This window comes from Anabrus simplex, chromosome X, assembly GCF_040414725.1.
Source record: "Anabrus simplex isolate iqAnaSimp1 chromosome X, ASM4041472v1, whole genome shotgun sequence".
Classification (NCBI taxonomy): domain Eukaryota; kingdom Metazoa; phylum Arthropoda; class Insecta; order Orthoptera; family Tettigoniidae; genus Anabrus; species Anabrus simplex.
Window position 1 is genome coordinate 161,279,350 of NC_090279.1, and position 72,089 is coordinate 161,351,438.

At 39.5% G+C, this 72,089-nt stretch overlaps 1 protein-coding gene across 1 annotated transcript; it reads left to right on the forward strand.

Annotated features, from left to right (window-relative positions):
• Positions 1 to 14,633: 14,633 nt before the first annotated feature.
• Positions 14,634 to 52,284, forward strand: LOC136886318 (clavesin-2). Its single transcript, XM_067159051.2, has 7 exons — positions 14,634 to 14,741; positions 31,599 to 31,748; positions 37,411 to 37,570; positions 39,043 to 39,301; positions 39,382 to 39,492; positions 48,096 to 48,192; positions 52,130 to 52,284. Exons 2-7 carry the CDS (start codon positions 31,610 to 31,612, stop codon positions 52,282 to 52,284), a joined length of 921 nt encoding a protein of 306 aa, XP_067015152.2. The 5' UTR covers positions 14,634 to 14,741; positions 31,599 to 31,609.
• The last annotated feature ends 19,805 nt before the right edge of the window (positions 52,285 to 72,089 follow it).

Genomic DNA, 72,089 nt, shown 5'->3' on the forward strand with positions numbered 1-72,089 from the left:
TCCATTCCTGACTGGTCAAATGAGTAGAAACAGGCTATGGGTTTTCATTTTTCATTATTATTATTATTATTATTATTATTATTATTATTATTATTATTATTATTATTGAATTATTTTAATTTTTTTTTTTTATCCATTGGGGTCTTCTAGGGACCACATGCCAATTTCAATGCTTCATCCTTTGTTATTTCTTATTCTTCCAATACTCCTTCACCTTCTCACTGTGTCTCATTTTCCTCTCCTTGGACCATTTTGAGCCTGTTTTCTTTCCCTTCCGACATTGTAATCCTTCCATTTTTAACACTTTCTTTCTAAAAATCTCTCTCCTTATTGCTTCTTATTCCCTTATATTGTTTCTTTCCAAATCCTTCTTCACTTCATGAATATAGGTTGTAGTTGACTTTTGTTAAAAAATATGTGGACATCCATTTTATTATCCTGCTGTCATCTATTCTGTGTAAATTTCCAAAAACAATATCAATCACCTCTTTCCAGTACTTCTAATTTGTTCAGCTTGTAGTTCAGTACTAGACATTCACTTGCATATACTGTAAGTTAGGCATTTTGATTTGACTACGTTGTAGTATTGTATTTTGAGGTTTTTAGATAAACACTTTTTGTTGTAGATATACCTAGTTATATCGTATACTCTTTCCATCTTGTGTATCCTTTCTTCTTTCCAAATGGTTCTCTTGAATTGTTTCTCCCAAAGATCTGAAGTTCTTAACCTTATATGGCCAGTTTCTGTTATTACAAATTCTCAGGCATTTTTTAATATTTGTCATAAATTTGTTTGTTTTTTTCTACAGAAATTCTTAAACCTGTTCTGTTGGCTGTCTCTTCCAAGATATTGGCTCGTATTGCTGCATTTGTCAGGTTTTTTGAAAGTATGACAAAATCATCTGCAAATGAATCTGATGTTAAATCCGTATTGACGTAAAATATATAGTAATGACTTGGAAGATTAAAATAGTTTTGTATAATTTTGTAAGAAATGCTAGACTGTTTATTTCAACACCTTGTTCTTTCTGTTTTTCATTCCAAATTCTTACCATTTCCTCCAGGATGCAGTTGAAGACGAGTGGAAGTAAACTATCACTTTGCCTTACACCTGTATTTATTCTGAATGGTTTAGATATTTCACCCATAAATTTTACTTTTGATATGGTGCCTGTGAGGGTTTCATGGATTAGGTTTGCCAATTTGGTTTTAACTCTGAATTCTCTGATTACTTTATCTAGAGCTTCCCTATCAACAGAGTCAAAAGCCTTTTTAAAATCTGTGAGTGTTACTACTTTGTCTTTGGTGTTCATTAATCTGTGATAGATTATGGACTTCAGGTTGAATATTTGTTCTGAGCAAGATGTGCCCTTTCTAAATCCACTCTGATATTCACCCAGATGACAGTCAAGAGTTGCTCATACTCTGTTCAGTAATATCTTACAAGCCACTGGTAAAAGGGATAAACCTCTATGGTTGTTTACGTTTCTGGGCTTAATGGCGCTATCCAGGCTCATTTTGGTTTTGGTGCCATGTGATTCTTGAGATGAAAATCTCAACCCAAAATTGACTGGGATTCGAACTTCAGCCATCCGGGTGGGAACTCAGTAGCTAAACCACTGAGCAAATCATGGCCCCCTGTTATCATCATCATCATCATCATCATCATCATCATCATCATCATCATCATCATCATCATCATCATCATCATCATCATCGCATTATGATATTGCAGTCTTGAAGAAAAGTAGGAAAACTTGTTTGACATCCTATATTTCTTTTTTGGTGGCATGAATATATATATTTTTTATAGTTCTGATGACATTGCTGTTACTTCAAATGGGAGTTGTTTATGCTGGAACCTTGCTTGAGATCCAGCCTTGCCAATGTAAGATATCTGTTTTGAGTAATGTCAGCTCACATTCCTCCAGACCTTGCTGTGTGCCCTTGCTCCTATGCATGTTAATGACATCCTCACCACTTGGTATTCGGCTGTGTGAGCTGCCAGCTCCCAGGAACAATGCGGTGCTCAGTGCGGTCTGACAAAATAACTCGTCTATCAACAGGAAATGTCAGGTGATTGTCCACTTACTGGAAGTAAGAACAATGCTTCCTATCAACATACAAGAGAGGCCTCTAAATTACATTTAACAAGAATGTATATACATCTCATATTTGATGAATTTTAAAAGACTGGAGACATGAAGGATGGATTAAAACAGAAACATAACTCATTTATTTGTGACGGGAAGAGAACAGTCACTGGATGTCAAGTGTTCTGTTTGCATTCGGGGGATAGTGGGTTCGAACCACACTGTCGGCAGCCCTGAAGATGGTTTTCTGTGGTTTGCTATTTTCAGACCAGGCTGTACTTTAATTAAGGCCACGGCCACTTCCTTCACACTCCTAGGCCTTTCCTATCCTATCATCGCCATAAGACCTATCTGTGTTCGTGCATTGTAAAGCCAGTTGTAAAAAAAAAAGAAAAAAGAAAAAATTGTTCTGTCCCAGGAGTCAGTAGCTGAAGAAGCTGACAGTAATTGGTTGAAAGCAATCCAACAATGTAACTTTTTTATTTATTATTTATTTTATTTGTTTCGACCCTTAAGATCTCGAGTGACTTGTTCAGCATGTCTTCATTCTTCCCAATACCTCCTCATTCTTTCACTCCTCCTGTTTCTCTCCGCTTCTGTGATTTGGATCTTGGTCTTATTATGGGTCCATTTGTAACTTTTGATGACCTTTTTGTAAACAGATCTATCCTGCACAGTCGTTAGTGGATATTTATCTACATGCCAATAGCCTTCCAATCTTCCCTAACTTCCTTCATCCAGTTCTTTCTCGTTAAGCATGTTGCATTCCGTATCTTCTTTATTAACCTGTTGTCATCCATCTGTCCCAGAGGCTCTCAACTTGGGAGTGTGGGTTGGCAACCACGGGGACCTCAGCTGAGTCCAGGAATTGCTTCCACTTACTTGTACCAGGCTTCTCACTTTCATCTGTCCTATCCGACCTCCCTCGACCAACTGTTGTTCTTTTCCAACCCCGCCGGCATTAGAGCATTGCAAGCCTAGGGAGTCTTTCATTTTCATGCCCTTTGTGGCCCGTGTCTTCCTTTGGCCGATACCTTCATTTTTTGAACTGTTGGATCCCTTCCATTTTTTCTCTCTGATTAGTGTTAAATAGAGGATGGTTGCCTAATTGTACTTCCTCTTAAAACAGTAATCACCTGTCATCCATTCTCATCAAATGTCCCACAAAATTCAACCTTCTTTTCTGTAATACACTTGAAATTTCTTCTACTGTCTTGTACATCTCCTGCCTTGATCTATGCACCCATATTTCACCCTGTTTTTTGGTAACCCATGTATCTCTCAGGATCTTTGTTCCCTCCTTTTCCAATTGAATACAAGCATAAACGGTAGTGAAGTTGTTGTCATTCATTATTAATTCTTATCATCACTGAAAGTAGTGGAAGACGACAAACAAGTGATAGGTCAAGTCATAAACTGAAAGATAAGAATATCAATTAATCACAACTGATGTGTATATATTGTTTTTTTTTTTTTTTGCTAGTGGCTTTACGTCACACCGACACAGATAGGTTTCATGGCAACGATGGGAGAGGAAAAGGAAAGGCCTACGAGATGGAAGGAATCGGCCGTGGCCTTAATTAAGGTACAGCCCCAGCATTTGCCTGGTATCAAAAATGGGAAACCACGAAAAACCATCTTCAGGGCTGCCGACAGTGGGATTTGAACCCACTATCTTCTGGATGTGAGCTCACAGCTGCATGCCCCTAACTGCACAGCTATCTTGCCCAGTGAGCTGCATTTAGTGCTGTCATCCAGTTGGCAGATTCCTTAACAGTTATTTACCTAGTCTGTTTGTAAATGATCTCAAAGAAGTTGGTAATTTATCAAATTTTTCCCTTGCAAAATTAATCCAATCCCTAACTCCTCTTCCTATAAATGAATATGTCCCCCACTTTGCCCTTTTGAATTTCAACTTTATCTTCATACACTTGTTATTCTAGGATAACATCCAAATAAACAATGGTTTATTTTCAACTCATGCATTTCTTGCAATCCTAGCAGAGAAATAGCTTAAAAATCACAGTGAATAGCATAGGTGGTCATGTTAAGCAAGATATAATGACACTGGTGATTGAAGAGTTCATGGTTTTTGTTAACCAAGTGTTTGTTTTATGTGAGTCTGTGTTAATTAGGTTTTACTGTACATTCCTGTTTTCATTTAGATAGACTCTCTCTTTGTCAGTCCCAATTCTTCTATGTCATTGTTTTCTCAGCCACTGATGAGCGCATTTCTTCTTCCTAGACCGACCGGGCGAGTTGGCCGTGCGGTCAGGGGCACGCGGCTGTGAGCTTGCATCCGGGAGATAGTGGGTTCGAACCCCACTGTTGACAGCCTGTGGTTTCTCATTTTCACAACAGGCAGATGCTGGGGCTATACCTTAATTAAGGTCACAGTTGCTTCCTTCTCACTTCTAGCCCTTTCCTCTCCCATCGTCACCATAAGACTTGTCTGTCTCGATGCAACATAAACAAAAATTCTTTTAAAAGATCTTCTTCCCAGCTTCAGGAGGGTAAGCATCAACAATCAATGATGGGCCCTCTTGATGGTTGCACATATGTCTAGAAATTATTTCCGTTTTAAAAGATTCATGTTTTTGTAATGCTCAACGGTCCAAGTACTGTTCCAATGTATTCTAAATCAATAAGGCATAGATGTACTGTCCAGAAATACCACTTCTAAGATATGCATAGACGTCTTTTTTCTGAAGTGTCCATACCACTTTCCAATCAAGAGTGATGACCTTGAGGTTAGAGGCAGAGGTCTCTGTTGTGGAAGTCCTTCTCAAAGAGGGCCATGGACTGAGAGAGCAACCAGTCATTCACACTCTTCTCAACCTTGGTGTGTTTGCTCTTCAGACATTTCTTGAGCTGTCAAACAGATTGAGACATGCACTTCAAAGTGAAAGTTATTCATGGGAGCACTTGTTTCCTTACACACTTAACGACAGATCATGTAATGAAACACCGTAAAATAACACCAACAACAAACCATAGTGAACAATCATTTGATATACTAGTATTAATTTAACCTCAAACAGCTGGGAAGAGTAGCTGGCCAGTTGTTTTGTGTTTAAGATTGCAGAATTGAATCTCACTCTCAGCGTAGTCAGTTGGCATTTAAGCGTTCTTACCTAAGCCTGGAGATCTGCTTGCACCTGAAAGAACCTTTAACTTTCATCATCATCATCATCATCATCTCCTGGGCAAAGAAGAATTTCCTGGCTTGACAACCTTAAAACCTGGTTCAACAAAACATCTGCAGAACTGTTCCGAATTGCAATGGATAAAGCCAGAATAGCCATGTTGATCGCCAACGTCCGAGGCGGACAGGCACGCTAAGAAGAAGATCATCATCTTCATCATCAGAGAGTTTGAGAGAAGGCTAAACCTACTAATGAAAGCTCTTGGCCTGTAAATTTGCAGAATGTCTTTAATAGCATAAAAATTCTTGCCATATATTTTTAAATTATTAAAGAAAAAAGTAGCATTCTTAATGTTCTTGGGGGACATTTCATAAAAGGTTTGACTGATTTGCCACATGCTTATTGCCAAACAATTATTTATTTATAACTGTACTTTTCCTTCTTGACCCTTCTTCAAAATACACACTTACATAAACATATGCTGGCAAAGCCACAAAAAATCAAATTTGCTGATTTTTGCAAGAAATCGGTAACGGCGACTACCACTCTGTAGATGGTGACGGTTCAAATATTACTGAACTACCAGCCAGAATTTTAGCACATGATTTTACGTTGATTGAAATTTATAGCAAAATGTTCACTTATGTAAAAGATGTCATCATTTTCTTGAAAGTTGCCATTCTTAACTAATGTGAAAGTTATTGGGCTTACAGTACACCCAGTAGTTCAAAACCATACACTAGCTTCAACAGATTAATACTGAAGATGAAGGTAGCTGTTCCAATTTCCTACATAATTCTTGAATTTCTTGGAACTAATGGTTTACATCCATGTATTCTTATTCTAAAAAAAAAAAAAAAAACAACCGAACTGTAATTTGTAGTTCCCTCATATCTTCCTTGATTTCCGTAATCCATCTAATGTTGCTCTTACTGTAGCATAATTTTCCTATAATTCTAGAATGAGCCAATAAGCACTCACCCACATGTATATTCAACCATGAATGTCCACACTACTAACTACTGTCTATTTACAAAGTCTCTGTCCTCCTCACAGCAGGTAGTCCAGCTCGCTGGTATTACCTGAGATAGGTGATAATACTGATTGACAGCTCGCCTTTCTTTCACTTTCACTCACAAAGCCAGTCACCCCACGCAACAACTGCATGTACTGTAGATACACACAGGGCTACTGACCACCACAATACATTACTGTTCCATGGTTCTACTCCAGATAAAGTCCACCACTCTCATCTAAAACACAGTCAACTACTCAACTGCATGCACATAACAGCAGCGTTCGGCTCCATGGCTAAATGGTTAGCATGCTGGCCTTGGATCACGGGTTCGATTCCCGGCAGGGTCAGGAAATTTAACCTTAATTGGTTAATTTTGCTGGCACGGGGGCTGGGTGTATGTGTCGTCTTCATCATCATTTCATCCTCATCACGACGTGCAGGTCGCCTACGGAAGTCAAATCAAAAGACCTGCATCTGGCGAGCCGAACATGTCCTCGGACACTCCCGGCACTAAAAGCCATACGCAATTTCATTCCATAACAGCAACAACTAAACAGTGCTAACCGGCAATACTACTCAACAACAACAACAACAATTAACACTCCTCCAACTCTACTCACATCAACTGTTCAGCACACTGACTTCATGACTGTCTACAGTGCTTCTTAGTGCACACACAGCACTCCCAAGAAGTACACAGACAGTACTCTGCTCAGTAGATGACGATACTCTGACTCTGGTCGGACACTGACCACTAGTACCATCACTCTCTGTGCATCGGTACACATACAGCATTCCAGTCAGTGCTGGTTCAGTACACAATGATAATCTGATGCTGGCAGGACACTGGCGGCAGCCAGCACTACTGCCAACCCAGTCCAATCGCTTCACTCGATGCAAGATGAAGATCTCCTGAAGTGCCGTGGAAAGCTCAAACTGGGCACTCAAAGGCAATATGTCACCTACAGTCGGAGTATGGTGAAGTCCGCCATCCAACTGGGTGAGTGTAGCTCATCTGCCTTGATCAGTTATTCCATTGTCCGGCTCCATGGCTAAATGGTTAGCGTGCTGGCCTTTGGTCACAGGGGTCCCGGGTTTGATTCCCGACAGGGTCGGAAATTTTAACCACAATTGGTTAATTTCGCTGGCACGGGGGCTGGGTGTACGTGTCGTCTCCATCATCATTTCATCCTCATCATGACGTGCAGGTCGCCTACGGGAGTCAAATCAAAAGACCTGCACCTGGCGAGCCAAACTTGTCCTTGGACATTCCCGGCACTAAAAGCCATACGCCATTTCATTTTTTTTTCCAGTTATTCCATTGACATCTGGGTATATGGAATCCATCTGGCTCAACACATGAGTTTTGAAAAACTTTTGTGGTGTAACAAAGAAGAACATTCTTTCCACTGATGACTCAAGGCATCTAAGCAGTTAAGAGAGTTCCAAAGAAGGTTGCCTGTAGTGTAATTTACAACCACAGCATACCTTAAGCTGTAATCCAGATGGTGCTAAATGAGTGACAATACTAGGATGACCAAACGGCCTGAATAGACCTCTCAGTCAAAGAAACAGGAAAAATATAAATAGGACTGAATTTAATAATTCTGATCCTCCAAGTGTCACCTTAGGTCAAACTTCCTCTTTGAAGCAAGAGTTCAGTAGTCGTAACCTTTATGCTTTGTCATTCCGGTGAAGTTTCACAAGTTCAATGGAGACTGATGATGTGAAACAAGAAGTCCACTGTCATCATGATTAACAGTTATGCAAGTGTCTGTCTTCCTCACCTTGGGAGATGAATCAACATTACTTAGCTGGCTCACACTATCTGCTGGAGCATGTGAATCTCCAGCAAGATGCTGCTTCCTTTAGAAACTATATACATCAGTCATTAGAGCTAGTACATGTGCTCAGAATGATGGTTGGTGTTTGAATGTACCAAATCCCCGCTAGGGTGATTATGGTGAAGACTCAAAAACAGTAACCCACAAACAGAAGGAAAAAAATGCAATCAATCTCACCATCATCACTGAAAACCATCTCAGTTGCCTGGTTGTGGCTCAAGAGCCTTTTTCATTTCTGCTACTCAAGATATAATAATGGGAAGGAACAAACAAGTGACACATTAAATCATGCACATTGAGACAGGAACATCATGAAAAAGAACACATAATAGGATAAACACAATGTGGAAAGAGAGCAACAGAAAAACAGACATAACAAAGACAAGGACAATTTTCACATCTTCAAATACTTTTTCTTCTTCCTCCACTTTTCCCCCACCTGTGGGGGTTGTGGGTGCGAACTGTGTCGCACTTGGCCCTTCCTGACACCAATGGTATATGGAGGGATGTAATCGCTATTGCATGTTTCTGTGGTGGTTGGTAGTGCAGTGTGTTGTTTGAATATGAAGAGGAGTGTGTTGGGATAAACACAAACACAAAGTCAAATAATCCCTCTAAGATGAATAGGTATATCAATAATAATAATAATAATAATAATAATAATAATAATAATAATAATAATAATAATAATAATAATAATAATCTATATATATAAAATAAGAGTTTTGTCTGTACATTGCTCAGAATTTGAAAAGAATGGTATTTCTGTACCAGTCATGTCCACAGTAACAAGGAAATTCAATTTTTACTTTTCTGTCTGTCTGTCTGTCTGTCTGTCTGTCTGTATGTACACGCATCACGAGAAAACAGTTTAAGGGAATTTAATGAAAATTGGTGTGTAAAGTGGGGGGATGACCCACTACAATCTAGGCTATAAATTATTTTGTTCACGCTGACTGAAATGTAGTTTAAGGGAAAGCCTGAAATATAATTCTCAAATATTTATATTATTACTGGTTCTATCGATAAATACTAAATAACTGAAGTTATATAAAATTGAATTTCCGATCATTTATGTCTTATACATTTTTACCGTACTGGCTATGATAACAAAGAGATTAATGAATTTGTATTTTTGTTGCTAAATCCATATCAACGCCAAGCCACGAGAAAATGGGTGAACATAATTTAATAAAAATCGGTATATAGAGTTGGGGAATAAGAAAATACAGTGCAGTCTAAGCTATAAACAATTTTATTCACCGTGGATGAAACTGTAGTTTAGGGGAAGGCATCAAATATTTAATTTTTAAGTACCTATGCTATTGGTCCTATCGAAAAGTACTACATAACAAAAGTTAGAGAGAATACAATTTTATTCAGTTTTACCGTACCGACTATGATAAGAGTGGTATTGCAGAGTCGAAAGAAAAATAAATGTGAAGACCTTCAATATCGAAAGCTCTTAAAATTGATCAACAATAACATTATATTGACCATTGTTTGTTGTGATGTTCTTTGTCTCTTATGCTGTCACTGAAATCCGATAGATGGGATTACTGTTGCGTACCGAGTATAACAGCCTGACTGAATATTGGCAGGAAATATCTGGGGAGTTAGAAAATTTTCTTCTTTAGCATGCCATTCCTCTGGTTTATACATTTTCTGATACTGCTGGTACGTAACACACTGGTTCATCAGAATATTCCAGCTGTTCGAACCCTACTCTGACGTGCTGTTTTGAATGAGCAGTGTGCACATTTAAGGTAAAGGCCCAAGTAGTAGTAGTAGTAGTAGTAGTAGTAGTAGTAGTCGTAGTAGTATGACCTGGTCTAGAATTACAATTTAGGCCTATTCCAAATTATAGCACCACAATTCACTAAATAACTTACAATTCAACCCTGAAAAGAGCTGTTTCTTAAGAAAAGCTTTTTCCTCTTCACTTTTATTAAATTCTACATTCATTTTATTCCAAATTAACAGTGAAGAGGGGGTTCCTCCTCTGGCTTGGAGGAAGAATTTGCCTCCAAGTCAGATAGTTCTTTCTGCTGCCAGTGTAGTGAATTGAGATTTTCCGATTCATCGGGTACTCCTAGGAAACAGATTAGCAAAAGAACATAGTTTTTGGCCTGGGACTCTCCACTATTCGACCCCACTGCTGCTGAAAAAAGACAAAGAGATTTCACGAATCATGGCTGTCTGCGGCTTCGTTATTCCAGCTCTGGAACTTTGAACTGTTAGATCAGCAGCATAGTACTGTTCGTTAAAAGTGAGAAAATGTGTGGTTTTTCATTTGATTGATTATTTCATATGAAAGTACTGTTTAAAATCATGCCATTCCTACTGGCATCATTGTAATGACCAATGTTCATTTCAGTTGGGGAAAACTACTAAGAAAGTCTTGCTGAGGATGTAAAAAGGCAGGTGGATTGTGATTGATAGTAGGCAAGCGGGCCTACCATTATAATGAAAATTTCCTAACCCAGTCTTCATATGAGAAGAGACATTTGGTGACATCTAGGGTAACGTTAAAAGCTATGCAGTTTAATACAGTCTTGCTCACAACGTGTACACTACCTAACCTAGCATGCTGTATACAATGTAGAATTCCATAGCGAAGCATGGGTACATCAACTAATAATAATAATAATAATAATAATAATAATAATAATAATAATAATAATAATAACAACAACTTTTTTTATTCGTTTTAACCCCTTAGGATCTAGAGTGACTTGTTCAGCACGTCTTCCTCCTTCCCAATACCTCTTTGTTCTATCCCTCCTATTTCTCTCTGCTTCTGAGATTTGGATCTTGATCTTATTATCAGTCCATTTGTGACTTTCAATGAGCTTTTTGTAAACATATCTATCCTGTACAGTTGTTAGTGGATATTTATCTATATGCCATTAGCCTTCCAGTCCTCCCTAACTTCCTCCATCCAGTTATTTCCCATTAAGCATGTTGCATTCTACATCTTCTTTGCTAACCCGTTGTCATCCTTCCTCATCAAATGTCCCAAGAAACTCAACCTTCTTTTCTGTAATACACTTGATATTGGTTCTACTTTCTCGTATATCTCCTGCCTTTATCTATGCACCCATATTTCATCCTCTTTAAAGTTTTAGGTATTGTAAAAGTGGAAATTTTCTTGATAAGAATCAAAACTGTTCAAAGTTGACAATACGGACAAAAAAAAGACTTACAGGGTGGGGCAGAGTGGGCTCCCTGATTTGATAGGTTAACTGTATAAAAACCGTACAAGATTATTACAAAAGCTTTTTATTTCTGAAATCTACATACAATGCCATTTCTTTTCATTTGGTTCTAAAAATGATATCGTCCAGGTGACGACCTTGACGAGCGACGCACATATTCAGCCGTTCAATAAAATTTTCAAAAACTCTGCGCAGCATATCTGGCGTTATTCCACCGATGACATCAGCAATTGCTTCCTTAAGGGCTTCCACAGTCCTTGGTCGAACTTTATAAACCTCAGATTTGAGGTAACCCCAAAGAAAATAATCGCATGGGCTTAAATAGGGGGATCGAGGGGGCCATGAAACATCCCCTCGTAATGAGATCACGTGGCCGGGAAACTGTTCTTGCAGAAGTTGGCGAGAGCGACGGGCGGTATGAGCCGTGGCACCATCCTGTTGAAACAAAAAGGCTTCCATTTCCTTACCATACTCTTCCATTTTGGGGAAGAAAACGTTCTCCAACATCTCACAATAGCGCACAGCGTTCACAGTAACGGTTGCATCTTCCGATTCAAAAAAGTAGGGGCCAATAATGCCTATGGAGGATACAGCACACCACACAGTCACTTTTGGTGAATGAAGAGGTCTTTGGTGAAGATTGCGTGGGTTTTCAGCTGCCCAGTAACGAAAATTTTGCTTATTTACTGTGCCCGAGAGGAGAAAATGGGCCCCATCACTAGACCACAGAATAGCACCGGGTTGTAAAGAAGCTAACATTGCATTGCAAGCATATGTACGTTTAACAAAGTCTTCTGGCCTCAATTCTTGAACAACCATCATCTTATAGGGGTGTAAATGAAGATCACAGTGTAAAATTCGCCTTACCGTTCTAGGCGATATTCCAAGAGCAGCAGCATGTTTCCGCGCAGAGCGCGATGGGGATTGTTCAATAGACGCTCTCACCGCCATGATGTTCTCAGGTGTCCTCACACTTCTTGGTTGTCTGACTGGTTTTCTAGGAAGTGCAGATCCTGTCGCCCGTGCACTTGTAATCCATTTCCTTATGGTTTTAGCATCAGGAACACTGTCATGAGGATTCAAACCAAACCGCCTACGAAATGCCCTCTGCGTCGCCACCACACTATCGTTATTTTTAAAAAACGTTTCGACTACAAAACCACGATGCTCGCCAGTCCACGGCATGGTGACTACTAAAATTGTGTCTTTCCCCCCACCAAATGCTACTACTCCCACTCCGCTTACTCACGTGCACGCTCTTCAGTGATTTATTGAAACTAGGGAGTCCACTCTGCCCCACCCTGTACATTATAAATGTAACATAAAACTAATTTTATAGTTTAACACAGGCTATCTATTGCATAATATAAATATAATAATGTCATTTGCTTTATGTCCCACTAACTACTTTTACGTTTTTCGGAGAATACATCACTAACAGGTTTTTTTTTGGCAAGTTGCTTTACGTTGCACCGACATAGATAGGTCTTACGGCAACGATGGGACAGGAAAGGGCGAGGAGTGGGAAGGAAGCGGCCGTGGCCTTAATTAAGGTACAGCCTCAGCATTTGCCTGGTGTGAAAATGGAAAACCATGGAAAACCATCTTTGGGGCTGCCTACAGTGGGGTTCGAACCTACTATCTCCCCAATACTGGATACTGGTCACGCTTAAGCGACTGCAGCCATCGAGCTCGGTAACAGTGTTAGTTATTCAGCTTGGGAAACATACAACAGCTTACCCTATCGAATTAGAAAACTTAAGAAACTTGGAGTTTTCAAAAGGAAAGCATGTGAGTACTTATTGGAGCAGTACTTTAAAGGCTGTTATAATATTTATGTTATACAATAGACTGTGGAGGGAGTATATGTTAAACTATAAAATTAGTTTTAAGTTACACACAGTGTAAGTCATTTTTGCCCGTATTGTCAACTTTGAAGAGTTATGATTCCTATCAAGAAAAATTTCCACTTTTACAATACTTAAACGTTTATTCTTTAAACTTTAGAGAGGAACATGTTTCATCCCTCTTTGCATTCCCCTCAACCCCTTCAAACCTCCCCCTACTTGCCCGCTACTCCCAACAAACAACAAACAACACTCAGTACACCACAGATCCATACAAAGGCAAGCCAAGGAAAGAATTGACTGACGAGAAAGTAAGTACTCAAATGTGCTTCATAGTTATATTATTCTTTTTTACACTTGAGCAACTATTTCCTCAAACAAATTTTTTTTGTTCTATTTCTTTTTTTTTTTTTTTTTTTTTTTTTGCTAGGGGCTTTACGTCGCACCGACACAGATAGGTCTTATGGCGACGATGTGATAGGAAAGGCCTAGGAGTTGGAAGGAAGCGGCCGTGGCCTTAATTAAGGTACAGCCCCAGCATTTGCCTGGTGTGAAAATGGGAAACCACGGAAAACCATTTTCAGGGCTGCCGATAGTGGGATTCGAACCTACTATCTCCCGGATGCAAGCTCACAGCCGCGCGCCTCTACGCGCACGGCCAACTCGCCCGGTGTGTTCTATTTCTATATTACCATTATTACATGAGATATTCTCATAACCAACCCCGGCAATTCATCTTTCAACAGAGTTACATCATAAGAAAAGTTTTCCTACATAAAGAGGTCCAATGCTACACCCAACAGAACATCCTTTATCATATAGAGTAGGAACAAAACCAAGATTGTACATCAATTAATCTTTCACCGTTTTACTACTAACTAAGAAACATAAGACTTTTTCATAGTTTGCTCAATGACAAGCTTACAAGTAAAGAATTTTAATTATATGTTACAAAAGTGGTTCAATGAAACACAAAGAAAAAATACTTAAATAGATTATAATACACTGTAATTTTTATTGAGGACATAAGTGTTAATATTTTGAGATATGCTTGTATCTTTACCTTGTAAGTATATTGTGAGGCTGAAGATGTCCCCATGAGGGACAAAACATGTTCCTCTAATTTTATTTTAAAGAATAAACTTTTAAGTATTGCAAAGGTGGAACATTTTCTAGATAAAAATCAAAACTGTTATTTTTATGTGTTGTAAATATTACCACTGTATAGCTCAATTATCACTGTGAAGCAGATTTTGCAAAGGAAAGTCCCTTCCTTGAGCATTTCGCTCACCAGGACTTTCAGAAAGGAAAAAAAACAATAGCAGGTAAACACTTTTGCCCTCTATGTATCCTGACCTCAACTTCACTCAATCTTGTCGTCAGTACAGTGTTGTGAAAGGCAATTAGCACTAGTGAGACATGTCCACACTTACCTCTCTCTCCAGATGAGGTCCTGGACTTCCTCATCCCACGTAGAGGAGAGAAGGTCATTTCTCTGCTAGCTCCTTGGGCTTGGCTCTGTCTGGCAGTCAGTGAGCAGAGTGCAGGCACTGAGGACAACACAGAGCAGTCACTGTAAGTACAGCTACACTTAGGGAGACTTACATCAGAGAGATTTGTAACATAAACCGAGAATTGACTGTATCTCAGAGAGAGAAAAAGAAACTACAGGCCTATTCAGCTTCACACACCTTCTTATGAGTTGTTCAGTTGCAAAACTTATTTCCATATGAAGAGAATTTTTAGGAACCACAAAAAACAATTTGTTGAAGAATAGAGTTGATGTTTGATTATTTTTTTTAATAAAGTGGTAAAATAGTTTATTCATCAAACCACAAAATGTCATAAAATGTCACTTTTAAAACTCATTTTAATTACTCCTAAGAGAAAAATTACACTGTTCCACCTTTCAAAACAGTTTTAAAATAATAATAATAATAATAATAATAATAATAATAATAATAATAATAATAATAATAATAATAATAATAATAATAATAATAATAATAATAATAATAATAATAATTTTTGTTCAACTGCGTACTTGAGAAGGTAATATAGGAGTGCTGAAAGACGTTAAAAGAAAGAAACCTTTACAAACCCGTAAGGAAAGAAAAATGGAGTGGAAATAGATTGCTTAGCATTCGCTGATGATATAGCACTTATGGCAGAAAATTTCGAAAGTGCAACAGAGCAGCTCAATGTGTTGGAGGAAGTAGCAGAATAAACAGGTTTACAAATTTCCTTTCAAAAGACAGAAGTAATGTCAAATATCAAAGATGATACGGCACAACTAGACACCAAATATGGAACGATAAACTGTGTTAGTAAATTTAAATACCTTGGGGAATGGATTCAGCAAAATGGACTTAACAAAGAGGCAATAGCAGCAAGAATCAAGAAAATGGAAGTCACTTTCCAAACCACCTGCAACATTTACAACAAAAAGTGCTTTTCCCTGAACACAAAAATTCGTCACTACAACACTGTCATCAAACCAGTATCACTGTATGCATCTGAATGCTTTATCCTGTCCGAGAAATGTTTGCTTGTGGATTTAGAGAGGAAAGAAAGAAAGATCCTACACACCATACTTGGTCCAAACTACAAAAATGGCATCTACATTAGAAAATCCAGGCAAGAAGTATACTCTAAGATAGAAAAGGTCACGGACACAATGCGTAAAGGCAGAGTTCGCTTCTACGGTCATATACGACGGATGATTGACTCTCGATGGACGAAACGTATCTTCAGTATATTTGACGCAAAACCAAAATCGGCAATGCCATGGTACGTTAATGTCAAGAAAGATCTTAAAGAACTGGGCCTACAAGCAGAAGATGCACAAGACCGAAATCTTTTCAGAACAGCCATCAAGACTTTTGGGACTTTCCGGGATGAAAAACGGGCGATTGGTGCTATATGGACAGAAGAACGTCGTGCTAAACACAGTGAGCTAATGAAGACGATGTGGATCAAGCGAAAGATGAACAAATGCTAGAATGTAAAGTGAGGCTTATCGTGGTCCCTAGTTGGCCGATTAGCGAAGTTGAATGAACAACAACAACAATAATAATAATAATAATAATAATAATAATAATAATATGGCCTAAGCTACCGCTGCAGATATTTTAATTTGACATCATCTGGTTGTCTGCTCATCAGTATTGATGTTCCATTTTATTCAAGGCCTGCTAGATGGCAGACAGAGTAAACCAAAACTCTCTTGGGTGTCTGCAGCTGAGATTTAACGAATTTTGTTGAGTAACCACCAAATGTGTCACCAGAGATCTTTTACATGCCGACATCGTGTCGAATTAACTTTTTTCTGCCCTTCAAAAATCTGACTAACTTTGCCGAATTTGAACCCACTATCTTGGGATCCGAAGGCCAACACTCTACCACTGATCCACAGAGGCAGCCAGTTTTAAAATGACTTTGCATTATTGATACATAATGGAAAGATTTACTTCACAAGTTTCACCAGTACAAGTTTCAGTACTTTTGAACCATCTTCAGCTGGTTAATAGTTGAATTGACAAAATACATTCTAAAAATACTAAAACAATAAATACATAAATGACTGATGTGGAAATGAGAAAGTAAAATAAAAACAATTGAAAAATGGAGTGGCAATTTAAACGCACATTCCATTATTATAAAATGTTTGTTTTTGTACTACAATAATTAACATCCTCGTGTTATAGTTCTTGTCTATATATATATATATATATATATATAATAGTTCTAACCGGGCGAGTTGGCCGTGCGCGTAGAGGCGCGCGGCTGTGAGCTTGCATCCGGGAGATAGTAGGTTCGAATCCCACTATCGGCAGCCCTGAAAATGGTTTTCCGTGGTTTCCCATTTTCACACCAGGCAAATGCTGGGGCTGTACCTTAATTAAGGCCACGGCCGCTTCCTTCCAACTCCTAGACCTTTCCTATCCCATCGTCGCCATAAGACCTATCTGTGTCGGTGCGACGTAAAGCCCCTAGAAAAAAAAAAAAAAGAAAAAAAAAAGTTCTATCTGTACATTGCTCAGAATTTAAAAAGAATGATATTTTTGTATCGGTTCCGTCATGTATGTACATACGTACGTACCAGAGGGCCACAGGCTATTATTAAGAAATCTATTGTTCATCTTGACAATTTAGTTTCAGAGGATGGTTATCATGCTCTTGTGTTATACAAACCCAAGGAATCTGTAGTTTTATTAGGCTGGAATATGAACTTATGCATTTATAATTTGCGAGATCAAGGCGAAGCATGTATGAATACTTATGTTTGTGTCTTGAGAGATGCAGTACCTCCCTTAAAGACATGCATCACAAGAAAATGGCTGAAGAGAATTTAATGAAAATCAGCATGTAAAGTCAGGGAATGAGGCATTACAATCTAGGCTATAAATAATTTTATTCACTCAAAGTGAAATGGTAGTTTAGGGAAAAGCCTAAGATTTAATTCACAAAAATGTTATTAGTGGTGCTATCGATCAATACTACAAAAGTTGAAGATTAAAATGCCCGTTACCAGGTTCCTTTAGTGTTTCAGACACTGCATCTTTCCGGTCCGTCACAGGACAGCTCTCTTAATCACAGTTGCATGAGATGCAAATATGTTAATGTGGTTATGGTCAGTAAGAAGTGGTGGTGGTATTGTTGTTGTTGTTGTTGTTGTTGTTTGAGTCATCAGACCATAGACTGGTTTGATGCAGCCTTCCATGCCACCCTATCCTGTGCTAACCTTTTCATTTCTACGTAACTATTGCATCCTACATCTGCTCTAATCTGCTTGTCATATTCATACCTTGGTCTACCCCTACCGTTCTTACCACCTACACTTCCTTCAAAAACCAACTGAACAAGTCCTGGGTGTCTTAAAATGTGTCCTATCATTCTATCTCTTCTTCTCGTCAAATTTAGCCAAATCGATCTCCTCTCACCAATTCGATTCAGTATCTCTTCATTCGTGATTCGATCTATCCATCTCACCTTCAGCATTCTTCTGTAACACCACATTTCAAAAGCTTCTATTCTCTTTCTTTCTGAGCTAGTTATCGTCCATGTTTCACTTCCATACAATGCCACGCTCCACACAAAAGTCTTCAAAAACATCTTTCTAATTCCGATATCAATGTTGGAAGTGAGCAAATTTCTTTTCTTAAGAAAGCTCTTCCTTGCTTGTGATAGTCTGCATTTTATGTCCTCCTTACTTCTGCCATCGTTAGTTACTTTACTACCCAAGTAACAATATTCATCTACTTCCTTTAAGACTTCGTTTCCTAATCTAATATTTCCTGCATCACCTGCCTTCGTTCGACTGCACTCCATTACTTTTGTTTTGGACTTATTTATTTTCATCTTGTACTCCTTACCCAAGACTTCATCCATACCATTCAGCAACTTCTCGAGATCTTCTGCAGTCTCAGATAAAATAACAATATCATCGGCAAATCTCAAGGTTTTTCATTCCTCTATATGGAACATCTTCAGCTATAGAGATATCTAAAAGATACAATGGACAAATTATTTAAAATAACAGGGAAAATATTTTAAAAATTTTAGAAAACATTTGTGTGTCACTATGTTAACATCTTTGTCTTCTTCTTCTTCTTATAGTTAGACGCTATCTCTCCAATTAATACTATTTAGAGGCATTTTTATCCTGAATTTAGTGGTTTGTAGCCAAAATCTTTCTTAGATTGTCTAGTGGTATTTTCTAACGTTAACAACAAGAAGGGTATTCTTAAATCTAGCTGTGGCCTCTCGACTGCAAATGAGGTAAAATACGGAAGTCGGCCAATGTGATTTGTTGTTATTAAGAAGTTTCCCCATTGGTCTCTTTAGAACATGTTGTTGCTTGTGTTGCTGGTGGCTGATTGATGTTTTTTAAAACTTTTACAATATTTTTCATGTTATTTTAAATAACTCGTCCACTTTTTTGATTCATTATGCCCAACAAAGGAGCACATTTGAACTTATTAGCCCTTTTTTGTTTTTTCTTCTTCTCTTCCCAATATCTCTTCATCCTTTCACTGTGGTCCTTTTTATGTTGTTCAGTCCGTCCTGTATTTAGTCGGGTGCGCTTTACAGAAAATTGATGTTTGTGAATTAAGGGTCTGAATTTTAATCTATCTTGAACGGTTTCTTCATTAATGCCTATTTCATTTAGGTCTTCACTGATTTCTTTTAGCCAGTTATTTTGTGATTTTTCATTCAGAAGGCTGTTAATTTTCCTTTTGTGAGCCTGTATTTTTTTAAGGTATAAATTTTCTCTATAGCTGAAGATGTAGAGAGACGAAACATGTACTAATTAAGAGTCTTTCTAATTGTGTGTTTACCGAGCTCGATAGCTGCAGTCGCTTAAGTGCGGCCAGTATCCAGTAATCGGGAGATAGTGGGTTCGAGCCCCACTGTCGGCAGCCCTGAAGATGGTTTTCCGTGGTTTCCCATTTTCACACCAGGGAAATGCCGGGGCTGTACCTTAATTAAGGCCACGGCCGCTTCCTTCCAATTCCTAGGCATTTCCTATCCCATCGTCGCCGTAAGACCTATCTGTGTCGGTGCGACATAAAGCAAATAGGAAAAAAAAAAAATTGTGTGTTTGGTCTTGATAGAGACAAAACAATAAGTGTACTGAAAAGGTGGCAAATCCCTCAATTACAATCGTCTACAGGACTGCTCAAAATCAAGTCACAAGCTGACAATAACACCAAATAATTAGCAAAAGGATAATGAAGACTGTTCTTGGCCACACCTTCAAGTTTGAATCGTCTTCTTGTTGATTTCAAGGCTTAATGTAGAGGTAGTTTCAGAGTCTAGTCTTTGTCCTAGCAGTAGAAGACGACCATCACTGTGTACTCACTCTCAGTTTGGTCAACACTCTTGACCCGAGCAAACACAGCGTGCCGCTTCTCAAGGACACTGGTCTCTCTCTCATTCAACACACACAGATCAGTCCCCTGCCAAGAGCGAAGCATTTAGTGTCAAGGTCAGCCCTCACCAGCATACTAAATCAAATGTTTGACTCATACTAAAGAAGAACATGTTTGGAAACAGAGGGAGACAAAATAAAACACAAGAAGAGCAAGAAGATTTGGAAGAAGTGAAAGAGGATATCATGAGTCACAGAAAAAAGAAAAGAAAGAAGGATGAAGAGGAGGAAATAAGAGAAATAAAGTAAAGAGAAAGATGAAGGAAAAAAGAAAATTGAAGAAATTGTACTAGCAGTATAACAAGAAGAAATTTAAAAGAGGAAAGGTGGGGGAGGAAATATATTACAAAGAAATAAAGGAGGACAGCAGTCAGAGTACAAAAAGAAAAAATAGAAGAAAAGGAGAAACAAGGCAGAAGTGGAGAAAAGGATGAAAATAAAATAAAATGAAGGAGGCAAAGGAAATGCTGAAGAGAAAAGAAAGAAAGAAAGAAAGAAAGAAAGAAAGAAAGAAAGAAAGAAAGAAAATTGATCGGAGCAGCATTAACAAAGAAAATGGAGAAGAAATTTAAAAGAAAAATGAGAGTAAAAAGAAGGGATGAAACAGAAAAGAGGAGAATAATGAAAGCTGGCAAGAAATGAAGGAGGCACACAAGGCAAATGCCGGAGCTGTACCTTAATTAAGACCATGGTCGCTACCTTTCCAATCTTAGCCCTTTCCCTTCCTTACGTCACCGGAAACCTTCCAATGTGCTAGTGAGTCTTAAACTTATAGAAAAAAGAAAAGGAAGAAGAAAATAAAGTAAGAAGAAATAATTAAGACAAAGAGCAAAAAGCATGGGGTTTGGTTTTGGTTTACTTTGAATTTATTTATGGGATTTTTTTTTTTTTTTGCCAGGGGCTTTACGTCGCACCGACACAGATAGGTCTTATGGCGACGATGGGATAAGAAAGGCCTAGGAGTTGGAAGGAAACGGCCATGGCCTTAATTAAGGTACAGCCCCAGCATTTGCCTGGTGTGAAAATGGGAAACCATGGAAAACCATCTTCAGGGCTGCCGATAGTGGGATTCGAACCTACTATCTCCCGGATGCAAGCTCACAGCCGCACGCCTCTACGTGCACGGCCAACTCGCCCGGTATATTTATGGGATATAAAATCAAAATCAAATGCAATACAATTGATATTCAGCAAAAATGTATTTTCACAAAAAGAAATATTTAGAGTATAATTTACTTGAAACATAATTTTTTCACGAACATTTTTCAATGCCGTTTGGAAAAGTTCTTGGAGATAATAATTTACAACACTTAGAAACAACATTGGAAGTAATGATATAGTCTTCCTTCATACACTGCTTTTTTTCTTTCCTCGATAAACACAAAAACACCAAAACCCTTTTACTCTAGAGCAAGCTACCTAAAGTTATCCAAACAAGAATATGGGATTGAGTAAGTACAACCCTGTTCTTTGTAACATTTGACCTTGTGATTTATTAATGGTCATAGCAAAGGAAATTTTAATGGGACAAAAAATGAGCAAATTTTTGGACTAAAAGGAGGATGAGAATGTTTCTTTGCAACAAATCAATGGTAAGTTAGAAATAGTTTCATGGCAAGTGGTAGATGGCAGATGAAGTGTCCTGTACAAATATATATTTCCCACGGCAAAGGTGGAGGTAACTTTAGCGAAAATGAGACACATTTTAAAAGTACAATTCGTCACTCTTCTGGGAAATTCTCTTTCTTCTGACACCTCATTTGTTTAGACAGGTTGGTGGCCGTAATTAAATTCACTCTGACTCAGCATTCTCCAAATATGACACAAATCATCTTATAACTCAATAACTCAAAGGCATAATTTAACACAATTTCCAGGAAGTGTTTTTGTATGTTTTTCTTTGCAGCAAAGGAAATCTCTACAGTCACTACCACAAGGCCCATAGAAAATGTATTGTTTCACATCTTGAGTAAACTATGAATGGCAACAAATAATCAGAAGATGATCTTCTGGTCCTAATGTGTGACCTTGACCTTAGAACACAACCTCTGTCTTTTCCCCTCGGCACATTGTTTGTGTTAAGTACAATTACATCAAAAAGCTAGTGGTCAAAAATAATAAAAAGTGATTAAATACACTGTCAAAGTCCTATTGTGACACCCTCATTGACCTATGAAAGGTATGTTACGTATAGTATTCAGACTGTTTATGTTGTGCCGTACTTTCTATCAGCTTGACGCAGCAGGTCCTGTCCCCCTGATTACAAAAATTCATATTAAGTCATTTTTCATCATTCTTTTACTTTTAGATCATTTTCAATTTTGTCTCAGTATTTTCATTCATTTTCATGTTGGGTAATCAACATATCTGAATATCATTAGAGCTTCCAATAAATAAGAATACTCAAACATCAAAAGGTTGAGTACTCGGTTCAGAAAGTGAAAGTAACTTTCTACAACCCTTATCTGAACTCTTTCAAAATCCACATCCTTAGAGAGCAACGAGACATTGCTTCTAATCTGGATAGGCTTGTAATAAGAGTGGGAAGTATTATCACATTTAAGTCAGGTTGTTGAAGTGTCCGAGTGCTAACATTCATATTTGTACTTGTTACTTCTGTTTTGCAATAGAGTAAATTAATGTATTATTTGGGTCCACTTTTTCAATACAAAATGTAAATAGTTTAAATTACATAAATGATTAGGGACTAGTTTCGACCTAGTAATAGGTCATCGTCAGCCTAAAGCAAAATAAAAACACAAATAACGAAGAAATTAAACAATGTAAAGACACGTACGGTCTCGTAAAAGTACATACCATGTGAGATATTGTGCAGCACTATGTTAAAAAAATAACTCTCTGAAAGAGATTCATAATAAGCCCAGTGCATATTAAGATGATGTTATAGATAGGAATCCTTGAGTTGCTGGAATATGCTGGCTCCTTTAAGATACTGGTATCCAACTGAAGAACCACTGAGCCAAAGTTACGTCGTTTATTTATGAATGAAGTCCAGTGCGCCGTATAGCATTAAAAAGTCCAGTGCGCACTAAAAAGATGTTATAGAAAAGAATTCTTGAGTTGCTGGATAAGGAGATTAGAATATGCTGGCTCCTTTAAGATACTGGTATTGAAGAACTACTGAGCCAAAGTCACGTCGTTTATTTACGATTAAAGACCAGTGCGCCGTATAGCGCTGAACACAATGCAACACTATTCACTGAAGTTCATGCTTCCCGGTCACGGCTCTACTCCAAATGCAGAATTTTGTGTTGTGGTGTTAACTGTATCTTAAAAGGCTTTTCAGTCTGTCATGACTGAGCAACAGTTACCAAAACACCTCGCAATTAATGCTGGAGTGGAGACAAAACAGGACATTATTACGATAAGTTCTAGAATTTAAATTCCTAAACATTAACCCACTAGTGCCTGAATTAATTTTTTTCTGAGATTAATTTACTGTGTCTTATCACATGTTTGGGACCAAAATAAACTAATGAAACAAGTTTCAGAATTTTGGGACTGATAGGTCATAAGATATTTCATGCTGCCATATGGCAACGATAGGCGCTTCCATTACCTATTTTTAGCAATGAGTTTTGATAGAAGAATTTAGGTTACAGAGTAGTTTTTTGTTTGTTGTGGAATAACAGTGTTGAAAAATCTCAGCATTATTTATTGTAAGAATGTGGAATATTACTTTTTTATTCAAATCACAGCTAAAAAATAGAATTATTGAATAAAGGAAAATCTATTTGTTTGCAGTACAGAGAGACATATATGTAGTTTTTTGCCTGTCAAAACAAAACTCTCACTGGAACAATAGAAGAAAATAAAAAATAGGAAAAGGGAGAACCAAAGAACTTCAGATGCAGTTACACACTATAGAGTAACTACAGTAGTCAGTATTTTGTGAGGCAGATAAAAGCCTTCGCTCAATACTTGCACGTTAGGCACAGAGACTGAGAATGACAACCTTTTCCTGTCTTCGTATCATCCTGCGTGTGCCAATAAGAACACTTATAGGGTAACTTATTGTATCAGAAATGAAAAATATGGCGATAGAGCAACGAATTTCATCAGAAGTTATTTGTGGGTCTGTACAATTTAAAAACACTGCATACTTTCTGGTCTCCTGAACTCAATGTTCAATCAGCTGGTTATCCACAAGCAATTCAAAAATGTCAACAATATTCATGGATTTGTACTTGTTGTAATTAGGCTCCGGAAATGTCAACAGTCAACATACATCAAAATCAGCTCATTCGGTCTATCTTGGTTTGTAATTTGATTTACTATTTTCTCTATCAGTTACCCGCTCATTTGCAGTTTCAGGTATTGAAAGAGATCTTGCATCACTAGACACAAAAGGCACTTTGTCCTCTGGTAACACACCTTCACCATCTTAACTAATCCTAATTCTTTCATTATTTACAAGCTTCATTTCAGCACTGGCATGTAACTGTCAAGAGCTGAGATTGTCAATAAGCTCACCAACATCTTCATTACCAGGAGCCCTTGTCTAACAACACGTACATCGGGTGGTTCCACTAAACACTAAAATATCACCATTAAGATCTTCAGTCAGTAGCATATCCAGTGTTTCTGAAAGGGAAAATCCCTCCCTGTAAGGAAGATGTATGAATTAGGATAAAGTACAGTAACATGATCGGACAGCTGCAAACATTTTACTGAGTATAAACGCATAGTGTTGACATGTCTGTCTGTTAGGTCATCAGCCCAGAGGCTGGTTGGATCCTCAAATAGCACCACCAAAGGTTATACGGTTATAAGGAAACCGCAAAAACCAATGGCAGCACCAAAATGAGGCGTACTAGGCAAGACGAGGAGTGAGGTAGTTTGCCATTGCTTTCCTCACTGGGTCAGAAAGTGCAACTGCAACACGACTGACCCTATGAGCAACACCTTTCATAACACTCAGATGCACTAGTCGTGCTCTGAATGTCATTACTCAGCACCACCCATACCCCAGCAGCTTCCATATTGTCACAGCCATGGATGAGACTGGGACTTCGGTGGAAGCTACATTTTACTCTGGCCTGTGCCAAGAGATGGATACAAAATCCATCAAGAAATAGCAGCAGGCAAAGTGTTGCCATATGGCAACACTAATGATTCAACAAGCACTGCTACAACATTGTGTGCCCGTACTGTTTCAAATGCTTACGACATATATAATTAAGTGTGTACAACACTATTGTAAACATAATCTAATGAAACAACTTCATTTATAAATTTTTTATCCTTCTTATGCGAAGCTGGCAGCCGTTTCGTAGGAATCTGAAAATAACAAACAGTCCACCATTCCTTGTGTCACAACAGTAGATTTTAAAATTATATAAAACGTAATTACTCAATTCTACAAACACTTCTCTAACTGTCAGATGACACCACGGTCTTCCAGATTCTAAAATTGGATGTATGGCTTTTCAGGCGTTTGCTCTATTAACCAGCATTTCGTCTTAGGTCTGACACTAGACTCGTCAGAGTGGGATGTGTCAGACCCTACCCACTGATGCTGGGGTGTATGCAGGTGAATTTATCAGAAGCCTCTTATGTGGCACAGTCTGATAACTGCATACGGGAGATAAAACTCCACAGTGGAATTAATGCCCGCCTAGCAATTCCAAATGGTAATACTAAATTCCCATGAAAAGCCATACATCCAATTTTTGATCTGATTTTTGATATGCTCTATTGGTGGAAAAATATCTAATTCCCTTCATGGGAATTTAGTATTACCATTTGGAATTGCTAGGCGGGCATTAATTCCATTGTGGAGTTTTATCTCCCGTATGCAGTTATCAGACTGTGCCACATAAGAGGCTCTGATAAATTCACCTGCATACACCCCAGCATCAGTGGGTAGGGTCTGACACATCCCAGTCTGACGAGTCTAGTGTCAGACCTAAGATGAAATGCTGGTTAATAGAGCAAACGCCTGAAAAGCCATACATCCAATTTTTGATCTGATTTTTGATATGCTCTATTGGTGGAAAAATATCTAATTCCCTTCATGGGAATTTAGTATTACCTTCCAGATTCTTTCTTGTTGCCAACAGTACTAAAAGAAGAAGGTGTGAAAATCATTGCCATATGGCAACGCATGGCACTAATGGGTTAAACAGAGACAAACATAAATATTATTTCTAAATATCTAAGTGTGACTTGACAGAATCTGATGATGTTCTTTTAAGAATAAAACATATCATTCTTTGTGTATGTTTATCTCTTGTTTAAAAGTGTTGTTTTTTTTTTTTTTTTTTTTTTTCAGATCTGTTGTAGTATAATATTCATATTTAACCTGTGTGTTTGACAGGCTGAGAAGCTCTTAAGTTACATTTAACTGAGTCAACACTGGAAAGTATGACTTCCTTCGTGACAAATGTGGTGTTAACGACAGCCTGCGCATCGGACAGTAATTTCCTAGTCCGGCTGCTGCTAGTCTCCAACCAATGGTGCGGGATGACACAGAATGTTTCAGGGAGTTCTATTTCATGTTCTCGGATGGCAGGCGCAGACGCAAAGGGGTTACGATGTGCTTGATGCATAATATGACGATCCTCCCTTGTAGTGGTCAGACATGGTCAACCGGAACCTTGATGATGAGTATGCCTGCTCTCACTTTCCCAAGCAGTCCAACATTAAGCCAATGTCACATTCGAATGCCCCACAAATCTGGATATTGCCCAATTTGATCAGCCAGTCAAATGAAGACCGCTTTCAAATTCTGTCAGTTGCTGATAACGCTGTGTAACATGAGTACGCGGCACCTCCGTGTCCTTCACAGTGATCACTCAACATCTGACGCTGTTCTCACTTTTTACATACCCGTCCATGGTGTGTATGTGTACAAAGTTACATTGACATCTGACCATTTCTTCTGGGTGTTTAAATTTTTTTTGACAGGCAGTGTATATTATTGTTCATATTTTTAGGTCATTTTATCGGTCTTTTTGGCATTTAAGATGCCATGAAAATCAGGACTGTGGTTACATTAATTTAACTCAATAATCTTTAATACTAATCAACTGCATTATTATGATTATGTCCAGCTCCATGGCTAAATGGTTAGCGTGCTGGCCTTTGGTCACAGGGGTCCTGGGTTCAATTCCTGGTAGGGTCGAAAATTTTAACAATCATTGGTTAATTTCTCTGGCATGGGGGCTGGGTGTATGTGTCGTCTTTGTCATAATTTCATCCTCAACAAGATGTGCAGGTCGCCTACGGGAGTCAAATCAAAAGACCTGCATCTGGCGAGCCAAACTTGTCCTCAGACACTCTCAGCACTAAAAGCCATACGCCATTTCATTTCATTACAATTATAGTAATACTAGCTGATGTACCTGTGCTCCGCTACGGAATTCTACATTGTATACAGATTTCTAGGTAGGTAGTGTACACGTTGTGACCGTGATTGTATTAAATTGCATAGCTCTTAACATTACCCTAGAAACGCGACGGGGAAGTCACCAAACATCTTTTCTCATATGAAGACTGGGTTAAGGAATTTTAATTGTAATGGTAGGCTCGCTTGTCTACCGTCAGTCGCAATCAGGGTGGGGAGTTTTCATTATAATGGTGGACATTCACTCTCCACCTGCCTTTTTACATCCTCAGAAAGACTGTCTTAGTGGATTTCCCAACTGAAATTAACATAGGTTATTACAGTGACGTCAGTAGGAATGGTGCGATTAAAAGCAATGCTTTCATATGAAATACTCCATCAAATGAAAAACCACACATTTTCTCACTTTTAACAAACAGTACTCCACTGCCGATCTAACAGTCTAAAGTTCCAGAGCTGGAATGACCAAGCACAGCAGTAATCCGCGAACACTCTTCGTCTTTTTTCGGCGAGGGGGTGTGGGGGTCAAATAGTGGAGAGTCCCAAGGCAAAAACTATAACCGTTTACTAATCTGTTTTCTAGGAGTGCCCGATGAGTCGGAAAATCTCAATTCACTACACTGGCGGAGGAAAAATCTATCTGGCTTGGAGGCAATTTTTTCCTCCAAGCCAGAGGAGAAACCCCATCTTCACTGCTAATTAGGAATAAAATTAATGTAGAATTTAATGAAAGTGAAGAGGAAGAAGCTTTTTTTAAGAAACAGCTCTTTTCATGGTTGAATTTTGAGTTATTTAGTGAATTGTGGTGCTATAATTTGGAATAGGCCTGAATTGTAATTCTAGGCCAGGTCATACTACTACTACTACTACTACTACTAAGTGAGCCTCTGCCTTAAGTTGCACACTGCTCATTTGAAACAGCGCGTCCGAGTAGGGATCGAATAAGTGGAGTACTATAATGAACCAGTGTGTTACGTACCAGCAGTATCAGAACATATATGAACCAAAGGAATGGCATGCTAAAGAAGAAGTTTTCTTAACTCCCCAGCTATTTCCCATCATTATTCAGTCAGGCTGTTATACTCAGTACGCAGCAGTAGTTCCATCTATCAGAGTTGAGTGACAGCATAAGAGACAAAGAACATCACAACAGACAATGATCAATGTAATGTTATTGTTGATCAATGTTATGTGCTTTCGATATTGTTGGCCTTCACATTTACTTTCCTTCCGACTCTGAAATACCACTCTTATCATAGCCGGTACAGTAAAACTGAATAAAACATAAATGATCGTAAATTGTATTTTCTATAACTTTTGTTACGTAGTACTTTTTGATAGGAACAATAACATAGGTATTTAAAAATTAAATTTTCAGTGGCTTCCCCTCAACTACAATTTTATCCAGGGTGAATAAAACTGTTTATAGCTTAGATTGTAGTGTCTTATTCCCTGACTCTATATACCAATTTTCATTAAATGCTGTTAACCATTTTTCTTGTGCCTTGGCAATGATATGGACTTAGCAATAAAAATACAAATTCATTAATATCTCTGTTATCATAGCCAGGACGGTAAAAATGTACAAGACATAAATGATTGGAAATTTAATTCTATATAACTTTAGTTATGTATTTATCGACAGGACCACTAATAATATATTTGATAATTCAATTTTAGGCCTTCCCCTAAACTACCAATTCACTCAGCCTGAATAAAATGATTTATAGCCTAGATTGTAGAGGCTCATCCCTCGACTTAACATACTGATTTTTGTTAAATTCTCTTCAGCCATTTTATCGTGATGCATGTACTGTACATACATACATACATACATACAGAAATTATGGAAAATAAAAAGTGCATTTCCTTGTTACTGTGGACACGACCGATACAGAAATACCATTCTTTTCAAATTCTGAGCAATGTACAGACAAAACTCTTATTTTATATATTGAAACAGGAATGCCCGTACTTCAGCTTTGTGGAGAGCATGGATAACGCCAAGGCATGTACAGTTCATGCTTTAGAGAGTACGAGAGAAGGGTAGTGAAATGAGTTCATATTTAAAGTGGAACTTGCTGTTTAAAAAAAAAAAAAAATGCATGGAAATTATATCACCTTTTACAGACGAATGGTTTGAATGTCCTCAATGATGTGGAGAAGGCGTCGTCCTGCGACGTCTGTGTCGTCCCACGGCGTTGGCATCGTCCTACGGCGGTTGTTAGCCCTTGATGTTGAAGGAGACTCGAACCTGGGGCGGTCGTCTGATGATTGTGCAGCGTGCGAGTTTTGTATTCCACTAAGTCCCATGAAGGGAGTAGAGAAGTGTAAAACTTTCGCACAGAATGTCAATAGAATCTGATACAACACTTCTCTACCGCACTGCACTGCACTGCACTGCAAATTGTGGCGAGACACTGTTTACTGGTCGAACAAGTTCCAACGGGAATGGTGTTGGATGCACATTACTTTTGGAAAAGAGATGAATTCAAAATCACAGTTCTATGAAAAGAATTAATATTGTTCATGCAATAGTCACTGTCGTACTCAAAGTGATAGGTAATGAAAATAATCTGGAATTTTCTGAGATACCACTATTTGCCACTTTACGGGATCTCAGTGCGAAAGGAAAATAAATTAAGTCCCACGGAGACAGTCTTTGTTCTGTTTGTAATGAACACATGCAATGTTCTAGCACACACACACATAGAAATAAATTAAAGTTTCTGCAAAGACAGAAAAAAACAGTTTATGACACGGTTTTGTGAAAGAGAACCAAGTTCTATTATGACACAGTCTTAACAAAAATCACGTAATTTCTCAGAGACAAATTTTCCACTGAGGGACAATATTACACGTAAATGTAGACACAGTCTTTATGAGGGGAATTAACATAGTCCCTTGAAAAAAATAAAGGCATCGTATTTCACGAATCAGCATAGTCTTTGAAAGGAAATATCGGCACAGTTTTATGTTAGAAAATGTTAGCACAGTTATGCAAAGTGAATTAACACTGTCTTTTGAAAATGAAGGTTGGCACAGTTTTATGAAAAGAAAATGTTGGCACTGTTTTTCTCACGGAGTGAATTGACACAGTCTTTGAAAGAAAAGTAGGCACTGTTCTTTATGAAAAAAATAACACTGTCCATGAAAAGAATTGTACTTTCACTAAGGCACAGTTTCGCAAAACAACCTAACACAGTCTCTTGGAGAGGAAATAATTAAAACACAGTCTTTATGCTCTAAGTCCCTTAAGCACAGTTTCAAAATATCTAGTGATCACTGTACAGTCCCTTCAATTACAAAATTCACAAAACAAAATAATGTTACACGGCTCGACAGACCTACAGTATATTACATGCAAAGACTTTCAACACTCGTATCATGTACTTTCAACCTCCGGTCCTTAACCGGACAGAGTAATGAACTGTATCACATCAGCGGGCCCGAACAGCGAGACAGCTGGTTCATGATGAAGTGCTCGCTCACCCACTGACACACTCTGATCTCCTCGAGGCTGGCGACGCCCTTTTATTACTCAAGGTCAGACGGCGAGACTGGAAATATGGGCTTCTTAAAAAATTCACCTCGGCCATCCTTCCGCCGATTTTCGTGAAATTTTGGGCAGTAGCCTTTGTTGACAAGGCCTACAAGGTGACGTTCTCAAAATTACGATTTAACCTTCCATTCATGATGAAATGCCATTGAATCGAATAGAACTTTCGGTGTGACGTCACTTGACCTTGGCTGGCACTCCGTAGCAGCGCTCGCTTGCATGTTGTCCCCCATGATGCCTGCACGCTCAGCGCTCGTTTTGAATCCATACAGTCGGTGTTAGCGGGTTCCTCTCAAGAAATACATGAATGCGAGTGCTCACAGGGCATTCCCGTTTCAATATATATAGATTTGAGGTGATAGACAAACATTAGAGGTGCATAAAACCTGTATTTGATAAATTTAATAACCTCTCTTGCATTTCCTTTTCATTTCCTTGTCCAAATTTAATTACCCAAATACTTAAATGTCAATTTCCTCACCACTCTGGTGTCATACAGGGTATGCCATTATCATTTCATCTTCTTATACACTACCATTATTCCAATCTCGTTCTTTTACTGTTTTGCAGCTAGCTCCAACATGTCTCTACTGGGTCCAGACAAGGATCAGCTCTCCGCCATCAGGAGCCAGATCAATGAGAGTCCTGAACGGATGCAATCTAACCTTGCGCTGCTGCGCCAGTGGGTCCAGTGTCAGCCACATCTACCCCAACACCTAGGTAACAAAATATCCACACTAGTTATTACCTGAGAAATGGAAGTGTGCAGTTTAATACAAGGACTGTTTCTTTATTACTGGCAACGGTCAATTACAAGAGATTCTATGAAACATCTACAGTCCCCAGCCAGTGATGTCAACATGATGGTTTTCCCACTAAATCTAGGGTTTTCTACTATTTGTCAGTGGGCAAATTTTAACACGTGGTGCGCAGTGGGAAATCTAGGGGTTTTTTTTTCCATGCTTATGTTAGTGGACATTTTGGTCTCTTTTCAACTAAAGTTTCGTTCAATATGATGGAGAGTATAATGTATTATTCAGATTTAAGGTCTTCATTTCGACAGTCATGATTCCATCAAAATTTGTGATTTCTGAAGCCATTTTTCTTTTTAGTTCTGACTTGGTTAATTTACAACTGCCAGATTCTTCAGCCTCTCAAAAAAACTAATTTATGAATAAATAAAAATTTATAAACAACCTGAAAAAGGAAATGTGTAACAGAATTAATTATATCTAGAAAAGAAAAAAATAGAGATCAGACACCATACTGAGATTTCCAGATCATCTTTCCAAAAGATGGGGCTTTTTTTTTTTTTTGTTAATGATGATGTAAACTTCAAATTCTGGCAAAAGCTGTTGAGATGTTTCAAAATTGCTTTATTGACTGTCAAAGCTTCCTCCATGAACAGATTAGGAGCCTTTATGGTTACATAGGGGCATGTTTATAATAGCCCAGACAGGTTTTGTAACCAATTGTAACGAGAGATAGAGCTGAGCGTGTGTTGGTAAACACGGATCTCATGGCTCCAAAACATCAGAGACTGGACTTGCATCAACTACACCGAACAATTCTTCAAGTTAGCTAAAGAAAGGGATGCTTTTTCCGGGGTGAACAATGTCTGGGGGACCAGATATAGCACTTCAGAATGACATATTTTGTTCTTGATAGAACATCGTCAGATTCTATCAAATCACACTGGAGAATATTTACAAATTTATAATCATTTTTGCTAATTGAAATCCTTAATACTTGATATTTGGAACTTATCTTAATGAAGTGCTCACTTCTCTTATGAAAAATCTATGCTGGAGTGGAAAGAAGTTTAGACTTCATTAATATAAGTTCCAAATATCAAGTATTTAAGAATTTAAATTAACATAAATGTTCATAAATTTCTAAATAATTTCCAGTGTGATTTGATAGAATCTGATGATGTTGTTTTAAGAACAAAACATACTGTTCTACTTTTAATTTATTTATTTATTTATTTATTTATTTATTTATTTATTTATTTATTTATTTATTTATTTATTCAGGTATAATTCTGTTATATGTTTTCTTTTTACTGATAGTTTATAAATTATTTATTCAAAAATACTTTCAACAGACTGAAGAATGTAACAGTTTTAAAAAATAATTAAAAAGTGCCATCAAAAGGCAAGCTGGAGAAGACCTGAAATGTAGATGGAGTTGAAACGTAGGGGATTCCCTTAAAAATAAGGAAGCACGGAACACTTCAGTGCATCTCTTTTTCTTCACTTCTTCAAGTATATAATAATAATAATAATAATAATAATAATAATAATAATAATAATAATAATAATAATAATAATCGTATGGCCTCAGCTGCCGAGTGCAGACATTTCAATTTGACGCCATCTGGCTGTATGCTCGTCAATTTTGACGTTCCGTTTTTCTCTAGGCCCACTAGATGGCAGATTGAGTAAACCGAAACTCTCTTGGGCATCTGTGGCTGAGATTTAATGAATTTTGTTGGGTAAACACCAAATGTGTGACCAAGGATCTTTTACATGCCGTCATCGTACAACATGGAGTGTCGAATGGACTTTTTTCCACCCTTCAAAAATCCGACTACCTCTGCTGGGTTTGAACCCGCTATCTTGAGATCCGGAGGCCGACACTTCTTAAATACAACTTGGACACCAGCGCAAAGATTAATATATCAGTTGGAAAAATGTATTCTTTGTAAAATGGTCTCAAACCATGGAAAAGCGTTAATTTCTGGTGTAATGTGATGAAATAGTGCGATGCAAATAACATCAATCTATTTCAGGAGCTGGCAATATTTGCATCTAATATTTCCATGCTCAAATGCAGAATTTGCGAGAATTTTTAGTCAGTAGAACATTATGAAAACTAAACCCAAAAATAGAATGATACTCAAAGTGATAAATTTGCTTTTATCAATTTGTGCAGAACTGAAAAGAAACAGACAATGCAACCATATGAGTTATCAAACAAAGTTTTAAGAATAGGGACTTTGAAAGCATATTGGATATCTGTTTCTACTCCTGCTTCTTTTCCATGCCTTCTATCGCCAAGTGCTAGAAAAAGACGTCAGTAATCCTGGACAATTCGATAAGTTTCTGTTGAAATTTATTTTCAATCATTTTAACCTATGAACTGCAAAATATAGTATTTTTGCAACACAACAAAGCTTAAGGAGGGGGGGCATGGCTAGTCTTTTCTGGTGGTTTTCAAGCATCTGTTTCAGGGGTAATTCTATTCCACTGTTGGCAACACTGGGTAGAACCCATTCCCAATGATGTGGAAGCAGTAGAATCCGTACAACAGTGCCTGTTCTCTGGATGGTATAAATGGAGTGCTCTATTGCCTGCAGAACTTCGGGATCAGTTTGGTAGTGAATGCCACAAAGCAGTTCATTAATTTTCAATATGATATCAAAATTACAGGGTTTAGGTCCAGGCAATGTGGCAAACGATAGAGCACTTCCCAGCTGAATGTCCTAATCACCGACACAAGCATGACATTACCGAGGAATGGCAGCCACATGCTGTCACCAGTCCAGAAAGGCCCACCCTGTGAAACTTCTGTAGAGCAATGCCAAATTCACATATCTCACAAAGACCTTTGTGACACACTTGCGCTGTACGGCCGCACGCACATTTAATTTTAATCCAGCTGTGCAGTTCCTGTTGGATACTAACTGTTTGACCGGTCTCTCACAGACAGAGCATTGGATAAATGAGCTCATGTACTGCAAAATTAGTTGGGTAGCATTCTACCATGTGTATATGAGGGGTACCCTCCCCCCCTCAAAAAAAAAAAATATATATATATATATATATTTTTTTTTTAAAGCTATATGTATTTTCAAATTTTTTACAAAACAACCTTATCCCCTTCAAAATACTCTCCTTTACAACTAATACATTTGTTCCACCAGTGCTTCCACTGTTCAAAATATTTTTTGTAGTCATCTTTAGAAGTGGCTGACAGCTCCTCCCTCGTTTTCCCTGACCTCTTCAATGTTGTCAAATCGGTGTGCTTTCATGCCACTTTTCATGCATGGAAATAAGAAAAAGTTGCACGGAGCCAGGTCAAGTGTGGGGCAGCAGAACCATGCTACTTTTAGCCAAAAACTGTCTAACACAGATGGCTGCGTGTGTAGGTGCATTGTCGTGGTAGACGAACCAGTCTCCTGTCTTCCAAAAATCAGGTCTTTTTTGACAAACACCATTGCAAAATCTTCTTAAAACTTCCCAATAAAAGATTTGCATGTTGTTCACTTAAACTTGCCATCATAAAAATGAAACAAGAATAAAACAGCTATAGCAAAAACAATCACTGCAGATGAACAGAACAAGCCAGGTCGACAACACAGGGGGCACTGAACTGGCAATGAGTTGCGCCTAGCGGCAGAGATGTATACTACACAAGCTTCGCCCACGGCAATGTTATTCCGGTTATTTTTGGGTACCCCTCCTATATGAGAAACACTCGTTCTGTTTCTTGGTGTACATCAACAGTGTTGTCACTAATAAAGAAACAGTCCTCATAGTTGACATTTAAGGACCAGATTCTGTGACAAGTTCTGGAAAAGTTTTAGTGTATTGGTATCAGAGTTGAAAATTCTAACATTGATAGTTCTGCTGTACAAAGAATGTGATCAACATTTATCTTTTCTATGTTGTAGTTCAGGTCATCGGTCCATAGATGAGTTTGTTGCAGCTGTCCATGCCACCACATCCTGTGCAATCTTTCAGTTTCAACAGAACTACTGCATCTTACATCTATCCATTTGTTTGTTGTATTTATGCCTCTACAAACTACACTTCCTCTTAAAAACTGACTAAGTCCTGTGTGTCTCAATATGTGTCCTATCATTCTAACTCACCATCTCGATTCAGTACAGCTTTATTTGTGATCCAATCTACTCATCTTGCCTTCTGCATTCTTCTGTAACACCACATCTCGATGCTTCTATTCTCTTTCTTTCTGCACTAGTAACTGTACATGTTTTATTTCGTAGAGAGCCACTCAGCACATAAAAGTCTTCAAAAAAATCTCTCTCTAATATGAATACTGTATGCATATTTGAGGTGAGCAGATTTATTGACATAAATATGTCTTAGAGCTGGAGGTCATTCTAAAATTTATGTAACGAAATAGTGTCATGTAAAAAAAATTTGTGTCATGATGTTACCTTGAGAGCTGCATACACCGTAGACCTGTGTGTCATCACCATCCATTATCAACACTTCACATCACAACCTGCATGGTTGCTAAGTAACATCACATCTCACATTTTATTGACAGATATGTTTATGATGATTTGATTTTCCTAAACGTAAATTTAATAAATGTTTAGGTTTTTTTCTTTAGAAAGGCCTTTCTTGCTTGTGCTAGTCTATATTCTTTGTCCTCCTTACTTCTACCAACATTGGTTATTCTACTCTCCAAGTAATAATATTCATTTATGTCCTTCATGCCGTTTCAGCCAACTAAGGACCACATAATTTCAACTGTCTCCTCCCCTTGGCTTTAACATTTGCCCAGTATTCCCACATTCATTGCCGGTATTGTTCCTTTCTTTCTTTCTTTCTTTCTTTCTTTCTTTCTTTCTTTCTTCGGTCCATGGGTTCCCTGTTTTCAACTTCAGCTTTTCTTGAAAACTCTTGTGGTCTTGAAGTTTCTTCATAAGTGGGTTGCGCTTCAGAATATCAACATGGGTGATGCCTACCTCTTATAGATCTTCTTCTACCTCGCTCAAGCAGGTCCCTTTTGTCTTATCATGGAAGCAGGAGAAGATACACTTGGTTAACTTTGAAGGGGTCATTCTTGTCACGTGATCATAAAAAGCAATCCTTTTCTTCTGCATCGTATCAGTTATTTTTCCTACTTGGAAATAGAGCTCGTGGTTGTGCAGTCATCTATATTCACCTTTGTCATTGATGAGGCCCAAGATTTTTGTCACAATCATCTTTCTTTCTTTCTTTGATCACAAGTTTCTCAGTAAGGCTTCTTTTGTTCATTGCAAGGCACTCCACTGCCTAGAGGGCCTCCAGACGAATGACTGTGTGTTAGTGTCTGAACTTGGCGTTCAAGGATATTGATCTTTTGTTGTATGCACTCTTGGTTAGATGGTATGCCATTTCCATTTTTATTCATGTGTAACATGAAGGCTTCTTTCTCAGACACTTTGGGTTAATCCACTTACCTGCTTGATTTTTCCCTGTTCCACATTTAGCTCTTTTGCTGCCTGCTTTACATTTGTTATAAACTGAGTTTTCTCAAAGGATATCTTCAGACCTGCTTTCAACTATGTCCTTTAACACTTTTATTTTTTTAAATACAAACAAGCAGTTTCTGAGATAAATGATCCTTGTCTGTACCACAGATGATCAATTAGCAATGATCTTCCTGAGGGGCTGTAAACACAACCTGGAGCGCACCAAACAGAAGCTCGACGTGTACTTCAGTGTGCGCGGAGCTGTGCCTGAACTGTTCAGCAAGAGGGACCCTCTCAGCAAGGATATACAGCAGGCTATGGAAGTCATGTATGTATTACTCAAATTAAACTTAATTATTTTTAATAACACAGTGCAGGCAAAGAAAGCAAAAAAAAAAAAAATCACAACAGAAGACTTCAAAAATACATCAAACAAGAATTAGTTCACTTACGACAAACTGAGGTGAAAATCAATTGAAATTTAGATAATGCCATAGCAGCAGCTTCAGCAGATACATGGTGGAAACTACTACTATATAGGGTGAATTACCTAAAACTACATTTCCAAAACAAGATGTGCAATTGACGTGTTGTTTTCACATAATGAAATTAAAGTTGAACCTGAGTTGTACGTATATCAAGTGAAGATTAAACTTTACATATATATAAGAATATCCTTCTCCAATACCAGGCATCAATATGCTTCCTATCTCGCTTGCTTATGGTCTAGCTTTTACAACCATACGCAGCTATGGGAAAGACTAATGTCTTAACAATTCTGACTTTAGTATGCAAAGATATACGAATATCTGAGCACTTGAACTTATACAAGCTGTCTGCATGTCGACTTCTGCATTCTGTTTTTCTCTACCAGATCATCTCGTACCACATCGTCATCGGATGTTATCAGGGCAATCTGATTCTTGTTCCCAGCAACTCTCCTTCCTTCAGTTTTACCTTGTAAGATATGCTGAAGGAGTCTATACTTATCATTTCGAATGATATGTCCAAAGTACTCTAGTTTCGTCTTTTTGATATTGTGCATCACCTCTAGCTGTTTGTTCAAGTGTTGGAGTACTTCAGTGTCACGTATTCTAACAATCCATGATATTCTGAGCAGGCTTCAGTAGCACCACATCTCAAAGGATCAAAGTCTTTTGGTGGTATTTTCTGTTGGGGTTCAAGTCTCAGCACCATAAAGAAAGACACAGAATACATAATAGCAACATAAACAGAGATGGAGATTAATATTGAAGTCCCTGTCACAGAGGATTTTACTTTCTTGAATGTGGTCCTTGCTGTTCAATCTGAACCCTAACATGTGTGATTTCATTGGCTTGCAGTAGTAGTGATATGGTCTCCATCACCACTGTGTAAGACTGCAAAATTAAATATCTTTGGTACTGATTACAGTTTAATGATTGATTATGAAACTATGATAGAGAGTAGCAGAATTAAGGTAAAAGAACTAGTAAGGAAATTAAATGAAAGTACGATAAGATTGTATCTGATATAAAAGAACAAGTGGCAAAAATAATTCGGTAGAAGTATATACGTTTAGTCATATTTTCTATTCTTTGGGTAGTACTTTGCTACTTTTAATAGCATATTTGGGCAATTTTTAGGTCCCTATTAATAACCTACCTCTAATCCCATAACCCCTCAGTACAGCTAACATCTTTTCCCTTTGTACTTTGTCACATGCCTTGTCTAGATCTGCAAAACATAACTGTCTACTTCTCCCGTAACATTTTCCAATTACTTGACGCATGTTGATATTTTAACATCACATATTTCTAGGCATGCATATCCCTTGCCACAGCTGACACCTGATGGTTCAAGAGTGACAGTTCACCACATCACAACAGACGACGTGGCTCTCTTCAACCTGCAGGCCATCCTGCGAACACAGCTCATGCTGGGGGATGTGCGGATACAGGAGGAGTCTCCCATCTCTGGCGATATCTTCCTCTTCGATCTCAGCCATTTCAGAGCAGGTCATTGTACCACCCTCACAGCCTCATTACCACTTCTCAGAGAAGCTCTCAGTTGCGTTCAGGTCAGTAAAGAAGATGAAGGGATGAATGGCTTTTATAATAAACATTCTTTAGTTGTCATTTTATGCATCAATCATTTCAGGAGGCATATCCTCAGAGGCTCAAGCAAATTCACATCATCCATGCACAGCCCTTCATTGATAAGCTGGTCAACCTGTTCAAGGCCTTCATGAAAGAGAAGATGAGGAATAGGGTGAGTCTCTGATTGTTTAAAAGCTACCATTTTTCCATATTTAAAAAAATGAACTCTTCAGTCTATAAAGACATTAATCATGATGCCCTATCTTTTTGTAAACAGGTAAATCATGGAAGTTGAAGTGTAGCGATATAGTTATAACATATTTTGTGACATATTCGTAATAAAAATATTACAAGTTATAAGTAACATACAGTTTCAAATACAGGGTCTTTATTTATGCTTGGCAGGGACTTTCTCGCTCGACCTTGGCCGCCAGTGACGGTTCAGTTGCAGCTACAGCGCGTGCGTATGTACGGCAGAATACGGTGCTCAAAATCATTATCATGCATTTTACTCACCATGTTTACAGTTTATGCTGAAAATGTTCCCCATGCGCTGCCAAACATAATCGGTTCTTCAGCACTGATGGATGCAATTGCAGCTCTTATATTGTCTTTAAGTTCATCTAGTGTGTGAGGGTTGTTCCTATAAACTACATTTTTTAACATTCCCCGCAAATAAAAATCACATGCCGTTAAATCTGGGCTATGAGGGAGCCACAGATTTTTACTTGCGATCCTCATACCAAACATGCTTTAGTAAGGAGATAACGACCTTTACGTCTATTTTTATTGTTTACTGAACCTGTACATTTGAATCTCTTGGCCAGTTGTTTTATTGTCCGATTGACAGGAATGGGTCTCCCTGGAAATTTCGCTCGAAACTTTTGTCTTGTCCTAGCGCATGATTTTCTGCACTTAATGTAAGTATTGTGTAGATATACGCGTTCACATAATGAATATTACACATACATTACAGCACTATACACAATCACAATAAAACACTATACAATACGACATACAGTACGCAGTAGCTTCACTGAACATCCTACTATCTCGGAGCTCAGCTCTCAGCAACTGCAGAAATGCCGGAAACCGCATGCGCCAGCAGCCGGTAGCGACCTGTCATCGGAGGCCAAGTTCGAGCGATAAAGTCCCTGCCAAGCATAAATAAAGACCCTGTACCTAGGGAGTGAATCAATGCAGATTACATGGCTGGATGTGGAGATAAGCGAGAGAATATTAATAATAATAATAATCATCATCATCATCATCAGCAATGTATGGCCTCAGCTAGTATCTGCAGACATTTTAATTTGATGCCATATGGCTGTTTGCTTTTCAATGTCGACATTCCATTTTACTCTAGGCCTGCTAGATGGCAGACAGTGTAAACCAAAACTCTCTTAGGTGTCTGCGACTGAGATTTAATGAATTCTCTTGGGTAAACACCAAATATGTCACCAGAGACCTTTTACATGCCGACATCATTGAATGGACTTCTTTACGCACTTCAAAAAATTGACTACTGAACCCACTATCTTAGGATCTGGAGGCCGACACTCTACCACTAATCCACAGAGGCAGCAAGAGGATGCAACAGGGCAATACCAGAGTGTAAGAAACCGTGTCTGGAATAAGGAAGTGTAAAGAGATAATGTACAGAATGTTTTATGCACCCATATTGATCTATGCGGTTGAGACCTGAACAATGACAAGGAGGGGAGGGGAGAGTAGAATTCAGGCCAACAAAATGAAATACCTAAGAAGAACGATAGGAAAGACAGACTGAGAAACAAAGATGTGAGAAAGGAGGCTGGAATGGAAAGCCTGAATGAGAGAATTGATAGGAGTAAACTAAGATGGTTTGGACATGTAAAGAGAATGGAGGAGGAAAGAATACCAAAACTGATGATCAAGATGAAGTTCAATGGAACAAGAGCAAGAGGGAAACCTAGAACAAGGTGTATTGATTAAATATAGAGTGCAAGAAGAAGAAGAAGAAGAAGAAGAAGAAGAAGAAGAAGAAGAAGAAGAAGAAGAAGAAGAAGAAGAAGAAGAAGAAGAAGAAGAAGAAGAAGAAGAAACCTGGCCTGGGACAAAATGATGGAAGAAGAGAGGAAGGTGGAGAAATGCCATAAATACCCCAACCCAGCAGGATCTGTATAAGGGGAGAGGAGGCCAGTAAGTTTGATATGCATTGTATGTAAGCTTTGGGAAGGGATTCTTTCTGATTAAATTAGACATGTTTGTGAAATTCATAGCTGGTTCGGTAGAAGGCAGTTCGGTTTTAGGTAAGGTTATTCCACTGAAGTTCAACTTGTAGGATTCCAGCAAGATATAGCAGATACCTTGGATTCAGGAGGTCAATTGGACTGTATCGCGATTGACCTGTCTAAAGCATTTGATAGGGTGGATCATGGGAGAATGAGTGCAACTGGACTAGATGAAAGAGTGACTGAATGAGTTGCTAAGTTTCTAGAATATAGAACTCAGAGAATTAGAGTAGGCGAAGCTTTATCTGACCCTGTAATAATTAAGAGGGGAATTCCTCACGGCAGTATTATTGGACCTTTATGTTTTCTTATATATATAAATGAGATGAGTAAAGAAGTGGAATCAGAGATAAGGCTTTTTGCAGATAATGTTATTCTGTATAGTAATAAATAAGTTACAAGATTGTGAGCAACTGCAACATGACCTCGATAATGTTGTGAGTGGACAGCAGGCACAAATAGGAAAAGTCCTCTCTGTTTTAATTACAGCATTGATGGGGTGAAAGTTCCTTATGGGGATCATTGCAAGTATCTAGGTGTTAATATAAGCAAAGATCTTCATTGGGGTAATCACATAAATGCGATTGTAAATAAAGGGTACAGATCTCTGCACATGGTTAAGAGGGTGTTTAGGGCTTGTAGTAAGGATTTGAAGGAGAGGGCATATATGTCTAGTTAGACCCCAACTAGAGTATGGTTCCAGTGTATGGGACCTTCACCAGGATTACTTGATTCATGAAGCGGAAAAAAATCCAAAGAAAAGCAGTTCGATTTGTTCCGGGTGATTTCCGACAAAAGAGTAGCATTACAGAAATGTTGCAAAGTTTGGGATGAAAAGACTTAGGAGAAAGAAGACGAGCTGCTCGACTAAGTGGTATGTGATACAGATGTTGATTCCCATAGGGAACCTGAAATATTTGTCCCAAATGAGTAAATTTACAATACCAATATAAATGGTCCATTTTGAACGTTATACATTTCCCAGCTAACTCATTCCTGGTTGCCAGCATTTAGCCCCAGTATGCTAAGTTGGGCTCATCTGTTGGTAAATAGCACACCCACCAAGATGAATGGCTAGTGCATATCGTGGAGGCCACTGCTTAGGCTATTTAGAGCCACCGGCAGTGCCAATGCACTATGAGAGACTGTCTCATTACCAAAACTTGATGCCTGCCTGGCCATCAGATTATATAGTTGTTAATTCCCATAGGGAATCTGAAATATTTGCCCCGAGTGAGTAAATTTACACTAACTGACAGAGCAAATGCAACACCAAGAAGGAGTGGTCAGAACTTTATGCCAATTGCAGGGTAGACTGACGTCACTGAGGTATGCTCATGATGTGAAATGCGCCGCTGTGCTGCGCACGTAGCGAACAATAAATGGGACACAGCGTTGGCGAATGGCCCACTTCGTACCGTGATTTCTCAGCCGACAGTCATTGTAGAACGTGTTGTCGTGTGCCACAGGACACGTGTATAGCTAAGAATGCCAGGAGGCCATCAACGGAGGCATTTCCAGCAGACAGACGACTTTACGAGGGGTATGGTGATCGGGCTGAGAAGGGCAGGTTGGTCGCTTCGTCAAATCGCAGCTGATACCCATAGGGATGTGTCCACGGTGCAGCGCCTGTGGCGAAGATGGTTGGCGCAGGGACATGTGGCACGTGCGAGGGGTCCAGGTGCAGCCCGAGTGACGTCAGCACGCGAGGATCGGCGCATCCGCCGCCAAGCGGTGGCAGCCCCGCACGCCACGTCAACCGCCATTCTTCAGCATGTGCAAGACACCCTGGCTGTTCCAATATCGACCAGAACAATTTCCCGTCGATTGGTTGAAGGAGGCCTGCACTCCCGGCGTCCGCTCAGAAGACTACCATTGACTCCACAGCATAGACGTGCACGCCTGGCATGGTGCCGGGCTAGAGCGACTTGGATGAGGGAATGGCGGAACGTCGTGTTCTCCGATGAGTCACGCTTCTGTTCTGTCAGTGATAGTCACCGCAGACGAGCGTGGCGTCGGCGTGGAGAAAGGTCAAATCCGGCAGTAACTGTGGAGCGCCCTACCGCTAGACAACGCGACATCATGGTTTGGGGCGCTATTGCGTATGATTCCACGTCACCTCTAGTGCGTATTCAAGGCACGTTAAATGCCCACCGCTACGTGCAGCATGTGCTGCGGCCGGTGGCACTCCCGTACCTTCAGGGGCTGCCCAATGCTCTGTTTCAGCAGGATAATGCCCGCCCACACACTGCTCGCATCTCCCAACAGGCTCTACGAGGTGTACAGATGCTTCCGTGGCCAGCGTACTCTCCGGATCTCTCACCAATCGAACACGTGTGGGATCTCATTGGACGCCGTTTGCAAACTCTGCCCCAGCCTCGTACGGACAACCAACTGTGGCAAATGGTTGACAGAGAATGGAGAACCATCCCTCAGGACACCATCCGCACTCTTATTGACTCTGTACCTCGACGTGTTTCTGCGTGCATCGCCGCTCGCGGTGGTCCTACATCCTACTGAGTCGATGCCGTGCGCATTGTATAACCTGCATATCGGTTTGAAATAAACATCAATTATTCATCCGTGCTGTCTCTGTTTTTTCCCCAACATTCATCCCTTTCGAACCACTCCTCCTTGGTGTTGCATTGTCACTGTCAGTCAGTGTATAATACCAATATAAATGGTCCGTTATGGGACATTACAAATGTCCAAGACTTGGGAGAAAGAAGGTGAGCTGCTCAACTAAGACATAACGATGTTGTAAAAAAAGACAACATACATACATACATACATTATCATTATAGACTGTTATGCCTTTCAGCGTTCAGTCTGCAAGCCTCTGAGAATTTACTAAACATCGCCACAATCCTCGATTTGCAACTAGTGTTGTGGCCTCATTTAGTTCTATACCTCTTATCCTTAAATCGTTAGAAACAGAGTCTAACCATCGTCGTCTTGGTCTCCCTCTACTTCTCTTACCCACCATAACAGAGTCCATTATTCTCCTAGGTAACCTATCCTCCTCCATTCATCTCACATGACCCCACCACCAAAGTCGGTTTATGCGTACAGCTTCATCCATCGAGTTCATTCCAAAATTAGCCTTTTTTCTCTCCTCATTCCGAGTTCCCTCCTGCCATTGTTCCCACCTGTTTGTACCAGCAATCATTCTTGCTACTTTCATGTCTGTTACTTCTAACTTATGAATAAGATATCCTGAGTCCACCCAGCTTTCGCTCCCGTAAAGCAAAGTTGGTCTGAAAACAGACCGATATAAAGATAGTTTCGTCTGGGAGCTGACTTCCTTCTTACAGAATACTGCTGATCGCAACTGTGAGCTCACTGCATTAGCTTTACTACACCTTGATTCAATCTCACTTACTATATTACCATCCTGGGAAAACACACAACCTAAATACTTGAAATTATCGACCTGTTCTAGCTTTGTATCACCAATCTGACATTCAATTCTGTTGGATTTCTTACCTACTGACATCAATTTAGTCTTCGAGAGGCTAATTTTCATACCATACTCATTGCACCTATTTTCAAGTTCCAAGATGTTAGACTGCAGGCTTTCGGCACAGTCTGCCATTAAGACCAAGTCGTCAGCATAGGCCAGGCTGCTTACTACATTTCCACCTAACTGAATCCCTCCCTGCCATTTTATACCTTTCAGCATATGATCCATGTAAACTACAAACAGCAAAGGTGAAAGATTACAGCCTTGTCTAACTCCTGTAAGTACCCTGAACCAAGAACTCATTCTACCATCAATTCTCACTGAAGCCCAATTGTCAACATAAATGCCTTTGATTGATTTTAATAATCTACCTTTAATTCCATAGTCCCCCAGTATAGCGAACATCTTTTCCCTCGGTACCCTGTCATATGCTTTCTCTAGATCTACGAAACATAAACACAACTACCTATTCCTCTCGTAGCATTTTTCAATTACCTGGCGCATACTGAAAATCTGATCCTGACAGCCTCTCTGTGGTCTGAAACCACACTGGTTTTCATCCAACTTCCTCTCAACGACTGATCGCACCCTCCCTTCCAAGATGCCTGTGAATACTTTGCCTGGTATACTAATCAATGAGATACCTCGATAGTTGTTGCAATCCTTCCTGTTCCCTTGCTTATAGATAGGTGCAATTACTGCGTTTGTCCAATCTGAAGGTACCTTACCAACACTCCACGCTAATTTGACTACTCTATGAAGCCATTTCATCCCTGCCTTCCCACTATACTTCACCATTTCAGGTCTAATTTTATCTATTCCTGCTGCCTTATGACAGTGAAGTTTATTTACTATCCTTTCCACTTCCTCAAGCATAATTTCACCAACATCATTTTCCTCCTCCCCATGAGCTTGGCTGTTTGCAACACCACCATGATGATTTCCTTTTACATTGAGAAGATGTTCAAAATATTCCCTCCACCTCTCCAGTGATTCCCTAGGATCTATTATGAGTTCACCTGAATTACTCAAAACACTGTTCATTTCCTTTTTCCCTCCCTTCCTAAGATTCTTTATTACTGTCCAGAAAGGTTTCCCTGCTGCTTGACCTAGCCTTTCCAGGTTATTACCAAAATCTTCCCATGACTTCTTTTTGGATTCAACAACTATTTGTTTCGCTCTGTTTCTTTCATCTACGTACCAATCCCTGTCTGCCTCGGCCCTTGTTTGGAGCCATTTCTGATAGGCCTTCTTTTTACGTTTACAGGCTGTTCTCACTTCATCATTCCACCAAGATGTTTGCCTTTTCCCATCTTTACACACAGTTGTTCCTAGGCATTCCCTTGCTGTTTCTACTACAGCATCCCTGTATGCCACCCATTCACTTTCTATATCCTGAACCTGCTTACTGTCTACTGTTCGAAACTTCTCGCTAATCATATCCATGTACTTCTGTCTAATTTCCTCATCCTGGAGATTTTCTACCCTTATTCGTTTGCAGACAGATTTCACTTTTTCTACCCTAGGCCTAGAGATACTTAGTTCACTACAGATCAGATAGTGGTCTGTATCATCAAAAAATCCCCGAAAAACTCGTACATTCCTAAAAGATTTCCTGAATTCAAAGTCTGTTAAGATATAGTCTATTATGGATCTGGTACCCCTAGCCTCCCATGTGTAGCAGTGAATAGCCTTATGCTTGAAGAATGTATTCGTAACAGCTAAACCCATACTAGCACAGTAGTCCAGCAAACGCTTTCCATTCCCATTAGCTTCCATATCTTCCCCACATTTACCAATCACCCTTTCGTATCCTTCAGTTCTATTCCCAACTCTCGCACTGAAATCGCCCATTAGCACTATTCTATCCCTGCTGTTGACCCTGACCTCGATGTCACTCAATGCTTCATAAAACTTGTCAACTTCATCCTCATCTGCACCCTCACATGGTGAATACATGGACACAATTCTTGTCCTAATTCCTCCCACTGACAAATCTAGTCACATCATTCACTCATTTACGTGCCTAACCGAAACTATGTTGCGTGCAATGGTATTCCTGATAAAGAGCCCTACCCCAGACTCTGCCCCTCCCTTTCTAACACCCGTCAAGTACACTTTATAATCTCCTATCTCTTCCTCCTTATCTCCCCTTACCTGAATATCACTTACTCCTAGCATATCCAGATGCATCCTCTTTGCTGACTCAGCCAGTTCTACCTTCTTTCTTCCATAAGCCCCATTAATATTGATAGCTCCCCATCGAATTCCATTTCGTTCGCCAAGTTGTTTCCAAGGAGTCCCTCGCCTGTCAAATGGGAGTGGGACTCCGTTACTCCCATAGGTCCGAGGCCTGCTTAAAGTGCTCTGAGCTCGGTAAATTCATGAAGCAGGATGCTACCCTACTTGCACATAGTCCAAGTGAGGATCTCTCCTCTAACGGGTTATGGACCACTGGTGAATTGTATGGTCCTAGCCGCCTGAGCACAAAGAGGGCCACGATTCAGAATATGTCCAAGATGCCCACTCCCATTCCATAGCAACTGGTATCCCGACTCTCAGGACCACTTACTAGGCCACTCAGCCGTTGCCCATGGTTCACAAACTAGGACGTGACTACAGTAACCCACAAACATGAACCATAAAAAGACAACATTAATTTTATTTACAGAGACAGATATGTTATTGTTATGATATACTGTAATACTTTTATGTGCAGCCACTCAAAAAAAAAAGGAATGAGTGCATGGCATTGAAGACCCTTGTAGAGACACTTTTCTCAGAAACAACTTAACCTATTGATATAATGCTTGTTGTGGGTATCCACAGCATCCACCTACAAGAGAGGTGAATTATACATTGATAATAATTAAAATTAAGTCTGATAAAATACTAAATGTAAGAATCATATTCTTTTCTCGGGCATTCTGCATTAATCACATGATCAATTTGGAAACTTCACTGTTCTGAGAAATGCAGTTATGCAATACTAAAAATATGTTTGAAAAAAATATCCAACTAATATTTTTCTTTTATCAGTTCTATGTTCACTCCAGTGTGAAGTCGCTGCATCAGTACATTCCTGCCGATATCCTGCCCGTAAAATATGGAGGGGACTGCGATAAGGATCTACAAGGTGAGTTTCCTTCACTGAACATTGAGAGAGGAAAGGTTGAATATTACATCATCTCCCTAGGGCTAGCAAATGTACACTTTTCGCATGGTGGTGATGGTAATTATTGTTTTACCGAGCTCGATAGCTGCCGTCGCTAAAGATCGGCCAGTATCCAGTAATCGGGAGATTGTGGGTTTGATCCCCACTGTCGGCAGCCCTGAAGATGGTTTTCCAGGGTTTCCCATTTTAACACCAGGCAAATGCCGGGGCTGTACCTTAATTAAGGCCAAGGCCGCTTCCTTCCAATTCCTAGGCCTTTCCTATACCTATACCACCGACTACTTCTAAATACATGCTCGAGACCTGCTGTTTACTGTATTGAAACTTGCCATAGTATATCACAAGTTGGGATATATAACATAACGAAATTTCATCATGACAAAGGCCCACATCAATAAGACGTACACTAGTTTCAAAATGTCCTCGAAGATTACCCTACGCAACTAAAATCAACATTACTTAGAAGGATCTGCACAGAAGACAGAAGAATGGAATCCATATAACATAAATTGAAAATTTTAACAAGTGTCTACCTATACGTACAATTTTAATGTGTTGAAACTTTTTAAATGTTATATATTGTGACCTGTGTGTTTTTAATGTGTTTTACATACTCATGCTCTATTTATAACTTTTTAACCTGACCACTGATATTTTAATTATATGCTATTATTCCATCCCCCATTAGACATCCGGATGCCTAATACAATAACAACTTGTGTATAGTCTAATGGCTAAAACAAAACATGTACTAGCTGATGATGGCCGTTAAAGAGCCGAAACCGGTACTAGCTTAATCTATTAAAATAAATTTTGTATTGAATGGTGGAAAAACACATTTCTTATCTATACTTTCCTATCCCATCGTCGCCGTAAGACATATCTGTGTCGGTGCGACGTAAAGCAAATAGCAAAAAAACAAATAGAAAAATTATTGTTTTAAGAGGAAGTACAACTGTGCCACCACTCTCTATTAACACTAATCACTATGATTTCCCACTTTCACACCTGGTAAATGCTGGGGCTGACCCTAAATTGAGGCCACGCCCATTACCTTCCACCACCAAAAACCTTTGATGTGTTAGTGCGATGTTTAACCATTAATCAACTCGACACCTCATGGCCTACTTTCAATCAGTGATCCCACTACAAGGCTACCTCGGACAGTCTGGTCAAGGTTAAACAGGATTCGATGTGGTACTGGTCGAAGTGGTGCATCTCTATATCAGTGGGGTTGGATAAATTCTCCCCCATGTCCAATGTGATTGCAGTTTTTAATTGCAAACCATCAAGCATATTGTGCAGGAGTGCCCTCTACGTGCATATCCCAGCTCCTAGGATGAACTCCACTCAGCAACTCCAGAAGGAATTAGATGGATAGCAGACCTTTCTATCCATATTTGAAAAGTGGTCCTAATGCTGTAAATTATATATATGTAACAATATAATTTAATGTAATTCTCATTGCCTTGTAAGCATCATAAGCTAAATAATAAGTGCGATGTTAAAGCATTAATGTAAAATTGATCTTTCAAAGAATCTTATTTTTTTGTTTTTTTTTGTTTGCAATCTGCTTTTCGTCGCACCGACACAGATAGGTCTTATAGCGACGATAGGACAGGAAAGGGCTGGGAGTGGAAAGGAAGCAGCCGTGGCCTTAATTAAGGTACAGCCCTAGTATATGCCTGGTGTGAACATGGTAAACCATCTTCAGGGCTGACGACAGTGGGGCGAACAGGTTTTGATGATGATGCTTGTTGTTTTAAGGGGCCTAACATCTAGGTCATCGGCCCCTGATGGTACGAAATGAAATGACAAATTAAAAGTTTCAAATCATCCACTGACCAAAATAAAAAAATGGCATGAAAAATGAATGGATGGATATGAATTTAAAACAATCAGTGGGTCCTACCCAAAAACTACCATAAAAAATAGTATTACTGACCAAGAGACCACTTCTAAAGCACAATCCTGAATCGAGAATGTTTGTTGTCTAAAGAGGTCAAAAATACAGATCAATAATAATGGTACTTATGACTAGTAAAGGAGAACCATGGTATTTGTCTTGTTGGGGTACTAATCAAAAGTAGCGTAGACTCACGGTGTTTCACACATGATGGTACTACTCACAAGTATTGGACGTTGTTCAGGTAACGCAGACCTATGGTGTTTCTCACATAATGGTGCCACACATAGGCAACGCAAATCGATGGTGTTCCTCACCTGGGTGTACTAATCACGAGCGCCGGTATTCCCGTGGTGGTCCTCACATAGTGGGTACTAAGCACAGGCAATGCAAACCCACGGTGCCGCTCATATAGTGGTACTAATCACACGGCAACGACCAGACCTGTGGTGTTGCCTCACAAGGGTACGACTCACGGGTACTGGAAACCCACTGCATGTTAAATATTCATGTTTAATGTTCTCAATTGACTTACTTGACTTAATTCCTGTTGTTCCTTGTGGAACATAGGGCATCAACAAAGCATCTCCATCTGATCCTGTTGCCAGCCAACCTCTTCACCTCTCTCCAGGTCTTGCCTTCTTCCATTGCCTCCATGTGTACAGATCTTCGCCACGTTTGTTTGGGCCTTTCTCTCCTCCTTTTACCCTGCAGGTTGCAATCCAGTGCCTCTCTCCCAATGGTTTCATTCCCTTTCCTCAACGTATGCCCTATCCATTTCCATTTCCGCCGCTTTATCTGTATGGCCATCTCGGTTTCACCCATCCTTCTCCATAGTTCATGATTGGAGATTACTTCTGGCCAGTAGATGTTTAAAATATTCCTTAAACATCGGTTGACAAAGGTCTGCAACTTGGAGGTAATCACTTTAGTCACCTTCCAGGTCTCGGACCCATACAGTAGAACAGCCTTGACATTACTTCGGAAAATGCGAAGTTTGGTCCTGATAGATATTTTGTTGTTCTTCCATACCGGATAGAGCCGAACAAAGGCACCATTTGCTTTTTGTATACGTTGAGAAACATCCTGTACTGCTCCTCCATCTTTGGTAACTACACTGCCCAAATAGGTGAAACTATCCACATCCTCTATAGGTTCATCACTGAAGACAAATGGGTCTAGCTTGTTGGTGTTCATCCTTAGGGCCTTGGTCTTCTTTGAGTTAATTGTTAGTCCCACCTTTTTTCCTTCTTTTACCAAGTCTTCAATCTTTGATTGCATTTCACCATGTGCCTCAGACAGGAGACACACATCGTCAGCAAAGTCTAATTCTTCTAACCTATTAGCCAATCCCCACTGGATACCGCGTTTCACATTTCGCGTTACATTCCGCATTACCGCATCAATCACCACCAGGAACATGGTTGGCGAGAGGATACAACCTTGACGTACTACTGAAAATGTTCTCAATTATACTTTTGTTTTTTGTTACTATATTTGTATATTTCAAGGGCATAGAGCTGCTTTACATTAAATATTAAATATATTTGTCCATAAAGTTTTAATCTTTGCTTTCTAATATCTGCTGCCAACCTGGACAGTTTCTCTGTTGCTTTACAGGATTTCAGTCTATATCAGTCTTCAGGCATTTCTGGACCAAGAGGTTTCCTCATGTTCTTTCGTTTTTCCTTCAGAATATTCTCTAGGTCCCTCTTTCTATTGAATTCCAGCGTTTTTGCTCACATATAGAACTTCAGGTTTGATATCAGTATTGTAGTGCCTGATCTTTGCCTTTTTTTGTTGTTGTAAATATCGCATGTTCTCCAGTACGCTCTCTTGACTTTCTGTGCTTCGTTTTCTAACCCTATTGGTTCTACAAATACACCAAGGTACAGTATCTGAAGTGTGTAATCCATTTTATCTGTCCATATTTTGTATTTATTTTCTGAAACTATTTAATAGGTGATTATGATAGAAAAATCTTGTTTATAGCTGAATGGTGCAAGAAGCTCGAGAGTTACAGAAGCTGGTTTGCAGAACAGGAACACGTGAGGACAGACGAGAGCCGGCGACCCATCAAGAGCTTCTCGAGCAACAGAGACATGTTCGGATGTGAAGGTTCCTTCAGGAAACTTTCTATAGACTGACACTTTCGGCCAAACAAAACAGAATTTCTATGAACATTTTAAAGGATATTATAATCCCTTACATCAGTATACTAGTGTAAATTATGCAGAGAAGTGTTTTTGGGAGAACAACAGGTACTTGGATTGGATTTTAAATGACATTCACTTTCGTTGTATATAATTTGATCATAAACTTCTCGAACATCTGCAGAGTATGTGAATAATTTATCCAATTTATTTGAGTAAACCAAGATTTTATCTCAGGCTGACAGCAGCTTCAATCCAAGTATCTTATTGGTACTAGCAAAAAGCTATTTTGCTGTTAATATTATTGTACTGAAAATAAAATATTTCTTGTGTTATTCATATTATTGAAAATCACTGAATTATAATGAAAGGATTTATGTATTTGACTGTAGGAAATACTGCCTTCCTATTTGAAAACTTAATTGAAAGAAACACAGCACAATGAAGTACACGCAGTGCTGTCAACCCAGGAATATTTTCTCCATTAAATCACAGTATAATATATACAGTCGCGAAGCTCTGATGATATTTTTCATGCGAGGCGACTACAGCGCTCCAAGCGGCGAGGTAGAGGCAACTTGCTAGCAGACATCAGGGTACAAATTACCACTACAGTCTAAAATGGTCATAACTTCTGAACCATTTATACAAATAATGTCCTGACAAGGTTATTGTAATCCTTATGAAATAGTGGAGGAGGTCAAACAATTTATTTCGATGAGGAGTTCGAGGATAATATCGAAATATTTATTTAATATTAAGGAGTTATTTTTCTTTACATAAAATCACTTCTAGAGGGCAACTGGTTTGAATAGGTATATACCATTGGAGATTTTTTTGTAGAAGTTTCTATGCTCTACAATTCGTACACTTACACTTGAGGTCTATCGTTGACGGTTCACGCAGCGTAAGCCAAGAGAGCAAGTGACCGACCGACATCGAACCTGCCAAGTTCGGCTAAGAAGGCCAGCGCTCTACCCATTTTGAACCAGTTGCCCTCTAGAAGCGATTTTATGTTATAGTCTGCAGTAACAAAACATAACTTCTTAAGATTAAATAAATATTTTGATAGGCTATTATCCTCAAACTCCTCATCGAAATAAATGATTTGACCTCCCCACTATTTCATAAGGATTACAATAACCTTGTCAGGACATTATTTGCATGAATGGTTCAGAAGTTATTAGAGCTTCGCGACTGTATATATTAGACTGTGGTTAAATTTTAGTTGAAAATCTGCTAAATTCCAAATTGAAGCAAAATAGCATATATAGCAGCTTTCTTATAGAGTAAATTGATTCAACACCATCTTCTCCTCGTTGCAGTATATCCTCTGAAGCTGATATGTGGGGTTGAGATCCTGTACTTTCAAAGCTGGTGTAGAAAATGAGAGGAATAACTGGCCTCGTGTGATGAATAATAACGGAGCAAAGACAGATTGCTGGGGTTGTCATATTTTCTTAAATAAAGTTCATTTAGCAAAGGGAATAGTAATTTTTCTCCTTATGAATAAAAGTGATATTGTTACAGAATCAATCCACTATAATAATAATAATAATAATAATAATAATAATAATAATAATAATAATAATAATAATAATAATAATAATAATAATAATAATAATAATAATCATATGGCCTCGGCTACCGCGTGCAGACATTTCAATTTAATGCCATCTGGCTGTCTGCTCGTCAATTTCGACGTTCTGTTTTACTCTAGGCCCACTAGATGGCAGACCGAGTAAACTGAAACTCTCTTGGGCGTCCATGGCTGAGATTTAATGAAATTTGTCGGGTAAACACCAAATGCGTTACCAGATATCTTTTACATGCCAACATCATATGACAGGGAGTGTCAAATTGACTTTTTTTTTTTGCCCTTCAAAAATCCGACTACATGTGCCAGGTTTGAACTCGCTACCTTGGGATCCGGAGGCCGACACATCAGTCCCCTTAAAACCCTCAACAGAAGTCTGAATATCTGTCAAAAAATCTGCTGTCCCCTAAATTGAAAATGTACCCACTGTTCCATTATAAAAAATCTGTTAAATTTAGTTGAAAATCCACTGAGTTAGCAACACTGAGTACAAGGAGCAAACAAAGTGTCATTACTTATATCGTCCTGCTGAGTTCCTTTCCTTCTTTTGTGTTTGTTCTGGGTTACTAGCCTTTTACCACTTGTATTCATCTTTACCTTATACGGTAGTCCAAATCCTTGGTTAATGTGCGATGCACCAGCCTTTGATTCAGAGTGCTCCGAATTTGATGCTGGGCCGGGGATTTTAACTGTGTTTAATTCCTCTGGCTTGAGGACTAGGTTCTTTGTTTGTCTTAACACACATCTCTTCATCTACATACAACACACCACAGAAACTAACAATAGTACACGTATTCCTCCACATAGTGTTGTAATCAGGAAGGACATATGGCTGCAACACTGAGCCAGATGCTCATCGCCTGCCGACTTTAAAAAATTGGCAAAAATGGCCAGGAAGAAGAAGATGATGATGATGATTATTAATCACCCCTTTCACAACAGGAGCGCAGGGTGAACCCCATTTTCCCGATGAAGCTGGGAAGCAGAGGCAAACTCGTCAGGCCTGATAAGGAATAGAAGTGGGGAAGAAATGAATGATGAGGAGGGGCCTGCCTGTTTGAGGAGAGTCAAGTGTGAATATGAAATTTTTCTTGTCCTTTCGCACTTTCACGTTTATCCTTCCCTACTCTTTCTTTGCTGCTTCTTCACACACATCGACTTGTCACTATGTTTATCCTTCTTTCTTTCGTTTTGGCCAACTGTGGACAACATTAATTCGATTTCAGCTGCTTCTGGGCTTTGATCTGCACCCAGTAATCCTTCATTCTTTCACTCTGCAACCTTCTCTCTTCCGTCCATGGCGTTTGGGTCAGCAAACAAACTTTTTCTTAGAAACTCTTTGTGTTCTTTATTTTCGACTTGTAAGTTTCCCTGTGCTTATTTCTGATCCTTGCATTCCCATTTCTGTCAGATCCTTTGTGATACCAGCGTACCACAGTTTTCCTGGTGTCAAAAACCTTACTATCTGGTTGGTCAGTCTTCCCGAGTCCATTCTGTAGATGTGTCCAAAGAACATGGCTCTCCTCTTCCGGATGGTGTCTAAGATATTTTCTATCTTGCTGTACAGTTCTTGGTTTGCTTTCTTTATGTATGATCCATCCTCTGTTCTTTGGGCTCCCAGTATCTTCCTCAGAATTTTTCAGTCCACCAGTCCTAACTTCTTGACCAATCCTACCTTTATCAGGTTCAAACATTCAGCTGCATATAAGGCTTCTGGACGGATTCTGGTAATGTCTGAGTTTTGCATTGATTGAGATTTTCTTGTTATAGGTGTTCATAGTTAGCTTGTATGCCAAGTTCATTTCGTTGATTCTTGATATCAGTGCCTCTTTCTCTGACAGGTTGTTATCTATCCACTCTACCAGATATTTAAATTTCTCTACTTTCTGAATCCTCCCTCCATCCACTGTCATCCCTCCGGGTGCTGTTTCGATGTTGGTCATGTACTGTGTCTTCTCAAAGGAGATCCATAAGCCTGCCTTACTTGCTTGTTTCTGGAGCTGGGCAATCTGCTTCCGTGCCTCCTCTATTGACTGACAGAATCACAATGTCATCCGCAAATGCTAGGCAGTCGACTACAATCCCTCTATTCTTATATCCCATTCGTATACCACATATTCCTTGCATTTTCTTGCGCCACTCTCTAATGACCTTGTCAAGAACACAGTTGAATAGAAGGGGAGAAAGCCCATCTCCCTGTCTGACCCCTGTTTTAATCCTAAATGATTCTGATAGTATCCCCCTGAACATGACCTTGGATGTTGTGTCAGTCACAGTCTGTTTAATGAGCTCTCTGGTCTTCCTATATAGACCCATTTCTTCTAGGATATGGATCAGTTTTTCTCCATCTACTGAATCGTAGGCCTTCCAGAAGTCCACAAATGTGACCACGAATTTTTTGTTCCTCTGTTTCTGGTATGCTGTGATCAACTTCAGGCTCAGGATCTGCTGCGCACATGACCTGCCCTTTCTAAAACCTTGATACTTACCAATTTGCGGTTCCAGTTGTTTTTCTGCTCTATCTAGCAGTGCCTTTGAAAAGATCTTATATGTCTCTGGTAGTAGCGATATTCCCCTGTAATTGTTGACGTCTGCCTTATCTCCTTTCTTGTGAACAGGGTGTATTAACGCTGATGTCCATCCATCTGGCAGCTTCTCTTCTTCCCAGATATTGTGTAGGATTCTTGTCAGTTCAATGATTGCTCTGTTGTCAGCATATTTCCAAAGTTCTGCAATAATACCATCTTCTCCAGGTGCTTTGTTGTTCTTTAAGGTCTTGATGATTCTCGTGACTTCATCCACAGTCGGAGGGTCTGAGTCTGGGTTTGGTTCCTTGTGACTGTAGTCGAATTTCTGAGACGGTGGCTCACAATTGAGGAGTTTTGCGAAGTAGTCTGCCATAATCTGGCAATTCTCCACATCACTGTGAGCTACTATTCCTTCTTGGTTTCTGAAGTTGAGGCTTGATGGATCATATCTACTCAAGGGGTTCTTTGATGTTTTATAAAAGTTCCGAGCGTTATTTTTTTGAAAATCCTGTTTGATCTGAATCAAGCGTTCCCTTTCATTCTTTCTCTTCAGATTCCTGATGGTGTTGGATGTTCTTTTACTTGCTCCCTGGAACTTCTTCTGGTTCTCTGATGTTTTCTGGGAACACTAATTCACCCACGCCTTTCGGCGTTCTTCAATTGTATCATCACATTCAGATGACCACCATGCATGTTTCCGCTTTTTCTCTAGAGGAACTGTGACTCTTGCAGAATCAATCATAGCCTCTTTTAACTGTTCCCATCCCTGGTACTGTCTTTTGTTTAATTCTGTTGCAAAATCTTTGTGCATTCTGATATTTTCTCAGTCAAACTTTGTTGTTCGAGTTGTGTTCCTGGGATAATCTTGACTTTGGTCTTGGAGAGGAAGTGATCTGAATCTAAATTTGCATCCCTCAGGACTATGACATTTTGCCTCTCCTTTTACGCATGTTTTGACATCACTATGTGATCAATCTGGAACTCTCCTAGGTTGGGGTGGGAGATATCCATGTTTTCTGTTTACCTGGGAGGTGTCTGAATGCTGTAGATTTTATGACCAGATTGAAGGTCCTACAAAACTATCAATCACTCTCCATTTTGATTAGTCCTTTTGTGGGCTGGATAGTCTCCAATGATGGATCTGAATCTCCTTTCTTTCCCCAGTTGTGCGTTAAAATCTCCAAGAAGTATAATCACATTATTGGTTGGTACTTTGGATATAGTTTCCTCCAAGTCTTCCCAGAATTCCTCTACTTTCTCCGGGACTTTCTTGTTGCTCTCATTTGTAGGTGCATGTGTGTTGACTAGCATGTAGAGCTTATTTGCTCCTTTGAAGGAAAGGGTGGAAATCCTGCCATTCCTGGAAGAAGTGAAGTCTGTGATAGCTCCTAGGATTCACTTATTGATTATAAAAGCTGTACCCTTGTGATTCAAAAGCTGACTCATCTGTGAATCTGGTCTCCTGTAATGCTTTTATTACGATGTCTTGTTTGGAGAAGGTATTGGTCAGACGTTTGAGTTTTCCAACCTTAAGGAGTGAATTAACGTTGAAAGTTGCATGCTGGTGCAAGCTCCCCAGAATCCAAAGGCTCTCTGACGTTCTTGACAATGGTGGATTAGTTACCACCTGGGGTAGTGCCTATACTAGATTTTTCCATCATGCTGAGTAGAATGATTTTGGCTTGGAGCCGACGCCTGGGCATCGACAAGAGATACAACTGAGGTTGTTAGCCTCAGAGGAGTTAGGTTCACACCCACTCCTAACATGGAGATCAGACGCTGCCCCTGAGCCACCCCTTATGGGTTCAGACACTCAAAATAGTTTTGGTAACTGCACTCCATTAATCTCCTGAGTACTAGGCTGCCTCCTCCGCCACATACGCCGTACTAAAGTCCACGTTCTCTGCCGTAAATGCCGTTGAGGTCTTTGTTCGTCACCCTGAGCGGGGATCCTTACCAGATGTTACACACTGGGTCAGTGTGCTCTGGGACTCACGTGGGCAGGGTCGCCACTCCCTGAAGTACAGCTGCCTGAAACAGGGTCTCTACCTGTTACCCTTTATGTTTATCCTATTATGTTTTCTATTTAATTTTCCTATCTCTCTATACGTAGTACAAAGATTAAGTTTACTTATGATCTTCTGGAACAAAAAAATCTTTGTAGCTGATGTTATTTAATATGTTGTCATCGTCGTTTGCATCATCAGTCCATAGACTTATTTGATGCAGCTGTCCATGTCACCCTATCCTGTGTTAACCTTCTCATTTCTACTACAATGTACATCTACTCTAATCTGTTTGTCATATTCATACATTGGTCTACCCCTGCCAATTTTACTGCCTACACCAAATTGACAAGTTCTGGGTGTCTTAAGATATGTCCTATATTTCTGTCTCTTCTTCTGGTCAAATTTTGCCAAATCATTCTCCACTCACTAATTCGATTCAGTATCTCTTCAGTTGTGATTCAATCTACCCATCTCACCTTCAGCATTCTTCTGTAACACCACATTTCAAAAGCTTCTATTCTCTTTCTTTCTGAGCTAGTTATCGTCAATGTTTCACTTCCATACAATGTGCCATGCTCCAGAAGAAAGTATTCAAACACATATTTCCAATATCAGTGTTCTCCCTAGGACCATTTCAATTGTTTGAACATCAAGCAGAAAGTGGCTGCTAGAAACAATATTGTGCGGAAGCTAACAGTAACATCTTGGGGAGTACAACCAGACACAGTGAGGACATTTGCCCTGGCGCTCTGTTATTCCGCAGCCGAGTACGCATGCCCGGTGTGGTACAAATCTTGCCATGCCAAAGCAGTTGATGCAGCACTCAAGGAGACCTGCCACATTATTAATGGATGTTTGGGACCTTTTTGAAAAAAGTGTATTGCCTTGCAGGGAGAGTGTCACAGAACAAATATACTTACCAATGACAATTATCTTGGAAGGAAGAAACCCACTCCAAAAGTCGATCATTCAAAGGCCGGGAACTAGTACTTACTTAATGCTTTAGCCCTCCTTGCCATATCATATGAAATGAGGCACACCATTAAACTTAAAAGGTTTTAATAAATGTATTCATAATTACAGATAATAATAAAGATCATATTAAGGTAAGTGAAGAAACTGAGTAACTTAATGTCTTGGCAATTAAATTAATATTTGCAGAAATAATAAAATCTGTAGCTGGAAATATTTTTAGATTACGAGGATAATCCAAAGATGAGGTAAGTTACCTCAATATTACCTTAACTATGACGATTACAAATTATTATTATTGGTTAGTGTACTGTATCCAGAACCTCAGAATCACAACAGGCCTTGGTTAAATAGGGAAGGCATATAGGCCTAGTTAAATATAAATAAATGTTACTTCTTGAACATGCACAATCAACTGGCAAATAATAATAGACTGACTGTATGTTCAGTCTTCAGCCCTAAGGCTGGTTGGATCCTCAACAGCTCTGCCATCAGCTGTCGTAGATGGCCTAGGTATCACTGAAGAGGCGTACTAAGAAATGACGAGTGAGGTAGTTTCCTGTTGCTTTCCTCACTGAGCCAGAAGTTGCTATTTCAATCAGTCTGCCAAGCCCACTGAAAAGCATGCACCAACTGACCCCATGAGCAACATTTTCACACCATTCATAGCCGGGACTGGCTGCATAAGGAATGGCATTACTAGCATCGCCCATACCTCAGTCACTTTCACATTGTCAAAGTCAAGGATACGACAGAGACAGATCAATGAAAGTAACAAAATTTCTCTAGCTCAAACCAGAAGACACAGTGCACTGTAAACACCAGGTCATGCCAGCAAGCATAAATAAATCAACAAATAGGATCCACATTTAACTAACTAGCTAGCAGAATAAATTATATGGTCATCAGTCAACCATTCCATCCGTAATATTCCAAGACAGACAACTTCTTTTTAACAACAGAGAGGGCAATAAACAAATCATCATCAAATAAATGCCGTAACCTGGCAACAAGCCATAATAACAGGCAAGGCAAATAGCATACAGAAAACTAGCCTCACGGCCACTGATAATTTTGAGGTTTCGTTTACATTAGAGAAGAATGCGTCGAAATGTTGTTATAAATTTCTAGGCCTACCTCTCACAAATAAGACGATCACATTATACCTTGAATAAACCTTAACCAAGGATTAAATTTAGGATATATCTTTTCCGTCTTCCTAGAAAAAATGTTTACAAGACAATGTTCTCATTTTAGCAGTAGTTAAGGATCCGAATAGAATAACTATGAATTACATGTATAGATTATCTGCCGATATGATGGCCACAGGAACCACTCTGACTCATAGCACGTTGAAAGGTTCATAATTAGTGATGGGCAACGCTCGCTCAAGAATCTTGAGACCGATCCTCCTGTAGTGCAAGCGTGCGATGTACCGGTACCAGTAACTACGATTGTAAACTTATCGTTCTCATATGAAAACGTGAGAGCCAATACACTTTGTCAAAAGCCTGGAAAAGTACTGCATGTTTAACTATGAACACCTTAATACCATTAACGAAAGTGATAACGGAATGTCAGTATCTTAAACTGTTCACGGCTCATTTGAGGTGGACATCTTAGCTGAATAACCCTGCATAATTTGTGAATAACTGTAGATAGGGGGTACATCTACTTGGATACTAGAGGCATGCATTATTCGAACTTGAGACAGGGAAGATGTGCTTTGCTACATATGCAACCCCCATTGAGTGGAACGTGTAATCTAAAATGCCCGACTTTGCTCAATTCTTTCAGCAGGGATGATGGGCAACGCTCTTGAGACCGATTCTTGTGTGCTGCGAGCTTTGCAATGCGACGTCCCAGTAACTACAAGTGTAAGCTTGGCAGTTATCATCAGCAGTTCTCATATGGAAACGTGTGTGGCGATAAATTTTGTCAAAAGCCTAGGAAAGCTCTGCATGTTGAACTATGAGCTCCTTAATACCATTTACAAAAGTGAAGACAGAATGCCAGTATCTTAAACTGTTCACGAGTTATTTTAGGTGGACTTCTTAGCTGAATAACCCGTATAATATGTTAATAACTGTTATTAGAATGTAAACCTGCCTGGATGCCTCACAAACGTTGTTGACAGGGAAGCTTCTTTTGATTCAGACCGGGCCGGAGGTGTTCTGTGACTATTCCTCTTCCTTTATGTTATTTGTTTTTAAGTGTCGCATCATCCCAGAAGTATTTCTGCCGGTGTACTGGTATTTTACTTCTTTTGAATAAACAACACTGCGGGCTATTCTATGTGGCATCTCTTCACAATAATAAAAAGTATCGATCAGGTAGAACTTTTTACTTAATTGTTATCTTGACCACGTCTTACGTTGCGTTTCGGACATCGTCTTCAAGTTGTCGCGTACAACTATAGACAATTTCTCATGGCACCATCATATATCGAAGTACCGTACCTAATTATGACGCGAATACTCTATAACATTGTAAGGAATTAGTTTCCCGTTGCTTTCCTCACCAAGCCAGCTGTTGCTATTACATATCAATCTGCCAAGCCCACTGAAATGCATGCACCAACCGACCCTATGAGCGATATTTTCACACCATTCATAACAGGGACTGGCTGCATAAGGAATGGTATTACTAGCATCACCCATACCTCAGTCACTTTCATACTGTCAGAGCCAAGGATGAGACAGACAGGTCAATGAAAGTAACAAATTTGATATAGCCCATACCAGAAGCCATAGTGCACTGCAAACACTACATCTCGCCAGCAAAGACATATATATCTATTAAATTACTATTCTACTAAATTACTATTCTATTCCTTTCTTTACAATACTTCTACAGTTGAGCACTAACAGTTTTATGTAATCCGTACTTGATTTCCAGTTCCCTGAACACCGCTCCCTAGGCCACCCTGTTTCCCTGAATGTACCTCCCTATAACCCTTCTAAACAAATTTCCTAACTTATATGTACCACTGCAGTTTAAGTGAAGGCCATCTGAGTGCAGATCCCTATCTCCTACCGACCCATTAGGATCGAGAAATTTCACTCCCAGTTTCCCACATACCCACTCCATAGTTTAATTTAAATCCCCAATCATCTTCCAGTCAGTATCCCTCCTACACAGTATTCCACTGATAACAATCTCCGCTTCCTTAAACCTCACCCGTGCTGCATTTACCAGATCTCACACATCCCTAACTATGTTGGTACTTATACCTGCTTGTCTTACGTTGTTAGTACCAACGTGAAACACTACCACCTTCTCCTTTCCCTCCTCCTCCTCTTCTACTTTCCTCAACATCTGCCTTAACCTAATTCCTGAATAACACTCTACTCTGGTACCCTTTCCTCCACACACTTTCCCGACATGTCTAACGATAGAATCCCCCATGACCAGAGCCTCAACCCTACCCACCTCATTTGATCCCCTTCCCTCCTGGTCAGTCCTATCTTTCCTGACAGCTGCAGAAGCTAAATCCTCCTCCCTTTTCTCCATCCCATGACCCTGTTCCACCTGCCTTTTCCTATCCACTACTCCACATTTCCCTTTCCTACCTCTTCCCTTTCTCCTACTTCCAAACTTCTCAGCAACAATTCCCTGTTCCTCATCTTCCCACGGTTGTTCTACCTGCAGTGACTCGTAACGATTTCTCACCGACACCTACCTGAATTTTGATCCTGAATGGAGCCCTTAGCCTGCAATCTCCTTCTCCTTAAAACATTAGACCAGGGCCTCTCAAACGCCCAAAATCTCACGCGTGCAGATCGAGGTGCAAGAGCTCCGTGCACTGTGCATCGGTGCCGCTCGGAATGGCTCGGATCAACGCTTCGTCTCTGGGCTACTCGGCCAAGCTCGGCTCAATTCAGCCCGGATTAGGAGCGCTACGGCGCAAGTGGGGCAGAGAGAGACAGGCATGAGGAAAGAGCGAGTAAGCGCTATTGCTCCAAATCGAGGAGTGGGGGGTCTGCACTCTGGTCAACCAAGCCAAGTCGTCTTTTGCACCGTGCACAGTGCATGCACCACGCGCATGCACCCTGAGAGGCCCTGCATTAGACCATCTGTCTTCCACAATTCCCCCCTCTCCTTCCGATCCCTCTATTACACCTACTGTATCCTGTACATTGTTTGGAGGCCTACTTTCCTTCCTGTCTTCTGAGAGAATCCTAATTATCTCCCTCAAGCTCTCCAACTCCTCCCTCATACTCCTTAATGCCTGGCCACACCCCCAAGTCATATACTCGCACTGCTTAGCCATTTTTTACTAAATAATGAAAAGAAAAGAAAATAACTTATTCTGTGCGAAATAAAAATGAAAGGAAAGAAATATTTTCTAGGTTAGTTCACAAAGATCACACGATAGTAAGTTATTAAATATTAGGCTACTACTACACTACGATACTATTTAATTGTACTGTTTTTAATCCTACAACACGCTAACATGATGAAAATTGCTTTTAATTACTGGAAACAGAATAATACACAATTCTTAACTGCAGTTAAGTCTACACTAATTACAACAACAGAATTTTTAGTAAGAGTTACTACAGATAGGTACCACCGAAACGGTACTACACTATACAAATATTTCATAGTAATATAATAAACACACTACTTTCTAATAAGATACTATAATACACTACAATAATTTTAAACTACGTTCAGGCCGTGCGCGTAGAGGCGCGCGGCTGTGAGCTTGCATCCGGGAGATAGTAGGTTCGAATCCCACTATCGGCAGCCCTGAAGATGGTTTTCCGTGGTTTCCCATTTTCACACCAGGCAAATGCTGGGGCTGTACCTTAATTAAAGCCACGGCCGCTTCCTTCCAACTCCTAGGCCTTTCCTATCCCATCGTCGCCATAAGACCTATCTGTGTCGGTGCGACGTAAAGCCGCTAGCAAAAAAAAAACTACGTTCAGACTAAGTACAGATACTACAATGCACTGAAATAATTTTAAACGACTTCAGACGTATTCTAATTACAACAGGTTATTACAAAGCAAAAAAAGAAAAGAAAATGACCATTTAAGTTCGAAAATCGCACAACTACTCAAAATTATAGAATAGGCACTCTCATTTCTAATAAGTTATTATACTACACGATAATAAAGTACGTTCAGACGTATCCTAGCTTCTTCTTCTGTTCTGTTCGTGAAGTTGATTTGGGCTCGTTATTTCACCCAGACACAATACTGTATTATATTTGTACTAGTTCTACACGCGCACACAATTCCAATAAAGTAGTACACCAACGCAGTTTACAATGTTTTCTGAGTACGAAGTACTTCAAGATTGAGGGAAGTACTTGCTTGCTTGCTTGCTTGCTTGCTGATGCTTATGGGTTGTGTCTACGACATTTCACCCAGTCAATACTCAATTACTCATGTAAACACACTAGTATAAAAGAAAAATGTCAGTTCAATAATTGATGTTTGCGCTGGCAAGTAGAAAAACACAAAACACTGCACTTCACTATATCACATAACAACCCCAATTTTGCTATAGTAGCCTGTTGTCATACGGGACACTTCCAATCTTGCAAGCACACTGCGTCTAAAGCTTCACCCACACGAAAAATCCAAAATAGCACTCACAAGTAATACACTAAGGATATAAGGAATCACTCAAATGGAACCTTGAAAAGCAAGAGTCGTTCTCACCCTACATTACAGACAGAATTATAACACGATATTGGCTTCATCTAGAAACAAATTTAACACTCGAATAATCTCGACTGTAGGAGTACAGAGCAAACAAGAAACACTGGTAGGAAAAACCTGCTTGAGTCGCTTGAGGTTATTCAGAAGTTTTTTACGGGGGTTAGCATATACAGAACATTCAAAGAAAATGTGGTTAGAGTCGCCATTACGGATATCTGTACCACACAAACAGTTTGTATCCTGCGTTAAATGGAAACGTGATCGATATTGTGGTGTAAGGGCATGATTAAACCGTAACCGAATGATGTTAATAATATGTCGTCTAGTATAAGATCCTCGTATAAACCAAGGTTTAACTAAAAGTGTTGGTTGTAAATGATAATAAAAGTTACCTTTGACTTGTGCAGTCTGACGAAAGAAATTCTGCCAATCTTGATACCCCTCCTGTCGGATAACAACTGCATAATCAGAAGCTGGAACAATATTGTTAGTATTCGGAACAGGAAGATGAGAAGCTTGTTTTGCAAAACAATCTGCTTTTTCATTACCGTCGATACCCACATGACCTGGTACCCATACTAAAGTTATGGAAATACCGACGTTGTCCAGCATATAAAGGAGACTCTTGACATTGTAAATATACCAATTATAAGATAACTCATACGAAACCAAAGATTGTAATGCACTCAACGAATCCGTATAGATTGTAGCTCGCGTATATCCCTGTCGCTGAACAAAAAGTAAGGCTTTCTGTATGGCGAATAGCTCCGCCGTAAAAATCGAACAGTCACGAGGCAAACCACATTGTTCTTTAACATTTAGAGAAGGTATATAATAAGCGGAACCAACTCCATTAATGTTCTTTGCCCCATCTGTAAAAATGTTTATGCTTCGTGGAATAAGAGAAAATTTCACTCTTTTAACAGGACATATCTCGGTCTCCTGCAGACAAGGAACATTAGTAGAGCCATTACGCATAGGCCAAATTATTTGAGGCTTAAAATAAGAAACAGTATAGGGCAAGGTATAGGGTAGTAAAGTAACACTGTGTATTAAGGTACACTGTTTCGACTTCAATGTATTAAACGCATGAAACAGTACAGGCAATCTGCGTAAACCCTGTCGCCTAACGGAATAATACTCCGAGAGTAACTGTAACTTCGGAATTAAAGGATGACTTGTGAAAGAAAACTTTTAAAGTAAATATTTCGTCGCAAGTATTTTTCTACGTACTTGTAAGGGAGCTTCGCAGGCTTCAACTAAAAGGGCATTGGTAGGTGTGGACTTTAAAGCTCCAATACAGGAGCGTATTGCTTTATATTGACAAGTGTTAAGAATATTCAAGTTAGTAGAAGAGGCTACGTCAAAAATATGTGACCCGTAGTCCAATATCGTCCTAATAGTGGTTTTGTACAAAGCTAGCACCTCAACGGGATCTGCCCCCCCCCCATTGCCTCCGGGTTACGGTCTGTATGACCTGAATATACCGTTCACTCTTCAAACGCAAATATAAAAAATGATGTTTCCATGTAAGTTTTTGATCGATAAATAACCCAAGATATTTATGGTGACTAACGACCGGTATTTCATACTGATCAAAAGCAAGTGGCGATCGGTTATAGGTTCGGTGATGTGTAAATATCATTGCTCGACATTTCGCTATGGAAAGATTTAACCCATGGGCCTCTAACCATGTTCGAGCCTCGTGAAGCGTGAAACTAATCTGTTGTCTACAGAGCTGTAAATCTTCATGTGTACAATAAATCAAAAAATCATCAGCATACGCCTGTATTCGAGCATGACGTAAAATGACCGTTTCAAAATCTTTCATAAAAAGAGCGAAAAGAATACCACTCAGAATATCGCCCTGTGGCAACCCATTACTTACCTGCCGGGGCTGGAGTGTACAAGGTGTCGATTTAAATCGGAGTGTTCGATAAGTCAGAAGTTGTCTGAGAATGCTAATAAATCCCTCAGGAAACTTAAGAGTTGCAAGTTTTTCCCATAATATGTTCAAAGGTACGGAATCATAAGCCCGTTGAATATCAAGAAAAACCGCTATGGTACTATGTTTTCTATGACGAGCTAATAGTAAATCGATAACAAAACTATTAAATGCATCAGATGTACTGCGTCCCTTAAAAAATGCATATTGATATCGAGGCGTCAAGTTATAGTATTCTAATACCCATAGGATTCTTCGAAGTAAGATCTTTAGAAAGACTTTACGTATGCACGACCCGAGGACTATACCGCGATAATTACTTACCTCAGTGGGTAACTGCTTATTTTTAATAATGGGAATTAGGAAAAATTCATTCCAACTAACCGGTGTACTGTGATTGCGAAAAATATCATTATACCTATTTAGTAATGCCTTCTTTGCTCTAATAGGTAATAATTGGAGCATTTGATAGGATACATTATCTGGACCTGGGGAAGAATTTGAGCATGATTGGAGTACTGCCTCTAATTCCTGATAGTCGCAGGGTTGTAGCAATACAGAAAAACGTGCGTCTAGTGGGTCTTGGGAATGAACATACTGTGGCACTACAAAATCTGGCGTCTCTCTAACAAGAAAATCTGATAATACTTGACCTGGGATGGTCTTGGCAGGGGAGTGCTGTGTAACTCGTGTGATTGCCCTGAAGGCATTCCACAAGTCTGCAATTGGAACCTGACGCGTGAAGGACGATATAAACTCCCTCCAAGCGACACGACGTTTTTGATGGAAAATTCGGCGGGTTTGTGCCATGTGTCGTTTGAGTCGGAAGTAATTTTCAGGTGTTGCGTGCTGCCTATATTGTCGAACCAGGACTTTACGAGTTTGAATCAGCAAATGACATTCGTCATCCCACCACTTAACATGCACAGGTTTCCTAGCAGATAACGGAGGTGAAGCGCTGACGGGGTGGTGAAGGTTAATATAATCTGTTAAAATCTGCAGTAAAGCTTGATATGAAAAAGTATTTTCCGGTATTTTTTGTAACGCATCCTCAATGTAAGCGGTATATATTTGTGGTTTAAATCTCCTCAAGGATCGAATCATGTTATGTTGCAATGTGTGGTGCGGTGGAGAAAAGGGTCTGCCTACACCATAAGAAATAACAATAGGGAAATGATCACTGGAATAAGTATCACTCAAAGTATGCCATGTAGCAATAGACACCATATTTCGCTTACACAATGTTAAATCTACTGCGCTAGGAGGGGCAGAAGGCGCAGTCAAACGCGTAGGAGATCCATCATTCAAAATAGCAAAAGCATGGTTATTTACTTCATTAAGGAACTGTGTACCTGGAAGTGTATCCAAATGTCCTCCCCACAGCGTGTGATGAAGATTAAAGTCCCCAAAGATAAAAACATATGGTTCGGTAGTAAATTGTTGAAAGAATTGGTTCCATTGTCTCTCAGTAATGGAAAATTCAGGAGGACAGTATATATTCACAAGTAAAAAATGCATATAATATAATCCTATAACATATGTGTGGGGTATGGCCTGAATATTCGAATGGATGCGATATGTCACGGACGAGTGGACCAAAAAGGCAACCCCACCGTAACCGAGTCCATCATTACGTAAAACTTTGTAATTTGGATACTTAATGCGAGTCTCTAGATGAAACCAAGTTTCTTGTATAGCTAAAAAGTGAGGTACTGTTTCCTGTATTAATTTAAATAGCTCATGACGCTTGTTCATGAGACTTCTAGCATTCCATTGAGTGATTCTGATCATAGAATTGAATAAAACTACAAATCCTATCCCTTAACTGGAATACATTATGAGCTAACGCGGGGTGATCACCCAATAATTGTACCAGTTGCTGAATAGATTGATAAAGACCACTTTGAAGATATTCTCTTTGCCTATGAAATGACGAAAGCGGTTGTGCCAAGGAGGCGCTACTCGTGGCAACAGGTTCGTCCAAAGGTGCCTCCATCCGACGGCTTGCGCCGCCGTAAACAGGTGTACTTCTTGAAGCTGCCATCTCCATGCGGGGAATCTCTCGAACCAAATTTTGATAACCTTCCTTATCATATCCTGGGGCTGGTACTGGCCTCGGTGATTTTAAAATTACTTGTGTGAATTTTCTCTTACGGGGATTCGACTGTGTAGGAGTCTGCCCCTCCCCAGTTAAAGGGGGAAAATTTTGGGAAGTGTCCACTAGATTATATTCACTAGGTTGAACTTTTTGTACAGCGTCCTTGAAAGATAAGTTCTGATGGCTCATGATCTTTTTAATGTGGACTTGCTGTTGGTGAGTTGGACAGTCAACATTGCCAGTTGAATGGGAGCCGCGACAATGCACGCATTGCAAGAAAGTTTCCGTACAGTTAGCCGTAGTATGGTGCAAAGCACATTTCCCACACCTGGGACTCGTTGCTCTGCAATGCTTATCAACGTGACCGTACCGTTGGCATTTTTTACAGATGATGGGAGCAAAAACATATGGCTCCACCTCTAAATGCACCTGATATAATGACACGTACTGTGGAAGTTTCTGAGCACGAAAAACCACCTTTATAGATCCAGTAGGTACATACTGTGTGCCTTCTTCGTTAACAATTCGACGGTTCAAACGCTTTACAGATTTTATAGTAGCAAGAGACTTTAAGTGCTTTAATATAGCATCCTCGGTCAAGGTCTTCTCTACTCCCCTGATAACTCCTACCCGCAATACATTAGAGCTAGGTATATATGCCCGTAACTTAAGCTCAACTAATATAGGGTGTTTCAAAAATGAATTTGCCTGTACGGCATATAAAATTCTATTTGCACCCTATTTCGTCCCTTGCGGGCCACTGATTTTATGCCTGGAATATTTTTCTCATAGAAAATTCTACCCAGTGTCACAGGATGCATGTTACCGACATTGCCTGTTGCTGTGGACTCCACAAAAATAATGAAAGGTCCATAATGAGTACTAGGGTAAAGTTCCTGCGACTCAGTCTTCGAAATCGAAGCATCAGTCTCTTTATGCACTACCTCATTGGGTGGAATCGATGTACTCACGGTACTACTATTCTCACTTAGACTATCATCCTCATCCTGGTCCATTTGAACTGTCTCTTCCCGAGCAACTTGGAGGGTTGAAGGATCAGGAGACTCCTCACCACCACTTTGCTCCCCCATAACGTACTTATTACACTCGGAGAATCACTACTCTATACCGTCCACGCTACCTCCTCACAGCGACCGTCAACTCAACTGCACACGAGCACTGCCAAGTGGGAACTGAAAGTGATTGAGGGAAGTAGACCATGCAGCGGACTCATAAAATGGGTTCAAAGCACTTAAAGTAGTTCATGAAAAGACGTGACATCTAGACAACTGAGAGTGAGGAAATATGTATACAAGACTAGAAGATATGGGAAAAGCACAGGGACACAAGGTATACTAATCTTCACGCTAGAGTGGCCGATCTCAGCGACTTCTACAAAACATACACACCGGGCCAACATATAAGGGATAAAAGCAGGAGAGGGCAGTGGAACGACGGAGGGGTGGATATATGTGAGAGTGTGGGACTTTGGACAGATGGAAAGAAATATCTGAGCAACGTATATGGGGGATCTAGAGAGCGCAAAATTTCATTGAAATCGTAAACAATACATTAAGAGGGGCGACAGTGTGTTGATATGAACATCAATGAAAATGTACACGCGATCGGTGGAGGGGGAGATGAGAATAAACGGTAGCTATGTGTCTTGGTTGAAGAAGAGGCGTTAGGGAGGGCGTGAGGCAAATGCGAATATGATGAAATATGTAAGTAGAGGCAATGTATTGTGGGAAAGTGGGGTTAGAGTTGTAAATTAGATTGATCTAAGAACCGATTTAAGATACGTATGATTGTGGGAGAGGGCTTGTCAATCAATCAATCAATCAATCAATACTGATCTGCATTTAGGGCAGTCGCCCAGGTGGCAGATTCCCTATCTGTTGCTTTCCTAGCCTTTTCCTAAATGATTTCAAAGAAATTGGAAATTTATTGAACGTCTCCCTTGATAAGTTATTCCAATCCCTAACTCCCCTTCCTATAAATGAATATTTGCCCCAGTTTGTCCTCTTGAATTCCAACTTTATCTTCATATTGTGATCTTTCCTACTTTTATAAACGCCATTCAAACTTATTCGTCTACTAATGTCATTCCACGCCAACTCTCCGCTGACAGCTCGGAACATACCACTTAGTCGAGCAGCTCTTCTTCTTTCTCTCAATTCTTCCCAACCTAAACATTGCAATATTTTTGTAACGCTACTCTTTTGTCGGAAATCACCCAGAACAAATCGAGCTGCTTTCCTTTGGATTTTTTTCCAGTTCTTAAATCAGGTAATCCTGGTGACGGTCCCATACACTGGAACCATACTCTAGTTGGGGTCTTACCAGAGACTTATATGCCCTCTCCTTTACATCCTTACTACAACCCCTAAACACCCTCATAACCATGTGCAGAGATCTGTACCCTTTATTTACAATCCCATTTATGTGATTACCCCAATGAAGATCTTTCCTTATATTAACACCTAGATACTTACAATGATCCCCAAAAGGAACTTTCACCCCATCAACGCAGTAATTAAAACTGAGAGGACTTTTCCTATTTGTGAAACTCACAACCTGACTTTTAACCCCGTTCATCATCATACCATTGCCTGCTGTCCATCTCACAACATTTTCGAGGTCACGCTGCAGTTGCTCACAATTTTGTAACTTATTTATCACTCTATAGAGAATAACATCATCCGCAAAAAGCCTTACCTCCGATTCCACTCCTTTACTCATACCATTTATATATATATATAAGAAAACAAAGATGGTCCGATAAAACTGCCTTGAGGAATTCCCCTCTTAATTATTACAGGGTCAGATAAAGCTTCACCTACCCTAATTCTCTGAGATCTATTTTCTAGAAATATAGAAACCCATTCAGTCACTCTTTTGTCTAGTCCAATTGCAATCATTTTTGCCAGTCGTCTCCCATGTTCCACCCTATCAAATGCTTTAGACAGGTCAAT

Excerpts from the sequence above, each read along its gene's own strand:
- LOC136886318 (XM_067159051.2), top strand. The coding sequence starts at position 31,610 with ATGTCTCTACTGGGTCCAGACAAGGATCAGCTCTCCGCCATCAGGAGC. Across the intron at positions 37,571-39,042 it reads CAGCAGGCTATGGAAGTCAT|GCATGCATATCCCTTGCCAC; the intron begins GTATGTATTACT and ends ACATATTTCTAG. Across the intron at positions 48,193-52,129 it reads CTGCGATAAGGATCTACAAG|CTGAATGGTGCAAGAAGCTC; the intron begins GTGAGTTTCCTT and ends TCTTGTTTATAG.